The sequence below is a fragment of the Neolamprologus brichardi genome, chromosome 1 (genome assembly GCF_056152115.1).
Source record: "Neolamprologus brichardi isolate AB-2024 chromosome 1, ASM5615211v1, whole genome shotgun sequence".
Lineage (NCBI taxonomy): Eukaryota > Metazoa > Chordata > Actinopteri > Cichliformes > Cichlidae > Neolamprologus > Neolamprologus brichardi.
Window position 1 is genome coordinate 40898786 of NC_142104.1, and position 72089 is coordinate 40970874.

The 72089-nt window shown below is 41.6% G+C and overlaps 1 protein-coding gene and 1 pseudogene across 1 annotated transcript; both read right to left on the reverse strand.

Annotated features, from left to right (window-relative positions):
• Window positions 1–4779: 4779 nt before the first annotated feature.
• On the reverse strand, window positions 4780–10491 carry LOC148106492 (uncharacterized). Its single transcript, XM_087843608.1, has 5 exons — window positions 9426–10491; window positions 8820–9176; window positions 6241–7070; window positions 5978–6063; window positions 4780–4817 (listed from the first exon to the last, which is right to left on the reverse strand). Exons 1-5 carry the CDS (start codon window positions 9891–9893, stop codon window positions 4780–4782), a joined length of 1779 nt encoding a protein of 592 aa, XP_087699734.1. The 5' UTR covers window positions 9894–10491.
• Window positions 10492–25548: 15057 nt separating this feature from the next.
• On the reverse strand, window positions 25549–53441 carry LOC148106493 (uncharacterized; annotated as a pseudogene).
• Between the last annotated feature and the right edge of the window lie 18648 nt (window positions 53442–72089).

Here is a 72089-nt window from a genome sequence, read left to right on the forward strand (position 1 = left end):
TCGTTTGCAAAAATGGCAAACAATTCCAAGGAATTGAAACAGTGGGAACCGGTTCTCAACAAGAACCGGTTTTCGATACCCATCCCTACTCCCGGAACATCAGCTTCTTTTCTATGGGAAGCAGGGAAAGCTGTGATGAGAGGTAAAATAATTTCTTTCTCATCACATAAAAAGAAAGAAGAAAACAAAAATATTCAGGAACTAGAAAAAAACCATCAAATCCTTAGAAGAAGCCTACGCGTGCGACCAAGATCAAGAAATAATGAACAAAATATGCAAAACAAAACTAGAATTAAATGAAATTATTAATAAAAAAAACCACTATACCTAGTACAAAGACTTCGCTTGCAGAATTTTGAACACAGTAACAAATCAGGTCGATTTCTAGCTAACCAGTTAAAAATAAATAAAGAAAAAACAGCACTATATGTGCTGTTAAAGATTTATCTGGAAACACAATATATGGCCCTGGAAAAATAAACATTTTTAGGGATTTCTATGAAACTCTATATTCACCACAAATAAACCCGTCTGAAAATGAAATTGATCAGTTTCTTGACAACGTAACTCTTCCAAAATTACTAGACAGTCAAGCAATGGCACTGGATTCGCCACTGACGCCAGGTGAACTCCAGGAAGCCCTGATAAGTATGCCCAATAATAAGGCTCCAGGTCCAGACGGCTACCCTGCAGAATTCTACAAAGAATTCTGGACAATTTTGGCACCAGTATTCCACGGAATGTTGCAGGAAATCAAGGAAAATGGCAGACTACCACCAAATATGAATTCTGCCAACATTAGCCTCCTGCTAAAACCAGGCAAAGACCCTTCATTTCCCTCAAGCTATCGTCCAATATCCCTTATAAATGTAGACCTCAAAATAATCTGCAAAGCCCTCTCAAAGAGACTAGTGTTTTAACAACCCCTTTTAATTCATCCTGACCAAACTGGTTTCATAAAGGGTAGGCACTCATCAACAAATACCCGTAGATTACTTAATTTAATAGACTACTCATACAGTAAAAACATTGAAACCACAATATTATCTCTAGATGCAGAAAAAGCATTTGACAGAGTTAACTGGAAATTTTTATTTGCAACTTTACAAAAATTTGGTTTTGAAAACTCTTTCATAAACTGGCTAAGAATATTATATAATTCCCCAAAGGCTTGTGTCAAAACAAATGACCAGACATCCTCCAGCTTCTGTCTTCTAAGGGGGAACCAAACAGGGATGCCCACTCTCCTCTTCACTTTTTGCAATTTTTATTTAACCACTAGCAGCAGCATTTAGACAGGCTACAACAATTAAGGGCATAAAATGTAAAAACGTAGAACATAAAATCAGTCTCTATGCAGATGATGTGTTGCTTTTTCTCCAAAACTCACAAACCAACCTTTCTGAGGTAATTACTCTAATAAACTGGTTTTCAAGAGTTTCAGATTATTCAATTAACTGGTCAAAATCTACAGTTCTTCCAATTAATTGCTCCTTCCATAATTCTTCTTCTGCCCCACTACAATCTGGAAATATTAAATATTTAGGTATTAATGTCTCTCCTAAGCTTTCAGACTTAACTAAATTAAACCACATCCCACTTCTAAAGAAAGTAGAAGGCGATCTGACTAGATGGAAATCTCTACCCATATCACTCATGGGAAGGGTCGCCACTATAAAAATGACGATCTTGCCAAAAATAAATTACTTATTTTTAATGATCCTGAACAAACCATTACAAGATTGGTTCAGATCTCTGGATTCGTATATTTCTAAATTCCTTTGGAAAGATAAACCCCCACGTATCAGCTTAAAAACGCTTCAAAGAACCAAGGATAAAGAAGGATTAGATCTGCCTAATTTTCAACAATATTTCTTAGCCAACAGGCTTCAGTTCATCTCAGGATGGTTAAAACATACCTTTTTAGATGAGCCCTGGCTAGATGTAGAACAGGCACTATGCAATAATCTAGAGATTTCAGACCTACCATTTATCAGCTCAAACATCAAAAGACACGAATGCTTTAAAAGCATCAACATTAGCTCTTCTCTGACAGCGTGGTGGGAGTTTCTAAAAATAATGGAGTCTTCATTAATCCCATGCAGAGGTACACCTATCTGGAATAACCCTGACATATTACAAAACAATAACATGATTAATTTTCCAGAATGGAGTTGTAAAGGAATTAAATACTTAGAACATATATTAGAAGGAACAGACTTTATTCCATTTGACAGACTAGTTATACTATATGGGATCAACAAGAAAAGATAGAGATAGATAGATAGATTTTTAGAATATCAACAATTTAAATCCATAGTAAAAAAGAAGTTTAACCTGAGTCAAGTTGAATTGCAAACACCACCGGTACATTTTCTTACTCTTAAATCCCCCAAATTATTATCTAAAATATACAGAACACTTTCTAAAATAGATGAATCAATATGCCTTCCTATTGCAAAGTGGGAAGCAGATTTATCAGTCGGCTTAGACCAAAACTTCTGGTCTCAGATATGCTTAAAAACCTTTAAATTGATTAGAAATCCCAGTCTGCAATTAATACAATACAAAATACTACATAGAGTGCACTATACAGGTCATCGGATGTTCCTGATGGGCTTTACATCTTCCAACAACAGCTCACACTGTCAAGGCAATACACCAGACAATTACATCCACACTCTTTTGTTCTGTCCACCAGTGCAGAAGTTTTGACACGGGATATATGAAGACTTATCAAAGTGTCTGAAATGTAACATTCCAACCTCTCCTTTAGTGTGCTTGTTGGGCAAATTGGATGATGTCACTACAGAAACGAATACAGTCCACATGGTTTTTACTGCCCTATGCATTGCCAAGAAAACGGTCCTCATGAACTGGAAAAATAAAAATAATCTTAATTCTAGCCAATAGAGCAGGGCGATATGACCAAAAATATTTATCACGATATACATTTTAAAATTTGCGATAACGATATAACTGACGATATAATTGACACTAGACAAAATACTTTACAACTCCACAACTTTATTAGTGCAAAAAAACCCATCAATGTATTTTCACTCAAACAAGCAGCTGTTTTTTATGTGCATTAAAGTTATATAAAAATGTAACAGTCCAAATTCCTTGCTGACAGTTTAACCAAAAGGCATTTCCAGTGGAAATTGTACCATGTATAATATCCACAAAACTTAAAGAGGTTATACACACACAATACGGTAATATTATGTTGAAGCGCAGTACATATCACTCCACGAGGCTCCTGCCTAATATAGCCGTAATGCTCTGACAATCCATCAAGTTCGTAGCTTAGCAAAGTCATACTAAAACATTTGACAGATTTTCGAGCGCCGTGTACGACATAAAATCGTTTCGAGGTCAGTAAACACAACCAGAATTCATACATAAGGCACACGGGATTATAAGGGGCACTGTCGATTTTCAGAAAAATCAAAGGATTGATTTTAAGTGTGCCGTATTTTCCAAACAACACGGTAATAACGACGGCCCGCTAGCATGCTCTACCAAAAATAGTGCTTTGTTGTGTATCTGACGGACGAAAGCTAAACCAGTTCCACACTGGGCATGTTAACGGCGTCCAGTGGACGGTCTGTGTATTCAACCCCACCTCTGGCGGCGGTGCCAATTTTAAATCCATGTAGACATTGAGGATTCTCGGGAGGGGCCGTGCTAACACCTGCTTCTCTCTGGCAGCAGCACCATGCTCTCTCGTGTTTTAAATGCACCTTAGAACAACACGCAGCAACACTACACATGAGCGAGAGGAGGGAGGTTTGGGGTCTTCACACACCCCTATTCTCTGCTGGCCATCGGGGCGGGGGGGCTGCGAGGAGGAGTTGGCCGTCCGATTTGGATCTGGGATGCGGGGCCTCCCTGCTGCTGCGGAGCCTGGGGCGGTCTGCTTGCCTCCACCCCGGGGGAAAGGGTAACATCTTCTGGGTCTAGGTGCCGTTTCCCCCTCCAGGGGTGAGGGTACCTGGACCTGGGGTATAGAGTTTGTTTGGGGAGTGTGATTGTGTGTACATGTCCATGTATGTCTATCCCTACGTTGGGTGAGTGCTGAGTATTTGTGTATGTGTGCATGAGGGTGGGAATGCATGTATGTGTCTGTGTGTGCCTGTTTGTCTGTGTCTATATGTCAGGTCGGGTCTTAGACTCCACCTCTCTGGGAACTCCCAGGCCCTCCAAAGGCCTATCTCCCCTCACCACACTCCCTGCCGGTAACTGATGCCCTCAGGGGTCGGTGCGTTGGTGGTTCTTGGTGTCCGGGGCTGGGCGCTCAGGTATGTACCAGCTCACTCCCGGTGACTACTTGGTGGCCCTGGTGCCTGTTGCTCGGTCAGGCCTCTTCCGGGGCAAAGGGGGCCCTCCAGCCTCTGGGCCTGCAGCTCGGTTCACTCTGGCACAGCTGGCTGCCGGCAGAGCCGGCGGGCACGCCACTGCAGCCCCCTCTGGCTTCTGCTCCTTGGCTACTGGGTGACCCCTCATCTGGGGATCTCCTCAGCTCTTCCCAGGAGGGTGGCACGGATGCCCCTCCAGTGGTCCTCCTTGGGCTCTCGCACTCTGGGGCCTCTGGATGTCTGGAGCCTGGATCTCCTCCATGCCTGCTTCATGCCCTGGGGGGCGGGGCTATGGCTCTCTAGATCCTCTAGCAGACTGTTACATGGGGAAACCTTTTGAATACAAGCGCGCTGATCCACACAGGTGTGCACAAGGGTGTTCACTGTTCATAGACAGAAACTACACCTTTATTGGCTGCTATTCCCAAGCACATTGTGCGATGTCGGTGCTGCTTGCTGCACAACAACATTCAATATTTAGTATTTACTGGTGTTTACACTTAGATTAACGTGATGGTGTTGTGTTTAGTATGTTGCTCTGGGTTTTTTTTGTTGTTGCTTGTTTTCTCTTCTTTTTCTCTCAACAGGTGATCCAGGAGATTTTTTTTTCTCTTCTTTCTCTTTTTAAGTGCCCTTTCTCACTGTCTCTCTTCCCTTCTGTTTTTCTCTTCCTTCATCTTTCTTTCTCCTTTTCCTATCCCTCAGTCATGTCTGTCCCGTCTGTAACAACTGAAAATAAAATTAAATAAATAATAACAACAAAGGTGTTATGGGATGGCTGCGTGCAGGCGGGAGAAGGACCCAAAGTGCAGACTCCGGAGACAAAACTTAAACTCAAAAACTGCTTTAATCTTAAACTCAAATAACATAACAGGGAAAAACAAAATAAACTTACACCGAAGGAATGAAAAAAACACACAGCTAACTAAACGGTAGATCGCGACAAAGACAAACTGAAACACAGGGCTTAAATACATAGAGGGAGCAATCAGGGAATGGACAACAGGAGGGAAACACAGCTGGGACAAATCAGAACTGACGAGACAAGGAAGTGTAAACTGAACACACTGAGAAGAGACAGAAACCTTCAAAGTAAAACAGGAAACACAAAACACAGACTGAACAAAAGACACAGACTCACATGCAGGCACTACAACAGAGGAACAGAGACGTGGGACCAGGGCAGACACAGACTGGACACGGGGATACAGCAGACAGGGGAGACAGCAACCAAGGATTACACAGAGACATAAACCATAAGACAGAACTCTATCAAAGAAACCAAAGACTAGAAATGATAAATAATAATCAACTCAAAAGCCCTGGGTCAACGACCCAGGCATCCTAACAGTATCCCCCCCTAAAGGGCTGGCTCCCAGACAGCCCAACCCGACACACCAAAACAAAAAACAACCCAACCAGGGCGGGCGGCGGGGGAACAGGACGGAGGGACCGAAACGAAACAAACACATGGAGCCAGAGACAAAAAAAACAAAAAAAAAACAAAAAAAAAAAAAACACAGGGAGCAAAAACCCAAAACAACAGCACCGTGGCCCAGCCACCGTCCAAAAGAAAACAGACAAAAGCCCATGAAAAGCGCAGAGGCCCAGGCAACAGTCTCGAAAAAGTTCAGGAGGCCGGCCCGGAGGCTGACGGCACAACAGTCCAAACCCGGGTAGTTCAGGGGGCCGGCCGGGCGGGAGGCACCGGCGGAGCAGGTCAGGAGGCCGGCCGGGCGGGAGGCGCCGGCGGAGCAGGTCAGGAGGCCGGCCGGGCGGGAGGCGCCGGCGGCGACCGAGCAGATCAGGAGGCCGGCCGGGCGGGAGGCGCCGGCGGCGACCGAGCAGATCAGGAGGCCGGCCGGGCGGGAGGCGCCGGCGGCGACCGAGCAGGTCAGGAGGCCGGCCGGGCGGGAGGCGCCGGCGGCGACCGAGCAGGTCAGGAGGCCGGCCGGGCGGGAGGCGCCGGCGGCGACCGAGCAGGTCAGGAGGCCGGCCGGGCGGGAGGCGCCGGCGGCGACGCAGGTCAGGGGGCCGTCCGTGACGGCAACGATGTTCAGTCATCGGCCCGGAAAGTGGCCGAACCGGCCGGACAGGACGTGCAGGACGAGCAGGCCGGACAGGACGTGCAGGACGAGCAGGCCGGACAGGACGAGCAGGCCGGACAGGACGTGCAAGACGAGCAGGCCGGACAAGACGAGCAGGCCGGACAAGACGAGCAGGACGAGCAGGCCGGACAGGACGTGCAGGACGAGCAGGCCGGACAGGACCAGACGGCACGGGGACCTCAGGCACAGGCGAAGATAGACGGAGCGAGGCAGGACCAGGCAAAGACACGGGGGCCGGACCAGACGACGCAGAGGCTGAAGCTGAAGCTGAACCAGGCGAGGGCGAAGACTCGGAGGCTGGACCAGGCGAGGGCGAAGACTCGGAGGCTGGACCAGGCGAGGGCGAAGACTCGGAGGCTGGACCAGGCGAGGGCGGCGCTGCAGGGAACGGCGTGGGAGCCGCAGGTGGTGGCGCTGCAGGCAACGCAGATCGCTGGACGGGCCCCTCGGACCCTCCAGCGGGAACAGGCAGCGGAAGCGGTCCCTCGGACCCTCCAGCGGAGGCAGGAGGCTGGACTGGCCCCTCGGACCCTCCAGCGGGAACAGGAGGCTGGACGGGCCCCTCGGACCCTCCAGCGAAGGCAGGAGGCTGGACGGGCCCCTCGGACCCTCCAGCGGGAACAGGCAGCGGAAGCGGTCCCTCGGACCCTCCAGCGGAGGCAGGCAGCTGGACGGGCCCCTCGGACCCTCCAGCGGAGGCAGGCAGCTGGACGGGCCCCTCGGACCCTCCAGCGGGAACAGGCAGCGGAAGCGGTCCCTCGGACCCTCCAGCGGAGGCAGGCAGCTGGACGGGCCCCTCGGACCCTCCAGCGGGAACAGGAGGCTGGACGGGCCCCTCGGACCCTCCAGCGAAGGCAGGAGGCTGGACGGGCCCCTCGGACCCTCCAGCGGAGGCAGGCAGCTGGACGGGCCCCTCGGACCCTCCAGCGGGAACAGGCAGCGGAAGCGGTCCCTCGGACCCTCCAGCGAAGGCAGGAGGCTGGACGGGCCCCTCGGACCCTCCAGCGAAGGCAGGAGGCTGGACGGGCCCCTCGGACCCTCCAGCGGGAACAGGCAGCGGAAGCGGTCCCTCGGACCCTCCAGCGGAGGCAGGAGGCTGGACTGGCCCCTCGGACCCTCCAGCGGGAACAGGAGGCTGGACGGGCCCCTCGGACCCTCCAGCGAAGGCAGGAGGCTGGACGGGCCCCTCGGACCCTCCAGCGGGAACAGGCAGCGGAAGCGGTCCCTCGGACCCTCCAGCGGAGGCAGGCAGCTGGACGGGCCCCTCGGACCCTCCAGCGGAGGCAGGCAGCTGGACGGGCCCCTCGGACCCTCCAGCGGGAACAGGCAGCGGAAGCGGTCCCTCGGACCCTCCAGCGGAGGCAGGCAGCTGGACGGGCCCCTCGGACCCTCCAGCGGGAACAGGAGGCTGGACGGGCCCCTCGGACCCTCCAGCGAAGGCAGGAGGCTGGACGGGCCCCTCGGACCCTCCAGCGAAGGCAGGAGGCTGGACGGGCCCCTCGGACCCTCCAGCGGGAACAGGCAGCGGAAGCGGTCCCTCGGACCCTCCAGCGGAGGCAGGAGGCTGGACTGGCCCCTCGGACCCTCCAGCGGGAACAGGAGGCTGGACGGGCCCCTCGGACCCTCCAGCGAAGGCAGGAGGCTGGACGGGCCCCTCGGACCCTCCAGCGGGAACAGGCAGCGGAAGCGGTCCCTCGGACCCTCCAGCGGAGGCAGGCAGCTGGACGGGCCCCTCGGACCCTCCAGCGGAGGCAGGCAGCTGGACGGGCCCCTCGGACCCTCCAGCGGGAACAGGCAGCGGAAGCGGTCCCTCGGACCCTCCAGCGGAGGCAGGCAGCTGGACGGGCCCCTCGGACCCTCCAGCGGGAACAGGAGGCTGGACGGGCCCCTCGGACCCTCCAGCGAAGGCAGGAGGCTGGACGGGCCCCTCGGACCCTCCAGCGAAGGCAGGAGGCTGGACGGGCCCCTCGGACCCTCCAGCGGGAACAGGCAGCGGAAGCGGTCCCTCGGACCCTCCAGCGGAGGCAGGAGGCTGGACTGGCCCCTCGGACCCTCCAGCGGGAACAGGAGGCTGGACGGGCCCCTCGGACCCTCCAGCGAAGGCAGGAGGCTGGACGGGCCCCTCGGACCCTCCAGCGGGAACAGGCAGCGGAAGCGGTCCCTCGGACCCTCCAGCGGAGGCAGGCAGCTGGACGGGCCCCTCGGACCCTCCAGCGGAGGCAGGCAGCTGGACGGGCCCCTCGGACCCTCCAGCGGGAACAGGCAGCGGAAGCGGTCCCTCGGACCCTCCAGCGGAGGCAGGCAGCTGGACGGGCCCCTCGGACCCTCCAGCGGGAACAGGAGGCTGGACGGGCCCCTCGGACCCTCCAGCGAAGGCAGGAGGCTGGACGGGCCCCTCGGACCCTCCAGCGGGAACAGGCAGCGGAAGCGGTCCCTCGGACCCTCCAGCGGAGGCAGGCAGCTGGACGGGCCCCTCGGACCCTCCAGCGGGAACAGGAGGCTGGACGGGCCCCTCGGACCCTCCAGCGAAGGCAGGAGGCTGGACGGGCCCCTCGGACCCTCCAGCGGAGGCAGGCGGCTGAAGCGGTCCCTCGGACCCTCCAGCGGGAACAGGAGGCTGGACGGGCCCCTCGGACCCTCCAGCGAAGGCAGGAGGCTGGACGGGCCCCTCGGACCCTCCAGCGGGAACAGGCAGCGGAAGCGGTCCCTCGGACCCTCCAGCGGAGGCAGGCAGCTGGACGGGCCCCTCGGACCCTCCAGCGGGAACAGGAGGCTGGACGGGCCCCTCGGACCCTCCAGCGAAGGCAGGAGGCTGGACGGGCCCCTCGGACCCTCCAGCGGGAACAGGTTGCAGAACAGATGAAGTGGGTGTGATGTCAGAATGTCCAGAGTCAGAATGCTCAAACGGAGCATACAATAAACAGTCACCGTCTCCCCCGAGAGGGGTTTGCTCAACTGTCCTGGAGTGGCGGCGGCCTGAACGCTGTTTCCTTCGGGATGAGGAAACAGGAACTGGTGGAGAAAAGGAGACCTCCTCCTCCTCATCCTCTGACCACATAGCCGCCAGGAAAAAGGCAGGCGAACGAGGACCCGGCTGGTGTGGGGAGGGAGAGGAAGTCCGTGGCAGTGTTGAGACAGGTGGAGAGTGTGTGTTGTCCTGGGGCAGCGGTTGGGAAGATGTAGTGAGTGAGAGAGCAAGCTCACCAGCCTTGACTTGCTCTCTCCAGGCAGTAATGGTGTCATCCAACTTAGTGTCCTTAGCAAACTGAGAGAGCTGAGGGTTATGATGAATGATGGCATCTACTGCACTTAGCCCAACTGCCATAGTCCGTAAATCTTGCGACTGGGCAATGCGGTCGAGCAGACTCACCATCCGCATCATCTCGCCGTCGAACTCCGAGGAAAAAGAGTCTGCGGGGTCCATGTTATGGTCGCGATCTTCTGTTATGGGATGGCTGCGTGCAGGCGGGAGAAGGACCCAAAGTGCAGACTCCGGAGACAAAACTTAAACTCAAAAACTGCTTTAATCTTAAACTCAAATAACATAACAGGGAAAAACAAAATAAACTTACACCGAAGGAATGAAAAAAACACACAGCTAACTAAACGGTAGATCGCGACAAAGACAAACTGAAACACAGGGCTTAAATACATAGAGGGAGCAATCAGGGAATGGACAACAGGAGGGAAACACAGCTGGGACAAATCAGAACTGACGAGACAAGGAAGTGTAAACTGAACACACTGAGAAGAGACAGAAACCTTCAAAGTAAAACAGGAAACACAAAACACAGACTGAACAAAAGACACAGACTCACATGCAGGCACTACAACAGAGGAACAGAGACGTGGGACCAGGGCAGACACAGACTGGACACGGGGATACAGCAGACAGGGGAGACAGCAACCAAGGATTACACAGAGACATAAACCATAAGACAGAACTCTATCAAAGAAACCAAAGACTAGAAATGATAAATAATAATCAACTCAAAAGCCCTGGGTCAACGACCCAGGCATCCTAACAAAAGGTCGATCAAATGGACCAATACGGCAAGGCCGTGATGATCCATTTGGTCTTCAGACAACAATTCTGACGGCTAAAGAACCAAATGGGACAGGCAAAAAAAAAAAGGAGTATTGGAGCAGCTGAAACGCATTTTTTCTAAACACCACGTCTCTGTGGCTTTTAAACCCCAAAACACGCTGCGCTAAACATCAGTCCACCCTGACACAGAGTAACATAGTGTACGCTGTTAAGTGCCAGGAGGATTGCCAGGATTTATATATCGGGGAAACCAAACAACCTCTGGCGAAGAGGATGGTACTACACAGAAGAGCTACCTCGTCAGACCAGGACTCTGCAGTCTATTTACCTACAGGCCAGTGGACACTCTTTCAATGATGAGGATACACACATCCTGGACAGGGAGGAACGCTGGTTCCTCCCTACTCATGGCCATCAATGGTCTCTGATCAACAAGGTTTGATCAGTGGCTGTTGATCAGTGGTCATGAGAATTTGCAATGATCAAGGAACTGACCTCCCAGCCCATTGTTCCTTCACTAGGCTGGTTTCAGTCATTGTGCAAATGTACTGTTTATAAGATTGGGGAAACCTGCTGTCAGCTGGATGAGTGACGAAACGTTTCTCCCACTGAAAACGTCCAGATGAACAGAATCAACTTTTGGGGATTTACTTACCTGAATGATGCATGCATCAAGAAGAAGGTCCTAGGGTCTTGAATCCATCATCTACCATGTTCTCCTCATTAAGGCATGCACTTAATGAGGTTAGGTTGAACGTGATTCTAATTTGCCGATAGGTATGAATGGTTGTCTGTTAGCCCTGTAACAGTCTGGCAGCATTTCCGGGGTATACGACTGGAAGCCCCGATATAGTTGGGAAAGCCTCCAGCCCACTGCAAACCTCTGTTGTTTAAGTGGAAGAGATGGATGAAGAGATGGATGCCTCAAAGTACAAGAACTGCTTCATGAATACATGTCTGCAGGAACCCACTGTTTTTTTTAAGTTGGTCTGTCATCCAGATGGTTGAAGACAGCAAGTTATGAACGGAACCAGTGAGTTTGGTTGAGTGCTTCCTGCTAAGAGTTTACGAGTTTATAATCTAAGATGAAAAATCCCATGAGACAACAATACCCTGCTGTCTGAACTTGGCACACATTATTTATTGGAAGCTAAAGCGCAAAGCTGCCCGTTATGTTCCATACTGATTTTGAAGTTATATCAATCTAGACTATTAAGGCTTAGATTCCCCAGTCGACACGGCTCTGACCATCTTGACTAGTGACCAAAAGTAAACCAAGGCTCACAGAGCCCCAGACTGTTGAGCGTCTCCATCCTGAGCACCTTTTAAAGCTCTTCTTTTATAGGAAGTGGTTCATAAATATTTAACATGTAGCTGGGTTTTATCCTTCCACTCCAGCTATTTTACATTTCTACTTTACTCTATCCTCAGATGTTTTATGATCTCTGTGTCTTTTATTTCTCCAAAGCAAGAAAACTGCTGTACAAATAAAGTTGATTACTTACTTTTTGAATTATCTGTCCTGCTCCTGTAACAGCCATAAAGACCGGTTGCAAGTCATTCTCTTCACCTTTCTCTTGAGGCTGGATTTGAACTTGCAGCTGTGGTTACAGTAGCCAGTCTGAATTGGAGCCAAATTGTCATTATCTGCGATGTCTTCTGACCCCACCCTGCCCTTACCCCGGATCCTCACTGAGATGGCAGCGGAAAGCTCGATAATCTGACAATCTCTGGACATTACTCTTTCTGGCCAGAAGGCAGGTGACTTAATTTCCAGTAATGGGCGGTTATTGCTGCAGAGATCTTCTTCTTAAAATGGAGCAGGTAATGGCCCGTGGTGCTTTGGGTGCTCGTCTAAGCTGCCTATTAGACCTTAATGTGATTTAAACTGTGGAGAGACAGTGAAAGAAGGTACAGTAGAAGAAAGAAGAGCTAAAGAGGAGAAGGGGCTGTTATGTGTTGGCTGCTTGTGTGTGTATTCAAACTTGTTTGGAATGTGTACAAGACTGAAACCATGAATGAATTTAAGTTGAACATGATCTGCTTTCAGAAATCCTGCTAGAAAGAAGGAATGATGGACAGTGTAGGAATGAAATGAAAGAGAAGAGGTATGCAGAAATTCTTTATTGTGCATTAATTCTGTGGCAGAGACTGAGGAAGAATTACACCACAAAAAAAGGATATATTGTGCTATGTGGGTGAAACTCTCAGTTTAAATATTTAGTAGTGCCCCCTGCTTGAAAACAGTGCTAAGAACAGAATCTCCTAAAATTAGCAGAGGTTTTATGTCTTATTTATGTGCCATTTTCCCCTACTGCTATTCCTTGTTGGTGGTCGTATCGTAACAAATTGAATGAATTTTGGGGGGGTTAACCTTTCTTTGGAGTGGCACAAAGAAAGGTTAACCCCTGCTGCTCTACCTGCTGAGTTACAGCAGGTTGGCAGTTTGATCCCTGGCTGTGCCAGTCGGCATGCCAAACATCCTTGGGCAAGATACTAACGAATGTTAGAAAGCGTAGTAAAAAAAAGTGTATGGGTGAATGAGGCATATTGGATATATTATATATATATTGTGTCCACACAAAGAACATCTTATCCTGCTCCTGTCCTCTGGTATTTTGGCTCTACAGCTTCGGCCTGTGCGGTGCATAGATATGATGTTGTGGTAAACATCTTGCATTTCATTTAGGTGCCAAATGTAAGAGCTCAGACTAGCCACACAGTTCTGAACAGAACTCAAGTGTAGCTGCAATAACGCATCATAGTGTGCACATTGTTTTCAGGGACATTGCTTTCACTAACAATGATCGGGTAATGATACCAGCAGCACTACATAACTGTCACCTTTTGCTATAATTTCAGTCTGGGAGATAAATATACACAGCAGACATGAAAATGTGATTATTATTATTAACAATTTCAGTGTATTTCTCAGTGTTAATGTAGGTTAAGCTTAGGTATACACACATTCTGCTCTTAGTTGTAAGCTGGACAGAATTATGCATTGAAAATTGATGTTACTTCTTAAAGGATTTGATCCTAATAGTTGTAATAGTAATAGTTTATGTGCAGCAGCGCTTTCACATTTAAGGCAGAAAAAACACGCATCTCAAAACCTCGACTGAAAGCGGTTTGAGCAGTCCTCGCTCCAGTTATACTCGCAGCTTAGAACCCACTGACAGAGTTAAATAAATGATACACAAGTTGAACACATGTTCATAAATATAAAAAAATAGAATTAAATTCAATTAAATTTTAATTATATAGCACCAAATCACAACAAAAGTCACCTCAAGGCGCTTCATAGATACAGAGAAAATCCCAATAATCATATGAGCCCCTATGAGCAAGCACTTTGGCGACAGTGGGAAGGAAAAACTCCCTTTTAACAGGAAGAAACCTCCGGCAGAACCAGGCTCAGGGAGGGGCGGGGCCATCTGCTGTGATTGGTTGGTGTGAGAGAAGGAAGACAGGATAAAAGACATGCTGTGGAAGAGAGACAGAGATTAATAACAGATATGATTGTAAGAATTGTAAGAAACAGATAAATAAGAGAAAAGACTAAAGGAAAAAAGACCAGTCTAACATGCATATAAACCACACAAAGGTCAAACTGTAAAGTGTCTGTTACAAATCGTGCAAATGGGACTGGAGCCATCTGTGGCACCAGCTTGATCTTCACTTGCACCATCTGTGTGTGTTCCTTTCATTTTTTACGGTGTGAAAAGGTTTTTTATGATGTGAAGCTGTTCGGATGTCCTGTCTCTATTTACACTCTCTATTCATTTATGAACACATGAATAAATGAAGAAGCCTGTAAATATTTTAAATGATCATTATCATTAGTCAGCAGTTTATTTTAACAGTAAAGCCTCAAATACAGACAACAATAAATCCAAATACTTTTGAAAACTGTGTAAGAAAATGAATGATTATGTGACGACTCTGGGCTGGTTAGCACTGCTGCCTCACAGCATAAAGATCGTGTGTCTGAATCCACCATCTGGTCTCTCTATGTAGACAGACAGCTGGGAAGGCCTCCAGCCTCCCTGCAACCCTGAACCGGATAAGCGAAGAAGATGGGTGATGATACTAAAGCAAATCTTGGTGATTCTTTCGTTTGCAGAATATTAGCAAAGCGTAGACAATGAAGACATAACAGGATTCTGCTAGAGAAGGAAACAGGACATGTAAGTGGTTTCCTTCTCTTCCCTCCTCCTTGCTCAGGATATCTACTCTCACTGACATTATACTAAAAGCTGTGACAGTGCATAATGTATATGACATCATTAAATGATTTAAAATGTTCAAATTTAAAAGCTGCCCTTTATGTTTGGGGTACCGTATTAATAAATAACATTATTGATAAATTGTATTCATCAATTTTCCTTTAACCATGCTCTCATCTTTGGCATCACCAGCACACGTCACAGCAGAAAATTATTCCAGTCTTAACTCAAAGTCCATTTGCCAAGCCCGGCTGTCACAGCGTTGGAGTGTCCCGGTAAAGGTGGAGGTAACCTTGAGTCACAGCTTGCAGCTTTTCTCAGTGCTGCCAATAAGATTTAAGATATCATGTTGAAGAAGACACTGCTGATCGGCTCTTACCTGACATGTTTGGGTGAAAAGCAGTGTCCTTTCTTTCTCCCCTAATTATTCATTTCAGATGAAGTTATGTATTCTCAGACTATAAACATATTGTAATTTTTATTTCACCAATTTTATTTCCGACGGCTGGATTTGCCCATCATCGTAAACATTATCACCGCTTAATAATTTGATTCCAGTCACATTCATCGCAGGAAGTTTTGTTCCTTTTTTGGCTTCGAGGACAGAACACAGGCGTCTCTGCTGATTCCTTTACATGATTCTTTCCCTTTTCCTGCATCTCTTTTCCAGCTGCGTCTCCTCCACCTGAACGTTCCCGCTGTGTGGAAATGGATTTCTCTCACTTTTGGTGCAAGCAGCAGGTTATTTGCATTTCCAGCCATAGTGCTCATTTCACAAAATTTCATGGGACAGGGTCTGGGAATCAGCAGTGGGAGGCAGAAATCATCACAAAGCTCATTTCTTTCAGGATTCTCAAAGTGGGGAGTGAGTCGAGGAGCTGCTGAACTTTTTGCGAGCTGATTTTATTATGCTTGTAGTCAGCAGGTTATTGCTTGAAAGGTCGAAGCACCTCAGCTGCATGTGTGCATGTTAATACACCAAATGAGCTCATTTATCCACATAAAAGAAAATACGAAGCCTGTGAGAGAGAAGAACTTTCTTTAAAAAAAAATCAAGGTTCCAAGGTCGGTGCATTTCACCTTGAACAGGCAGTGCTGTTCCAACCTTTTGAACCTCTCGTCTTCAGACGGACCGCCACGAGCGAGGGCGCTGCCAATCACCAGAACAAGCATCTGTGAATCTGCTCCGTCTGCCTTTTTTCTTCCCATTCTGCCAAAAAGCCCAATTGGGGGAATCAGGCAGTGATTAGTTTCCCTTGAGCCACATATGAAGGACGATCCACCAAGCTTGTCCTCATTAAGCCTCCATTAGCGCAAGTGTAATGGATTTTTAATGAAGAGGGGGAGACACAAACACAACGATGAGCTTGACTTGACCCCGGCATCAGCGGGGAGCCGTGTCAATCAGCGCCCCCCGAATCATCCTCCTCGTTTTCCTCTGCCACTGTCCTCATCTGCCACTGTCCCACACAACAATTCAAGCTTTCGAGTAATCCAACTCTTTTTTTCTGTTTTTAACACTTCTTTGTATCTAATAAGTCACATTTAAAAAACTGCAAATTTATTTCCTGTTAATCTTAAAAGAAGAAAACACAGCCCCACTGACGCATGTCGTCTCTCGTGAGAAAGCCGCGTTTCTTCCATTTAATCCCTCATTAGCTGTTTTGTTTTCTCGCTCTTCCCCAGTGAGTCAATTGTTTTCATGTGGATCAGACGACACTGATGAGAAGTCTCGAGGAACAAAACAGAAGCAATCATCCTCTTTTTACCAGGAGCGTGATTTTTCCTCCGACTGTGTCGACTCCTGTTTCACGACTCCGACAAACACCATTGAGTTCCTTTTGTGATTCATAGCGTTGAGTTAGGCCTGCGTGGAAAGCCATTAGAGCTGCAGCAATCAGACGATGGAGAGTTTACAGTTAAGCACAATCACACAAGTCCTGCAATGTCCTATTGCCACTTCAATTAAAGTAAATAAATAAACGAATCTTCCTTCCTCCCAATAAACCAAAGGAAAAAAAAAAGGATGTTGGACGATGTGGCCTGTTTTCCTGCTCCAGAATAATGTTTGGGCCAATGAGATGCCTTCTTCATCCCTCCCACATTTGCCAGTCTCTGTACTGGGAGTCCTACACCCTTTAGATCTGCTGGACTCTCAGAGGATAAATAAATGTGCAAAAAGTCAGCACTGTGAGGTGTTCTGCAGCATCCACAGGTTCTAACTTGTGAACGATGCAGTGAATGACAGTCAGGTTAAGCATGATGTTTTCACACAGCGGTGTAGCTGCTCCTCTTTATCAACCCCTCACAGCAGCTGCACCATTACTTGAAAAGCAGCAAACCGTGCCTGTAATTTCTTGACAGATGCCCTTCATAGCAAGAGTTTCTAATTGCAAACAGCAGCCAGTGCATGGCTGCAGCTTCACACCTTTATTCTGATGTCAGCTATCAGGTAAGTAGTTCTCACACATAGCTATATTTGTATATATATATATAGTACTCTGGATCCAGTTTATTCAGCTTTTATTTACTTAAATTAATGTTTATTTAACAGTCGTTTTCATCCCCTCACCACTCAGTGTCATCTCTGTTGGCATAGGTTTGCAACAACACTGTTGTTGTTTACACTGTAGATTTTCGAGATGCAGCGCTAAAAGTCAGAGAGGTTGATCTGGTGAAAGAAAAGTTCAGTTTATATAAAAAGTAATCCCTCTCCACCCACTCACAACCCAAATATAACATTTCTTAGATAAAAGTCTTAGATTAAAGTGCATGGCTCTTTTTTTAGTTCAGAGGTCAGAAGAAGCATAAAATTCCCATTTTGCTTATTTTCCATCATGTTATTCACTGCGAGAGAAAAGCTCAGGCTTAAGGTTTTTTCTTTGGCTCTGTATGATGCTAAAGTTCTACATGGTCCTCTCAGGCACACACCTTATACTGTGAGCACAGAAGACCAATTCACCTGCTGTTCGTACATTTCATTTAAAAGGAACAATGAGCTGACTCTTGTATTAAAGGGAAGCATTAAAGTAAGCTAAAACAGCTTGTTTCACGCAGAGGATGAACTGGATGGAGAGGTTGCATCCAGGTGCAGTATAAGCTAAATAAAGATGATTTTGAACTGTGCATCATGCTAATTTACTTGAGTAAAGTCCATGAATAAAATATGTAGCTAGGAATGGAAGCAGAGCAGTCCATTAGGCCAGTAGGACATTATTAAATGAACATCTAACCTTTTTTTTTTTTTTCGCTTTTTGCTCCATCATCAGCCTCCGAAATTAAACATTTTCTCCAGTTATTGGCTGAACTGAACAGAAACTAACAGAATTTCATTTAAAGACTTTCAACTTAATTGCTTGCTCCACAGGGTCTGTTGTAATTAATGCTCTGGCTGTGTAATGCAAGTATGATCAACAATGGTCAGCATACTAAAGATGCAGAGATATCAGGGGAGTTGGTGTACTTTTCTTTGTTTAAGGTATCTGTATTTCATCATCAATCACTGGGACACATCAGACACCAGCAGTGCACGGAGCTAATAAAGGAGAAAAAATAATCATAATTACTTCAAGAGGAACCAAATTATCAAAGGCCCAGACCAACCTTTGGTCTCTAAACGAATAGCAAATTGACGAAAGTGCAAGGTCAATCTTACTTGGGATCATTTGCTTTTGTATCAATGCAGACAACACAATGGCTCAGCCAACACACTTTTACATCAGTGAAGAAAAGGTTTGCAGATTAAAAACTCAGAACTTTGTACAAAACTGATTTTATCTTGGTTTAAAGTGAAAGAAAAACCTGATGTGCAAAGCAAATACAAAGCCAATAATTATGTTCTCAAAAAAGGTGAAGAAAGAAATAAAAAGAAAAAAGGTATTTAAAAAAAAGCATATAATTTACAAGTCAGTTCTTTCCCAGCTGTCTGCTGATAGATGAGACAAAGGCATGGATATAATAGGATGTCTGCACAGATCCATTACACATCAGCATCTAAATGTCTTATAATTGCCATAATTGCCAGGCCGCAGTTAAGCCTGAGATCGAAACGGGACCATTAAAGCACACATGCATTCTGCTTTTTGATCATGAGAGAAGCTCTGTGTCACATTATAGCTGAATGGTCATTCGCAACATTTGGTTTGGGCTAAACTGTATAAGTGTGCGAGTCTTTGAGCAGATGTTGCCACAACACAATACAGTTATTTTGGTAGTTGTGCAACTTGGGCACATTGGGAATCGTGGCTTTTGCATCAAAGTTGGGTGTCATCTAAGACACTGGTATTATTTCCCTTCTTTATGTGCATTCCCAGCTCTATGGGAATCCCCCCCAAGTCTACTGCACCTTAAGGTACCTATGTGTACCTTTTCCAAGACTTTCCAAGGTTCATGTACCAGTGCATTTCAAAATATTTGAAAACTGTGAAAAAGTTAATTTTTTCATAATTTAATTAAAAGAAAGGTCAACTGACATGTATTCAATATTCATTATGTGTAAAGTGGAACATTTAAAGCCTTTTATGCTTTAATTTTGACGATTATGGCTCATCAGAATCAGAAATCCAGATTCTCAAATATTTCATTTTGAGTTTGAATAAATTACTACTTATGTCATGGCCCTCCAGTCCGACTCGCTCCCCTCTCTCTCTCTATCCATCTGTGTTGTTTGTGCACAAACCACAGCCTGTATTTTAGAGGAGGGTCTTTCTCCAGCTCCTGTGCATCTGAGCTGATTACCTCACCTGTTGCTAAGCCGATGATCAGCTGTCCCCCTACTTAAGCTGGATGAAGCCGTCCGTTTGATGCTGGATTGTTAGCAATGAAAAGTCAGTGGAATTTTTCTCCCTTTTCTGTGAGAGAGAGCAGCTTATCTTCTGCTCACTTCAGTGCAGGATATCTGGACTTGTGGTTTGAGTGAACCTGAGAGTGAGTAATCTGATGAGGAGGATTAATGATCTGTTTAAGTGGGGCGTCTTCATGACTGAGAAGTTTTGGATCACGCTGCTTGGAGCTTCTGTTAATCATTGACACAGATGTTATAGTGCTCAATCACTGTTACATTTTTCATTGTAAATAAATGTACTGAATCAGAGTTTGAGTCTATTAGAAAAACCACAGACATGAAAATTTAGACAACATATATATCGTATCTCTAATTAAGGCCTGAATCATTGGGAAGACTACTGACTTGTCAGATTTTCATATGATGACCATCCAGATGCTCGCCAAGGAAGCTACACCACAGAAGGTCACTGCTCAGAGAGCCACACGCAATATGGAAGCATATTAATGGGAAATTGACAGGAAGAGGAAATGTGGTAGCAGATGGTGCACGGACAACAGGCATGAAGGATTATCAAGAATTGTAGAATAGACTCTGTGACGACTTGGGTGCCATGTAATATGCTTGCAGTGGTGGCGCTTAGTCCACTGTGTTTTATCAAGTTCAAAGTCAACACATCTGTCAACCAAGGGATTTTAGAGCATCTCTCGCATCCATCTGCTGCCAAGCTTTATTGAGAAGCTCATTTCCTTTTCCAGCAGGACTCAGCACTCAGCCACAGTGCCAAGACTTCGATCAAATTGTTTGGTGACGGTGTTGATCTGTGAAGGTCTGGCCAGGCGGCGTCCCTGAAAGAAATCCCATAATTTATGTGCAGGCCACTATCAAAGCAAACCTGGGCTTCAATAACACCCCAGCAGTGCCAAGAGCTAATCTCCTCCATGTTATGTCGCATTGATACAGTTATTCATGAAAAGGATCCCAAGGTTTCTTGAATATTTAAATGAACATACTTTTGAAAAGTTAGGCAGTTCTATATTGTGACTCCTTATTGGATTAATCTTAGGCAAGATTGTAATGATGAAAGGTACCTGAACTCTATTGAGTGAGCTGTAAGCCATAATCATCAAAACAGGGGGGTGCTTGAAATACTTCATCTTAAGTTTAATGGCATCATGTTCTCAGCCAGTAAAATGCTCATATTTACCTTTTTTTAAAAAATGTAATCTTCTGTTGCCTTCTTAGTAGTGATGTGCGGATCGATCCTGAAATATCGATTCCTCCGATACCAATCATTTATGTTCTAGAATCGATTCTCACATTAAAATATCGATATTTTAGTAATTTAGGGTAAATTCGTAGTTTATCATTAACAGGAACACAGTGGAAAGAAACTATAACATTCGGATTGTCTACATTCAAAGGAACTACTTCCTCTTCCGCCTTTCATAGTCATGTGCGAAATACGGCTGTATAAATGTTTTGAACCCCCCGGCGTGCGCACTCACAACAATGGCTGAGCGTAACTGGAGTCATGTGTGAACGTATTTTACCTCCACAAACAGCTGAAATGTGGTTTGCGATACATGTGGCAAAAAGTGAGGTGTTGTGGCCATACTTGCCAACCTTGAGACCTCAGAATTAGGGAGACATTCAAAAGGGCTGTTGGGGAGGGGGGGGTGATAAATACATGTTACAGGGTTTATTTATCAGATAAAATACATTAAATGTCACCGTTATTATTGGTGGGCCCGAAAACAGCGGGGGTGTCCAAATTCAGAGGCTGCTTCCACCTGAGGACCCGGCCTTCGCGGTCTAAAGAAAGCCGGGTAGTACGTCACGAGCTCCCTCGGTGGAGTGAAACTGCCGTCTGCTCCTTGTTATCTAAAATATATCTGGGCGCTGACTTAAACTCTGGACCGTCTCACACTTTGTTTAATCATTTTCTGTTTGACGTTTATTCAGCTGTGTGAAAACCCCAGAAGAACCCTCCCGAGGGATTAATAAAGTTAAATTTAATTTAATCTAATGTAATAACTTTAATCTCAGCCAAACCGATTTACTCACGAACAAATAAAACACTGAAAAAGCCAAACAATAACATTTTTAAGTTATCAAAGTGACTTATATATCATGTTTAACCGAAGTAGAGAAAGACCGCGGGGGTTTGAAGACAATGTGTCGGTCGGCTCAGATATTTGAAGTTTACACAGCTACATTCTCACCTGAAAATATTTTAAATGTTTTTTTGCGACCCAGAAAGAGAAATAAGAGTAATATTAAAACTAAGTCGCTGCCATTGGTGGAAACTGGAATTGGCTGGGCCGCGCTGTGAATTCCGCGATATGGTTTTTCAATTTTGTTGTCCGGGTGGAGAAATTTGGGAGAATGGTGGCTCCGGGAGATTTTCGGGAGGGCACTGAAATTCGGGATTCTCCCAGAAAAATCGGGAGGGTTGGCATGTATGGTTGTGGCAACATCACTAACCTTGTCAAACACCTCAGAGTAAATCATATCACAGAATATGATGAGCGTATGTTGAGACGAACTGAAGAGGAGGAGAGGGACAGGTGCTGCTAGGGCGAGACAGACGTCTCTCGGAGTCCTTTAATGCTGCAGGCAGGCAAGGTGTTCAAATAGGCACAACTTCAGTTTTTTTATTTCTATATGATGAATTCTGCATTATTAAGTGATAAGAACAAGTAATCTGATGTCCTGTAATCATTATGAAGCTATAATTTGAGATACAATAAATAAAACAAGTTTTTCTACAAAGTATCGGATCAGTATCGTCGATACCACCCTGAATATTACTTGGTATCAGATCGGAAAGGAAATCAGTGGTATCGCACATCACTACTTCTTAGTAACTGTACAAGAGTATCCTCCCACACAGATTTCAACTTAGTCACAGGTGGAGGATAGAAAAAGCTTTGAGTGATCAGTAAGATTTGTCATGTGACGATGTGGAAGGAGAATGATTGAGGAACCGAAATGCAGACTTGTACGCAAAATAAACTCTCTGTCACGACGTAGGACAGAGGGAGACGCAGACATAAATACACACAAGGGCAAACGAGGGAACTGTGGCTAAGAGGATACACCTGGGAAGCGCAGCTGGAAACGATCTCGAAGGAGAGACAGGACAAGCAAAACTGAACATGACGCACACCAGACAGGAGACTATAAAAGTAAAGACAAAACACTCTGGGCCAATGACCCAGGAACCCTGACAAGATTAGCAAAGAGCTATAAAAAGATCATTTTGTTCCTTTTACCATTTTAATCTGCATGTTTAACTAGACAGATTCATCCATACAGGCCCACTTCATGCCTTAGACTTTACAGATAGGTTTGAGTGTTTTTTCCCTTGTTTTTTTCTTATTTTGTGTGTTGTGCCACCTAAGTCACATTTCTGCAAATATCGGAATGAGTGACCTTGAGCTAACACTTGATGCAGTCCTAAATGACTAGCATTTTATAAATGTGAATTGTCATATTTACAGATAGCAACTTCTTAAGAGTCCAGGCCAAAGTCGTTGTAGTGGGATCTTTTGAAGTGGAAGGACATAAGCCAGTAACTCCTTTACAAGATGAAAGGTTTTAGATAAATTGGGCAGGTTCAGAGACTAGACTGAACAAACGACGACAAAAAAAAAGCCAAAGAGAAAGGCAGAGGGAATGAAAAGCCGAGATTAAAAAGAGAGAGCAGAGAGCCTGTAATGCAGATGCACTTTCCAATAATTGTATCATTTTGACCTACTGAGTAGCTGCACGTGTCATAAAACCTTGGTAGATATAATGTTCTGATGAGAACAAAACAGCTGTTGCACCAATTCATAGTTTGCTGTGTCTGTCTGCTCTGAAGATATTTCCCTGAGGATTTTGCGAAGGTTGTAAACACTGGCTATCAGCTTAGGAAAGCAGATAGTCATTACCATCTGACTGAAAGCTGCTTATGAAATCTGAGAGAAATCAAATGTGTCAGAAGGACATGCTGCGTTTACACACTGCAAATTGAGACATACATACATACATGATATATATATTATGGAATGCACAATCAAAGTCTGAATATATAGAATGTATGAACCTCACGTTTAGAGATGAGGTATTTTTGAATTCTCTGCCTTTACAAAATGGCATCAGCGGAACTATTTCAGTACTATAGTTTTATAGAGCTTGACAACTGTTTTGCGACAGCTGTTCAAACTGCAAATAGTAGAAATAATTTGGAATTCATACTACGTCACCTTTTCATTGTTGCAACATTTCTAGTGCTCATGAATAATGTTCAACAAAACGTGTCTGGGAGAAGATTACGCACGCTTCTTGAGGGAATTTATCAATCACTGATGGAGATGTCAACTGAGCTAACACTTCGAGCAGAAGCTGAAGCACATGTTATGAGCTCGTTATACCATTCTACATCTCAAAGAGGAAGGCCAAGGTAAGTGATAAAAATGGAAACAAATTTATTCATAATGTCTATGGCACTTGAAAGAGTCAAGAGATAGAAAAAAAGATAATGAATGCAAGAAATAAGAAAGAAGTTAACATATTTGTTATTTTGTTTCTAACTCTTTTAGGTACAACGTACCAGCTACTCAGCTGACTGACATGCGAGACGGGGTTTAGTTGGATGGCTATATCTCAAATGTTGTCAGTTCGAACACTGTACAACCACAGGATACAACTAGGTTTAGTGGACTATGGAAACTTTTAATAATATTTCAAATGTGGATCTTGATCATCTCATTACTGCGATTCTTACACATACCCCTGGCTCAGGAGAATCCTACACTAGTGGTAGTTTGAGAGGAAGAGGAATCAGATTTCAGCGGTGGCGAGTGCGAGAACGTTTAAGAATAGTTGATCCAGTGGGAAGAGCTGAGAGGACGGAGAGCAATTCAGCGGAGGGTCTACAATGTCACTGTCCCAAATCAAGTGTGGTATGCCTTTTTTCACTTTTTAAATTTGATTAATGTTAATTATTACTTCCTGCATGGCAGTAATATAATATTTTGTTTGTGTTTTAATAAACAATGTTGTATGTCTGGGTTGAAATATTGTTTATCTCCAGAAATAGGTTACATGACAGAAGTACAATGTCAAAGTCATAGACCTTTATTTTAATGTACATCTAGTGTCATCATAATAATATATTTCTTCTTATTCCAGGCATATCCGGTCGTTAAGTCTGACGTCACTAGCCGTGTCTGGGCCTAAACTCCGCTGCAGGTCCATATATCAAACGATCACTATGGCATTACTGAGAGTTGAAAAACTGTCTAAAGTCTTTCATCTTTAATAAAATGATCAGCGTTCTGCTCTACCAGGTGTAACAATTGAGTTTAACATCCAGGCATCCATGAAAACGGAATTTATGACATTTAACGGAGTTAGAAGTTAGAAGCTAGCGAGCTAACTTCCTGCTATCTAAATACAATATAGCATGTCCTGACTGCGGGGTTTTGGAAACAAATTCAAACGTACAGCTCTGTTATCACTTCCAACATAAATGAAGACAGAAAACTAAACAGCAGTGACGTTTGTAGGGTTGCTGAAGTTTGGCTAGCTGGTATATAATGATGTGCTACGTGACCGCTAGCGACACAGCTATGTTAGCATAATATAAACAAGCTAACTTTTTTCTACTTGATAAAAGTTAACGTGAGTGTTCTCGCTGGTCAGGAACAAATGTAATCGCATGGCAGGATGCTGTAAAAGGCCCAAACTTCAGCCAGGAGAACAACTGAGATAATCCATCCACAATACAAGGTTAGTCATTCATATACTGCTGCATGGGCTGGGCTGTAGTTACATCCTAAGGTTTTAAAAACTGAGCTTAAATAAATGATTAGCGGTAATAAAAGCCGACGGAGGTCAACAGTGATCATTGACTGTTTTAGGAGCTTTTTGAGATTAAATACAAGAAAATACATAATATTAAACATGTTAACAACACAAAAGCCATATTAAACGCAGACTACTTTAGGCCCGGAAGTAGTAGTAGTCATCACTTAACGACCGGATTGACACAAACCACAAGTTCAATCCTTGGGGGTTTGTGTTTCATGGAGGAGTTGACGGCTATAGTCACTGCATTACCTACATGAGATGCTGCACAGATAACAGAGCATCAACTGCTATGCAACTTTTCCAGAGTGCCGTTGATCTTTTTGGCCTCCCACAACGTGTCAGGAGTGATGCTGGCAGTGAGAATATTGATATTGCATGGTTTATGATTGAACATCAAGTTCAAAACAGAGGAAGCTTTATGGTTGGAAGAAGTGTGCAAAATCAAAGAATTGAAAGATTTTGGGTTGAACTAAACAGAGTTGTGTCAGCATACTTCAAAGACCTTTTCCTCTTTATGGAAAATGTTGGGATTTTAGATAGCACTGACCCCATGTCATATTACGGCTCTTCACCATGTATATCTTCCAAGAATGAACAGATCTGTGGATGAATTTGTAAATCAGTGGAACCATCACAGCTTAAGGACAATGGTCCTTAAGCTGTGATGTAAGCTGCTGCAGCTGTGGACTGTTGGAATAACATCGTTCTTACCATCACCAGCAGTTGACGGCTGTGAGGCAGATCGACCTCTTGAGTGACGATGGAAATCACAGATTAGAAGGTTTTTTTTAACAGCATGCCACATGCTTCAGTTAAGTTATTAATAAATTTGTTTATGTTAATTAAAAAATGTATTTCAGTGCCAGACACTAAAAATTGTGAAATATCATGATACTGAAAGGCTATTATTTAGGTAAACCTTAGTATGCTAAAAAGACTGGTTTTATCTTCATATTCACTTGTGCCATTTAAATCATAAAAGTAGACAAATAAAGTGTTTAGACTATACTTTTCTTTCATGACAAACCATAATTGTCATAGTGCAAAATGTTACAGTATATGTTACATATGATTGTATGATGATAACATTAACAAAAAAACAAGAAAATAAAAAATGCATATGCAAAATAGAAAAAAGAAACACCCAAATCCTCATCATGTCAACAATCCTTGAGAAAACACATCATGCTCTTCCAAATCCTGGTGAATTCCTTATTGCAAAATCCAATTGTCCAGGTATTGGCCACTGGCTGGTATGATGTCACATCCAGTGCAGAAAACAAGAATATCTTCCAAAGAGACACCATTTTCAACTATAAGATAGAAAAATACAAAATGAAAATGAGATTCTGACTAAGACTACTGGTGTACAGATACATTAAATTACCAAAAGATTAAAGCAAAAGTGAAACGTGTATATTTTTTAAAATTAAGCTTTAATTTGTATAATGTATTGATGTAAAATAAATCAAATGGCAACAACTAATTAAATCATAAGTACCTTTAGAGTTGCATGTAAGAACTTTAGCATTGGGTGGACCTTCAAAGATGCCAAGTTTGTCCTTGACTTCACAGAGGCAAAGTTGAAGAACTCCCGAGTAGGTCCTCCATTGTCAACAGCACCCTCAGATATTCCATAGTCATCAGTAAACTTCACAACTATTTTTTTCTCTGGTGAAAAATTGGATCTGCCCATGTGCCTGTGGCTCTGGATGCTCCATCACACACATTTGGCCTTATGATGTTGAAGCGTGCAGTGCTGTCATTATTTACTCAATAATAATAAGTAACAATCTGCTCCAAGATTCTCTCTAAGCTCTGGACGTCACTGAAACTGTCAGGGTTCCTGGGTCGGTGACCCAGTGTTTTCAGTTTTGTCACATTTAGGTTATGTTGCCACATCAATGTTCTCACTTCCTGCTTTTCCTGTGTCAGCTTGTCTCTTGTGTTATTAGCCAGATTATGTTCAGCTGTGTACTCAGCGGTCTCTCATTATCATCCTCATCAGTCTGTGTATTTAAGTCCTCTGTTTCCACTCATTCACTGTCGTGTCATTGATGTTAATGTCGTCTCTCCGTATGTATGTTCAGTTCAGTCAGTCAGTCAGCCAGCCAGCCAGCCAGCCAGTCAGCCAGCCAGTCAGTCCTTTGTTCCTGCCCTGTTCATCCACGATTCATAATAAACCATCATCAGTTCTTCACTATCCACGAGTCCTGCGTTATGGTCACTTCCTCGCCTCCACACACGACACTCCTGACAGAAACACACACACGACACACACACACACACACACACACACACACACACACACACACACACACACATAAAATAAAATATAATAAAATGAAAAATAGAAAAATAGTAAGGAGCAAAATATTAGAGAGACATGGTAAAAGAGAAAAGATGACTAAATATATATGTATCTATAAATATAAATATATGTACACTAGTGATTAAATAAGAAAATCTTGAAAAGAAATATGACGGGAGGGCAGATGGGATATTGCACAGGAATGAGCAGCAGAAAATTACAGTATTGCACTTTTAAATATAAATATGAATAACAATAAAGTGAAGTGACCAGTGCAGATTACAGTTTTTTACAGACGCTAGGACACATTTCTCAATACTTAGCTCACTTTTGCAAAACTCCTCACACAGTGAGCACAACAGAAGTCTGTGTGGGCTAAACTGAGGATCAGTTATCATTGTTTTGGCACAAAATGCATTCAATGACTACATCTCTCAAATTTCATGAATTATTCTCTCACTCAGACACAACAACTGCCAAAAATCTTTGTACGTACAGGACATTTTGCATGTGCTTACATACTGTTTTCAAAACTGTTAAACTTATGGTCAAAACAATAACATAATGCAAAATTGAATAAGACAGCAAAATCCAACAGCAATATTTTATTGAAACATATTTTAAATCTAAAAATGCAGTTTAACCAGCCACAGCTGATTCTCATTGTAGATGAACATCTACACAGGTGTTACTCCTTCAATTTCATTACAAAAGGAGACAACTGCTGAATAGGTTTGTTTTGTGATGTAAACATGGACCCAGCCGGAAATGGAGAAGTGGCTGAAAGAGGAAGAAGAGAGGCTGGGAGGGGGCGAGGAATACGTATGCGTGGTGGAAGAAGAATAAGAGGAAGATCAAGAGCTGTAGTCTCAGATGAGATCAGAGCTACTGTAATTGATCATGTAGTAAATCATGGTCACTCAATGAGAGAGGCTGGTCAGAGAGTGCAGCCAAATCTGCAATGCTCGACAGTGGCATCTATTGTTAGAGTTTTCCAGCAAACCAACAGGTAACTTGTATTCTGCAAGGGCATTTGCACATTTCAGAAGTAAATAAGCTTTTGTGTAATTGTTGTTGCATTTCTGCTTAGGACTCAACGGTTACCTCACACAGGAGGGAGAGATTTTCACTGATGTGCAGGAAACTGCCATTGTTGATATGGTCATCAGAAACAATGGGATAAAACTCACTGAAATTAGACACAGAGTCTTGGCAAACAACGTTACTTTCGCAAATATTCACAGTGTAAGCATAACAACAATTTCTAGAGTCCTGAAAAAATATCAGGTCAGGATGAAACAGTTGTACACTGTGCCTTTTGAGAGGAACTCTGAACATGTCAAGCAACTCAGGAACCAGTATGTCCAGGTAAGATCACAATAAAATACAGATCTGTTTTTGAACAAAACCAAACACACACAAAGACAATTTTTACAAATTTACTACTGTAACAGCTTATGTTGCCTTGTGGATTTATGTTAGAGAGTCATGGAGATTGAAGGCAGGCAAACACACCACATTTTCATCTTTGTGGATGAGGCAGGTTTCAACTTGGCCAAAGCACGGCGACGAGGGAGGAATGTGATTGGGAAGAGAGCCACAGTGAATGTCCCGGGCCAGAGGGGTGCCAACATCACAATGTGCGCAGCAATATCCACTGATGGACTGCTGTTACACAGACCACTAATTGGGCCATACAACACTGAACGGCTCCTTGCGTTCCTGCATGATCTCTATGGAAGGGTTGTGCTAGGTGAGGAAAGGGATGCGGAGAGAAGGAATCAGCCAACATTTATAATTGTATGGGACAATGTGGCATTTCATCACTCCCGTGCAGTCACCGAGTGGTTTGCAGCCCATCCCAGAATGGAGTCTCTTTTCCTCCCACCTTACTCTCCATTCCTCAACCCCATAGAGGAATTCTTTTCCTCATGGCGGTGGAAGGTTTACGACCATCATCCACATGATCAAATGTCCCTCCTGGATGCAATGAATGCTGGATGCCTGGAGATATCAGCAGAAGATTGCCAGGGATGGATCAGGCATGCCAGAAGATTCTTTCCTAGGTGTATTGCCCTAGATGACATAAGATGTGATGTGGATGAGAACCTGTGGCCAAATGGAGAACACCGAGTAGATTAGCATTACTATTGTATGTGTATCAGTGGATGGTGTGTATACAAATTCTTGTATTTTGGGATTACTTAGTGCAAAAAAATAAAAATACATAAACAAATATTAACGAATTCTGCATGATGTCTGATTCATTCCAGCAACATATATTGAAATTATAAACAGAGATGTGTCCTTGTTTTACACAAGAAAACACTGTGTAATGCTACATGTTGTTAGTGTTTTTTAGGTCATTGTTTTGTGGGTGACAAAGTGTGTTTGTTGGCTGTCAACCTTTGCTAGTGTTCTGGAAGAATGAGTTTATTTGAGACCTGAATAAAGTGTTTTGGTAGTTGTAGTGCATTTTGAATGTGAAATGAACTGCTTTGCTAAGCTGAAGGTCAGTTAGGAGAATTCTGTGAAGAGTTTTGCAAAAGTGATCTAAGTATTGAGAAATGTGTCCTAGCGGCTGTAAAAAACTGTAAACAGAGTACTTGTGAAGCTGCAGGTTAGCTTCTGAGTGCTGTGTTGTGTGTGTTTAAGTGGGATGATCTGATATCGTCGTGTTGGTGTTGTTCCCAGATCATCATGAAAATGTTGTTCCAGGTTCAACATTGCAAGTGACCAATCACATTATTGTGACGTTATTCTTTTGTGCACCAACCCATTCGTGCATTTATGAAATTCCAATGTTGCAAGGACAATATCAATTCTGCTTAGCGTTTATTAAAGGGTTAGGGTTAGGGTTAGGGTCCGTTGATCGGCGGACAAAGGCGGTTTCTCGCAGCTTAAGTACAGTTTTTTGTTTTACGCCGGTTTTTCCCGAAGTCGCAAAAGTATGACATCACAACATTCTGATTGGTCACTTGCAATGTTGATCCTGGAACAACCTTTAGTATGATGATCTGGGAACAACACCAACACGAGGATATCAGATCGTGCGTTTAAGTGTTGTGGTTGAGGTGTCGTATGGCTTGGTGGTAAAAACTGTTTTTAAGTCTTGTAGTCCGAGCAGACAGACTCCTGTAACGTCTGCCAGATGGTAACAAGGAGAACAGCTGATGTGCTGGGTGGCTGTGGTACTTGATGATGCTGTGTGCTTTACGGAGGCATCGCTGTAGGTAAATGTCCTGAATGGCAGGAAGCCTCGTGCCAGTGATGTGCTCTGCTGCCTTCACCACCCTCTGTAGTGATTTACGGCTGCTGGCAGAGCAGCTTCCGTACCAGTGGCTCAAACGTACTCAATGGGAACAACCCACAAACAGAATAATGATGTACCATCCTTAAGACTGTAATTGATATTTAACAAAAAAGAGATACAAATCAAGAATATTTGTGATAATGGAAAAAAGATAAGTTTAAATTTTTATCTTGTCATAAATACACTAGTATTTATAAATAGTATAAATACACTACATAAATACAAGTAGAACATGAAAAAAACAAGATCCCACACTGACAACCAACCTCCATTCAAAAAAGTAAACATAAACCAAAACATATATCAAATAAAATATAATTAATCTGATAGCCTTGGTAATCTTCAAATGACAACAGAAATCGCAGGTTGTAGTTTGCTTATTCAAACTAATCCAAAACTAGACAGCAGGTGACTCCTTTTCTGCAACAAACATCAAATAATGGTTAATATGTTGACCTTTTAACAAGGTGACAAGTAAAAGTTTTTGTTGTACTGACTTTTCACTTGCACTTGACTCTAAAGACGTTGAAATGGCTTCTTGGAGGTCGGGGTCATCTGACAGGTATTCTTCCTCAAACAGGCCAAGATATGTACTGCAAAGCCAGAATGTTTTGTAAATTATTTATTGGCCTCAGCATTATTAAAGTTGTGTGGGATCATCTTGACAGAGAACAGAACAAAAAGCCTGGAAAACTTTTCCTGAACCATGCTTAAAGAAATTCAATAAAAAGAAGACATCGCCATCAGGAAAGGTTGTTTAAGAGAGTTCAAGCTGTGTTGAAGACTAAAGTAGCTCATATCACATTTTGAATTTTAAGCTCATTAAAATTCTACAAGTTTTGTTCTACCTTAATATACTGTGCTTCCATGTCTGTAGACATCATTTTGTAGACTGCAGTAAATCAATGCACTTATTTCCTTTTTTTCCAGCAAAATACAAAGAAAGGAGGGGTGGCTCATGACTTTTGCACAATATAGCTCAAAAGATTAAAAGATACAAACATGTACAAAACACATACTTGTACGATGTGCTGGATAAACTTGGCTGGGTAGGTCCTTTGGACACACTGGAGGTGTTACTAGACAAGACACGTGTGTCACCAGTAACACTGGCAGAAGAACCCACTGATAAGCCAGGTGTGCTGTCACTGACAGTGGCAGATGTTCCACTGGAGTAAGGCTTATCCTCATCAGTAGCAATGACAGAAGGATTGGTGGACATTTTGAGGGCGTCAGCAGAGATGGAAGATTCAACAGTACAAACATCTTGAGTAGCAACGCACCAGATGACCTCATCATCAACAGACATGGACTGTGTGTTAACAATGGGAATGGCTGAGGTAACTTCTTTAGAAATTTCAACTGTGACAACACAAAGAACAATAGTTTAACCTTTGAAGGTCTCCATTCAAAGTCTGTTTGGAAGTTAGTGATGGCTTAACTAGTTTGGTGTGGCATGCCAGCAAAATCTGTAGCCTAGAGAAGAAGAAAACAGTGTATATGAAAGTTTTGTTAAGGCTAACAGACTACTATACAGTACATTAAAAGGTTTCATTTTTGTTAACTCTAAAAGATATCAATCCAGTCATCTGATCAGTGCTCCCAGATCCTTTTTGGAAATACCCAAAGTTGACCTTTAATAATCTAAGTAACAAAAACAAATCTTTTTATGAAAAGGGATCTAAAGCTTACCTGCATCCTTCCACAACTGGCTGGAAGGCAGTCCTTATTGTCTGCATTACTTTGAGTCCCAGTCACAGCTAAACTCCAGTGCAGATTTTATATGTCCATTTTCAAAAAGCCAAGCGTTTTTGTTACGCCTTGACGCCTAGCTGGATAACCAGGGGCTATATGACCAGTGAGGTTCACTGCATTTGGTCTTCCACAATAAAACAGTGAATAAATTTCTTCATCAGTAGTACGATGCGGTATACTACTACTAATATTAGGTTGGCCAGAACATGCATTTGCTAGGGTGTTAATTAGCTCCTCATTACTTAGAATTTGAGCAACAAGATTCCGTGTGGACTGGCTCATACTGCCATTCCTCGCAGCTACAAACAAGGAAAACACTAGATGGCACAAGTACCCCCGTGACGTCAAGTGTCATTCCATATATTCAGAAGATCGTTCCATGTATTCAAGTTTCATTCTATGTATTCAAGTTTCATTTCATATATTCAAGTTTCATTCCATATATTCAAGTTTCATTCTATATATTCAATTTTCATTCAATATGTTCAAGATTCATTCCATGTATTCAAGATTCATTCCATATATTCAAGTTTCGTTCTATGTATTCAAGTTTGATTCTATATATTGAAGTTTCATTCCATATATTCAAGTTTCATTCCATATATTCAAGTTTTATTCAGTCTATTGAAGTTTCATTGCATATATTCAATTTTCATCCTATATATTGAAGTTTCATTCCATGTATTCAAGTTTCATTCCATGTATTCAAGTTTCATTCTGTGTGTTCAAGTTTCATTCTATATATTCTAGTTTCATTCTGTGTATTCTAGTTTCATTCTGTGTATTCAAGTTTCATTCCATGTATTCAAGTTTCATTCCATGTATTCAAGTTTCATTCTAGATTTTCAATTTTCATTCCATATGTTCAACTTTCATTCCATGTATTCAAGATTCATTCCATATATTCAAGTTTCATTTCATGTATTCAATTTTCATTCTATATATTGAAGTTTCATTCCATATATTCAATTTTCATTATGGATTTTCAGACGTTCATTCTATGTATTCAAGTTTCATTCTATATATTCTAGTTTCATTCTGTGTATTCAAGTTTCATTCCATGTAGTCAAGTTTCATTCCATGTAGTCAAGTTTCATTCCGTGTGTTCAAGTTTCATTCTACATGTTCAAGTTTCATTCCATATGTTCAACTTTCATTCCATGTATTTAAGTTTCATTCTACATATTCAATTTTCATTCCATATGTTCAAGTTTCATTCCATGTATTCAAGATTCATTCCATATATTCAAGTTTCATTCCATGTATTCAAGCTTCATTCTGTGTATTCAAATTTCATTCTATGTATTCAAGTTTCATTCCATATATTCAAGTTTCATTCCATGTATTCAAGATTCATTCCATATATTCAAGTTTCATTCTACATATTCAATTTTCATTCCATATGTTCAAGTTTCATTCCATGTATTCAAGATTCATTCCATATATTCAAGTTTCATTCCATGTATTCAAGCTTCATTCTGTGTATTCAAATTTCATTCTTTGTATTCAAGTTTCATTCCATATATTCAAGTTTCATTCTATGCATTCAAGTTTCATTCCATATATTGAAGTTTCATTCCCTATATTGAAACTTCATTCTATGTATTTAAGTTTCATTCTTTGTATTGAAGTTTCATTCCATATATTGAAGTTTCATTCCATATATTGAAGTTTCATTCTATGTATTCAAGTTTCATTCTATATATTCTAGTTTCATTCCATATATTCAAGGTGCCTTCCATATATTCAAGTTTCATTTTATTTATTCAAGTTTCCTTGTATGTATTCAAGTTTCATTCCATGTATTCAAGATTCATTCTGTGTATTCAAGTTTAATTTTATTCATCCAAGTTTCATTCTATGTATTCAAGTTTCATTCCATATATTCTAGTTTCATTCTATGTATTCAAGTTACATTCCATATATTCTAGTTTCATTCTATGCATTCATGTTTCATTCCATATATTCTAGTTTCATTCTATGTATTCAAGTTTCATTCCATATATTCTAGTTTTATTCTATGCATTCAAGTTACATTCCATATATTCTAGTTTCATTCTATGCATTCAAGTTTCATTCCATATATTCAAGTTTCATTCTATGTATTCAAGTTTCGTTCTATGCATTCAAGTGTCACTCCATATATTCAAGTTTCATTTTATTCATTCAATTTTCATTCTATGTATTCAAGATTCATTCCATATATTCAAGTTTCCTTCCATGTATTCAATTTTCATTCTATATATTGAAGTTTCATTCCATATATTCAATTTTCATTATAGATATTCAGAAGTTCATTCTATGTATTCAAGTTTCATTCTATATATTCAGAAGATTATTCTACATATTCAGGTTTCCTTCTATATTTTCAGGTTTCATTCTATATATTCTAGTTTCATTCTGTATATTCAAGTTTCATTCTATGTATTCAAGTTTCATTCCATATATTCAAGTTTCATTATATGTATTCAACTTTCATTCCATATATTCTCGTTTCATTCTATGCATTCAAATTTCATTCCATATATTCAAGTTTAATTTTATTCATTCAAGTTTCATTCTATGTATTCAAGTTTCATTCCATATATTCTAGTTACATTCTATGTATTCAAGTTTCATTCCATATATTCATGTATTCAGACAATCATTCTATGTATTCAGGATTTGATTGCAAAATATATATAATATTTACTGGGCATGCAAATGAAATGAATTTATTGTAAACATTTCATCTTTTTTTTTTGTACTTGGGTTCATTTAGATGACCACTTTTAATTAAACAGTATAATGATAGCGATGGCTGCTTTTATTGGCAGGTATGCTGAGTCACTAATCACATTCTGAATACAAGTCTGTGAAGGCTTCCTTGCACGTCCCCAGCATAAAGAACACCATTGCACTGTGTATGTTGCTTTTTTTCTTCTCTCTACCTACAACCAAGCACCTAGTGGTGAGAAATAGCTTTTTTCAGCTGAGTCAGTCAAACCTTTCATCTCTTTTTGTGACTTTTTGAGAGAGTTTTACATGCATTTGTGACCACTCGCCTTGATTATTGTTGGTATTGATCAGGCCTCACTATCCCGCTTACAAATGGTCCAGAATGCTGCTGCTCGCCTGCAGACAGGGACATGCATGAGCACATTACCCCTGTTCTTGCTTCTTTATACTGGTTGCCTGTCCATTTTAGAATTAATTTAAAAATTTTATTATTTGCTTTTAAAGTTTTAAATGGCCTGGCTCCTACTTACCTGTCAGACCTTCTACACCTATACACTTCACAAAGGTCTCTCAGATCAACTGACTAGTCGCTCTTAGCTGTCCCCACGTGGAGACTGAAACACTGGGGGGACCGAGCTTTTGCTGTTGTGGCCCCCAAATTATGGAATAAGTTGTCCATATTAGGCTGACCCCTACACTTGAGATTTTTAAATCACTTTTAAAAACACACCTTTTCTTCAAGGCAGTTCAGGTGTAGCACCAGTCAGCTTCTAATCCGTATTAGTCAGTTTTTTGTCACTTTTAATCTTCTTTATTTTGTTAATTTTATTTATTGGATATTTTATTGTCTGTTTTATTCATGTTTTACTATTTATTTTTAACTTTTATCATCATTCTTTGGAAAGTACTTTGGTCAACCATGTTATTTTCAAAGTGCTCTATAAATTAAGTTGGATTGGACCTAAAGTAAGCAAATACTAGAAGGACAGCCTCAGAATTATTGTGGCTCTGTGTGGTTGTGCTGTTTCTTCCTGGTACCAAGTAAAACCATATAGATAGTTCTACAACTTACATATGAGTCTCCTGAATTATTCTTTTGGCATTAAGGTAACCAAATCTCATCAAATTTTGCGTAACAATGTGATCATTGGAATGTTTTTGTTTGTTTGTTTGATTATTATTCCTTATACTGACATGAATGTATGTTATTCTCTCTGATTATTTCATGATATGCAGCAAAAAAGTAGCCAGAAATTCACAGAAGGAGCAGCACTGAACAGACCAGAGGTGGCAAAAGTACAGACTTTCTTTACTTAAGTAGAAGTACAGATACCTGGTTTAAAAATACTCCAGTAAAAGTTAAAGTACTGAGTTGAAGCCTGAGTGAACAGTTTTGGAAGAGATATGAGCTTTTGCAGGTGAGCTATAGTGTTGTGCTAAACTGTAAGAGTGTTTTGCCAAATGATCTTAGAGTTTTGAGAATGTAATTTCTGTTTAAAGAAATGAGCCAAACCAATGGAGAAAAACTGTAATAGCATGGTGTCTGTAAAGTTGGTGCTGTTTTCCTAAATGGCATGGATTTTCAACAATTGCTGGACTTACCCATTACAATGCTAAATTTAATGGCACAAAACTAAATTAAAACAGAAGTACACCTTGAAACATGAAACTCAAATGCTAAGCATAAAGAAACCAGTTTTGGAGGAACACAGAATTACTACAGTATAAAGACATAGATAGCAAAACATGGAAAGACTGAGGAGATGACAATCAAGACAGAACCCTAAAACAATAATATCACTAAACTGAAAGTCATCATAAAACCAACAAAGTTAACCAGAAATCAAAAACTACACAGTCCTGTCTCCATTCCTCAGATTTCCAGTACAACAGTGAAACATGCCACCTGAAGCTCTCTGCAGTGGTTGGGTGTATTGAGGGTGAGCAGGAGTTGGAGCCAATGAGAACTTCATGGAGTGGTCCAGAAGAAATCACCTTCTTCTGAATGCCAGCAAGACAAAATAGATGGTGTGGAAAGAGCTTTGACTAGGCCCATCAACATCATGGGCGAAGAAACAGTGGATGGGCACCTGGGCGTTTACCTGAATGACAGACTGGACTGGAGGACCAACACAGATGCTAACCCTAACCTCCCAGCACAGGATGAGCAGAATGTACTTTCTATGGAAGCTCAGGTCCTTTAATGTATTCAGCAAAATGTCAGAGATCTTCTACCAGTCTGCGGTAGTGCCATCTGTTTTGCTGTTGTCTGCTGGGGGATCAGTATCAGTGCCAGAGATGCCGGTTAATGCAATTTGAATTTCTTTCTAAAAACTTCATTTTTACTTTCCTTTGTTTTTATCATGGTTGTTGCTGTTTTGTAGACTGTTCTTTTTACCCATGCTGCTGTAACAAACAATTTCCTTGTGGAATCAATAAAGTATCAATCTTCTATCCAACGATTATATAAGAACACAAAACCTTTGGGTCATGACGTAGTGGCATGCCAACTAACAATCTCTTGCTCTATTTATGTTGTTGTAATGACAAAGTAACAATGTTATCTTGATCAGGAATGTTTATACACTCCAACATAATATCATCTATTAGAGATGCAAGCTAACCATAGTGTCCAGTATAAATGTCTTTAGTTGATCCTTACAGATGATGTAAATATCAGCATATGTGAGACTTGCAGGGCCAGCAGACACACAAACCCAGAGCAGCAGTGGATCTTTGGGGGCCAACCGTGATATGAAACAAACCAGGTAGCAAGAGGAGGTCTCTGTGACACCAGCTCTCTGCCTTGAGCGAGAGTCTACTAAGATGTGTAGGTCTGTATGTGAAAGTAGCAACTGGAATAAAGTTGTCAAGGTCAGTCGCCCTGCGAGTTTGTCACTGTTACTCGGCTCCTTGTTACGCCACAGGCGTCATTAGCCGCCTGATTGGCCTTGAGTTCAGCACCCTGATGAATGTGTTTTGTTGCAAGAAGTCATTATAGCTTGCAGTGGTCATGGCTGACCTGCACACACAGATGTGCACACAGACACATACACAGAGCTACCAAAGATTTTAATATCCCATTTTAATATAGGAAGTATATAAATATAATTGACCAAGATGACATTAACTAGAAGCATCAGTCTGGCCAGCATTGGATGCAAATTAGAAATCACTGTCTAATGAAGTCTAGATAGAGACACTGAACAGCTTGAGTGCACACATACTATTTTCCCTTGCACATACACTTACATTACACACACATTACACACACACACACACACAAAGACTTTAGGGGCTACAGTGACATCGGAGTCTGAAACTCAAACTTAGGTGGATGCAGGCAGCGGATATACGACACAACTAAAAGCACAGTGAATGGAGGTCAGGGTGGTAGTTGCAACATGTCAGAGTGTACTCCTCAGAGAATGGTAAGTGTCTTTGCTGTGCAAATCTTCACATTTCACTCCTTACAGAGAAATATTTTAAAATCTATCTATCTATCAATGCACATAAAAATTCCACTCATTGTACCCAGAGCTGAGCAGGATAAAGAACTAGTCAAATAATTAGACATACCACTGCCAATATAAGAATGAGGCTCCCCACAACCTGGCAGCAGTACATAGTCAGCACAAACACAGGATTTTTTAATTTATTTATGTTTTGCATGGCAGGGTTAGTGAAGGTTTGGGATACGAATCACATAAGAAAAATATGCAATATTGCATCTCACCAGATTTCTTTTGGAATCACTGTCATTTCTGCTGTTTTACACAAGTATTCACACAGCCATAAAACTATGCATGCATGAGAAATATATAAAATAGAAATGAGACTTTCAATTACTCTTTATAAATAATAATAAAGTTCCTTTTAACAAAAACAATAACGAAGCATTGAACTAGGCAAGCTAGGATGATTAGGAGCTCTTTCTATCACCAACGTGTGCTTATATGAGAAACTGTGTGTAAAAATGGACGTAGCTTCTGGGATTAAATGTGAATATGCCTTAAACCTTCATCCTTTGTAATAGACAAGAGTGGAAGTTGAAGGAAAACTGGCCCCATAACTCTGTGAGTTTAGCAACTGATGAAATGACCGTCTCAACTGCTTGTTGAAAGTGATATTAAATGTATGATGTTTATTTTGTAAATTATGGCACCCACTGGGATGAGTAGGTGACCATAAACTGCATGTCTGAGAGCGGCCGGCCTAGGTTTGAGTCTGACACGCGGCCATTTGCTGCATGTTTTTCCTGTCATTCTTCACTGTACCCTTTCAAATAAAGCTGTAAAAAGGCCAGAAAATGTAAAATTATGGCACCAACATCAAAAGGACGATAAAGCAGGGTATCCTCTACCATGTGACTAACAGGTTGCTAGCCAATGAGCATGCAGGATCCCTTGAATTCTAATCCCTCATGATGATGCGTTGATGTGTACAACCACTTTTTAATGACTTATGTGTCGGTACATAAATAGACGACAACTTATCTTCTCCGACACCTTATTCTTTCTTAATGCAAAAGTGAACAAAAGAGAACTGTGAAGCAGATGTGCCTGGAAAATTATTGCTTAAGATCATTTTTAAATAAAAAGAAGATCTGTCTTCTTGCAAGCAAAGGATAAAGAAATCAGTGTAACCACTAACCCATCTGAAGCCCTGGGACATAAAATGTGACATGTGCCCCCCTAGAGTCTTAACTGCATGTCATGTCAACGCAGCCCACAACTACTGTGATTGGTCTGTTCCAGAGGTGGTAATTAACAAAGTACAACTACTTAATTACTGTACTTAAACAGAATTTTAAGGTATCTGTACTTTACACTACTTACATTTTTCGAACAGGCTCATTACTTTAGGTTCATCAATAGTTTATACTCTGCGGCAGAGATGGGCAGTAACGCATTACTTGTAACGCGTTACTGTAATCCAATTACTTTTTCAAGTAACGAGTAAAGTAAGGGATTACTATTGCAAAAACTTTCCCATAGGAACGCTGTGTTACTGCGTTACTAAAACCGTGATTTTTTTTGCGAGAATGTCTCATGACAGTGACGTAAGTGAGTGCGACGTTCGTGACAACAGCTGTGTGCAGATCAACAATGGATCATATATCGAGTGCGGGAGAGAGTATGAGCGTGCAGCGTTTAAAGCGTGGAAGTACTGACCTTACTTTGAGTTTGATTCCATAAAAAGTGACAAAAACATTAGTGTCCGTTGTGCGTGGGAAGAAAAGTTCTTTTTACAGCGAAAAAAAACCCCTAAACTTCCGAGCAAGCACCGAGTAGCTACGACGTAATGGGAAATTCACAGAGAAACTCGTGGATTCTTCCACTGACCGCTGCACACCTGCACCAGGGTAAACCTCCGCCTACCCCACTCCTGCTTTACAGGTGAAAATAGAGCAACAGGACCGCTAGTCTTTGACTTTATTTATTTTCTGCTGTGTTTTACTTGCATCTATTTGAAAGAGTGAGTGTTAACACACAAATATATATATATATATATATATATATATATATATATATATATATATATATATATTTTTTTTTTTTTTTTTTTTTTTAATGTGCTGGAATGTGCAGAAAATAGGTTTAAATATAAAACAAATTTCTTCCAGTCGGAGAATGGTGCATATTATTAAATTTTTGCTTGATGCATAAAGTTAAAAGATTTAAACTAATCAAACAAGTTTTAAAAAGAGACTTTTCCATTTGATTACATTTTGTATGATGGATTATGCAGAAAAAGTAGAATTGGGCTGAAAGATCTATCACTTTATCACCTATTCAGGTTGTAAATAGTGTTTTTAAAAAGTAACTAAGTAATTAATTACTTTTGAAAATAAGTAATCAGTAAAGTAGCGGGATTACTTTTTTGGGGAAGTAATCAGTAATTAGTTACTGATTACTTTTTTCAAGTAACTTGACCAACACTGCTCGGCGGTAAGGAGGGCCGTGTGTGCATAAGTTGTGCTTGTGGTCCTCAGCATCTAGCTAGCACTAGAGAAGAGGATGAAGCATGAAGGAAACGACATTTTTTAAGTGTCAAGTCATTTCAAACGCAGCCCAACTCAACACACAAAGTGTTTGTGTGCAGTTTGTCACACAATGTGTTGCAAGCTAAAAGTCCAGGTGCTATTAGCTATTACTAACTTTATTGTGTTATAATTGGATAGTTTTGTGTAGGATAAACCAGTTAGCTGCAGTACTGTGGTGAGTTCACAGTAAAGCTGTGCTGGGACACAGTGGCTGTGATGCTCATGTTAGGTTACAACAAGTGTAGCAGAGTTTCATTTGCATTTAAGCTGATAATGCACAGACTCATTCAGTGAATTTCAACTTTATACCAACTGTATACGGTCTAAATAAAGACAGTATAAACAGTGTAGGGGATGGACATTAGCCAACACAGCTGTGAAACATCTGATGACGTCTCGTTGAATTAAGTTGTGTAAAGAGCAGCAGGTCAGCTGATCACATCCTGCACACTAAGAAAATCTACTGAAGCTCACATTAGAAATGAAGGTTGAGTTGTGATTCTTTTCCCCTCGCTGAGCCACTACAACCAATATTAGTGTTCTCTCACCTGCTGAATCCCACTGTAACCCCGACTCTTTTTATTTCACTGTTTAGTTGTGGAGGCAAAGTCACCCTCTACAACGTAGGCAACAGAATTATTTTTTATTATCTTTCACTGTAACAAATTCAAGCTGAGTACATACAGAATTGGAATATAGTTTCAAATAATATTATTATTCTCATGTACTAATATTATTTTATTATTATATTACAGTTTTTCTCCATTGGTTTGGCTCATTTCTTTAAACAGAAATTACATTCTCAAAACTCTAAGATCATTTGGCAAAACACTCTTACAGTTTAGCACAACACTATAGCTCACCTGCAAAAGCTCATATCTCTTCCAAAACTGTTCACTCAGGCTTCAATCTAAATCCCTTTCTCATTTAAACAGTCAGTGTCTCCAAAATGGCAAAGATCCTTCTCAATAGCTTTGGCTCATTTCTCGACACAGATCGGACATTCTCATCATTCTTGGTGCTTTTGTCAAAATAAACCTGGATGGTTGATCACAACAACATGGTCCACCTGCAAAAGCTCATATCTCCCCTAAAACAGTTCACTCATGTGTCAAAACTACATTTCTTTCTAATCTGAATAGTCAGTGCCCCCAAAATGCATCGTCCCTTTGGCATTGTGTGAGTACTGCCATACAAAATGTTTAGATGTTTTGTCACTATGGCAGAGGACCAACAATATACAACAGAAAAGAGTAGCCTCCAAGGTTTGACATCACAGATTGCACTCACACTACCAAGGAAATGATAACCATTTTTTATTCACACACAAAAGAAAGTTTCATACATATGTAAGAAGAAAATGTACATTACAGTAGTAAATTGTATGAACACAAAATCAAAAAACAAGGACTTATTCAGTGTTCGCTGTACTCATTCTCCCGCTGCACAGTGACTGGAATACTACTCTAAACTGTATAAATTATGTAATTCCATAGTTTACAGTAATTTGTTCAATATACTTCTTGTCATATTTCGTATCAAAACATTCCACTAGTCCTCTCCACCTGCTAGTATAGACCTACTACTGTAGGCAGATGCACACAAAATCTCTACAGTAAGTTATACATTTTGTGCCTCACGCACAGTGCCCTGTCCTATACAACATATAATTCCATCGTAGATTACATAGAGTACATACCTGTTTTCCCTGCGAAAGGTTTGGATGATGGAGGAGACTGTAGAGCGAGGCACATTAGGCTGCACTCGACGACCTGCCTCTGACAATGTGAGGCCATGGTTTATGACATGGTCTATAATTGTGGCCCGAATTTCATTCGGGACAGCACAGTGTCTTCGCGCTCCTCTTCCCCCTATTCCTCCACCACGCATTCTCAGTCCTCTTCCTCCTCCTCTTCTTCTTCTTCTTCTTCTTCCATGAGGAAGAACTTCCCCTTGTCCGTTTGCTTGGCCTTGTCTATCCATGTTCAGAGATCGGACTGGCTCTGGTCAAGCTCTATATACAGTGGGGCAAAAAAGTATTTAGTCAGCCACCGATTGTGCAAGTTCCCCCACTTAAAATGATGACAGAGGTCAGTAATTTGCACCAGAGGTACACTTCAACTGTGAGAGACAGAATGTGAAAAAAAAATCCATGAATTCACATGGTAGGATTTGTAAAGAATTTATTCGTAAATCAGGGTGGAAAATAAGACGTTACAGGTCTGTGAGAGCCAGGGATTTTCCTTGTTTGAGGTGACCAAATACTTATTTTCCACCCTGATTTACGAATAAATTCTTTACAAATCCTACCATGTGAATTCATGGATTTTTTTTTCACATTCTGTCTCTCACAGTTGAAGTGTACCTCTGGTGCAAATTACTGACCTCTGTCATCATTTTAAGTGGGGGAACTTGCACAATCGGTGGCTGACTAAATACTTTTTTGCCCCACTGTATCTGTGTTTGGCAGCACACAATCATGGAACACACCTGTGTGTGACACCTAGTTTCACCTGACTGTCAATGACTGTCATCAGTTTATCAAATATTCAAAGAAATTCATATTTGGTATTCATGGTATTATGTTCTTGACCAATTTTGACAATTGAACAGACAGTTGTGCATGCGAGTACTTATACAATGAAATCATGCTGACATGTTTTGGAGAGAATGATCATTAGACTGAGAATCAACTAATCAGTTTAGATCTACAAGATCTATTCATTTGGAAAATGTGCTACATGTGGGCTAACTGTATAACTGTAGGCTACTTGTACTTAATCATTTGCAAAGATCCACTGAGACAATTGAGACATGTACTAAGGCATTTGCCATTTGATAAAATGAATGAGAAATGCCATTCTGTTGTGAACATTTGCCAAGAGGTTTGGAGGTTTGTCCATGTTATTTTGAGAATGTAATTTCTGTTTCAAGAAATGAGCCAAACCAATGGAGAAAAACTGTAATATAGCACAATGTTCAGTTACTGTTGTACCAAAATGGTTGGTAGAATTGTTTACAACTGGCTACTTTTTACTATCTTACATTTCAGACTTAAGTAAGTTAAGTACATTTCAGACATTTACTTGAAAGAAGTTGTTTCAGTACTTTAACTTTTACTGGAGTATTTTTAAACCAGGTATCTGTACTTCTACTTAAGTAAAGAAAGTCTGTACTTTTGCCACCTCTGGTCTGTTCAGTGCTGCTCCTTCTGTGAATTTCTGGCTGCTTTTTTGCTGCATATCATGAAATAATCAGAGAGAATAACATACATTCATGTCAGTATAAGGAATAATAATCAATATAAGGGCTCACAAATGTCAGCAAATTCCTAGAGGGGGGTTGCTGAATGGACACAAGGGAATGCAGAAAAAGTGGAAAAGCTTGTTGTGATCAATTCTGGCAATTTAATTATCATTGTAGGGTCACACAATAAAAAGTGTGTTGAGGTTACTGTTGTTGTGAGTGGCCACTATAGAAATAAAACTGAACTGAACATCAGTGTCATGACTGCATGCAACCACACAATTGAAGTACTTGGGTAATATAAAGCTTCTGTGATCATAATTTAACCAGCTCAAAACTTTGAGCTTATCTGTAATGCGTGAAAGCAGTGAGCTATATAAATAAAATTGAATTGAATTGAATTGAATTGAATTGAATTGAGCTATAGTCCGAGTGGTGGCATAGAATCTGTTTTGCATTGTTTGTCATTTTATATGGGGATATGCTACATTAATTATATTTCTGTTCTTTCAAGTTACCTGGCTGTCCTTCCTGGTTTGGGTGAAAGAGGAGGCTGAGGGTGGAGCTGGATTAAATACGGAAGCCAATAAAATGGACTGAACCATCTACTGTGATCATGTGGGGGGGTCAGCTGTTATCTCTGTAATGTTCACCTTTGGTGTACAGTGGTCCCTCGCTATAAAGCGGTTCACTTTTTGTGGCCTCGCTGTTTCACAGATTTTTTGTGCCATTTTACATGCTGTATTTTTTTAAACAGCGCATTGTGTTCTGCGTCCTGATTGGCTGTAGACCATTTTTAATCAATCTCGTCCAATTTCTCCTGTACAGTACAGAACGCATTCAGCTTGTCAAATTTACATAAATCTTCGATCGCTAGCAGTGTGACTCCGAAGTGCAGTACTGTATGTTTGTAAGTTTTCTCTCCAACAAACAAAACAATGTCAATGAAACGTTTTTCACCATATTAGGCAGCTGCTGTTGGTTTCATTCTATAACACTGGACTTATTTTTCTACGAAGGTTTGAACTTTGAGAGTTTAAACAAGAGAGAAAAGTGTGAAAATGTTCATGTCTGTCTGAGAAAAGTGTATAAAGTGTGCAGTGAGGGGTTTTACAGCTTTAAAACATCTATAATAATTGTAAAAAATCAAGTTGGCTACTTTCACCTATCGCTGTGTTTTTTTTTTGGAACGTAACTCCTGCGATAAACGAGGGACCACTGTATACAATGGTTTATTCATTTGCTATATAACTGGAGCAGTTTCTCATTTGGGCAGGTCAGTTTGTTGAGTAGAGTTTTGTTAACCTCTTTTATGGACCCACTTGGTTCTTAAAATAGTTTGTTTTTGTCATTTTGAATTTTTGTAATCATTTTGGCTTTTTTGGGGTATAGTAAAACCCTTTTTTTAAAGATTACATCAGTGCCTGTATGTTCTTGGCTCCTTGGTCCCTGGTAATGACCCACTTGTAGGTTACGTCATGGGCTCTGCAAAGAATCACTGCAGAAACATCAGGCCTTGGACCTCACATGGTAAATGGGTATACAGCCTGTCTGTGTATTCAAGTTTGCTTACCATTGGAACAATTGATTTCTTCATATCCACCAGGTCAGTAATGAACCCCTAAAAGGTGAGGCTTGGTTGCATTTTAGTCACATGCTAAACAAAAGTAGTTTCAGAAAGTCAAAGTTTGTCACGGAAAAGACGGACCCAGGCGCGGTTCTTCTTCATAGAAACACAGTGCGTTTATTTACAGTGAAACAGACAGGCAAGTCCAACAATTCACTCAAAAGTGCAATTTTCCAATCGTGCTCGTCCCTTGCTCCCAGTGCATTCCGTGTTGTAACTCCCTTAGTGTGTGTGCTCCCCAACTCGCTTCTCCGCTTGCCCCTCCTGGAGGAAAAAGGAAACTGTTAGCCACACGCTCGGCGAATAACAAGCTCACGTTGCTCGCACGGACTATACCAGTTCGGAGTAATAATCCCACGTCGACTGTCGCCGCGAGTCCAGGTTAAATACCTCTTTCTAGCCGGGAGGAATGATTACCAACGGCTGGTCAGGTAATCAGCTGCAGGTGGCCGGCAACAGCGAAGAGGGACTCCCATTGACGACAGTCGCCAGGACACGCCTCTCCCACGGCGCGCACTTCCGTAAACAGCCCGAGGACCGGGGAGGGAGAGAGGGAGAAGCAAACACACACACAGAAAACATACACACAAGCAGAGTCGTCCGGAAGGACCGTCCGACCGTGACAAAGTTAGCTTTAAAAATCAACTCACCTCCAGGTATTCTGTTCCAGCCTGGTTATCAGATACAGATGAAAACTCCATAAGGAGTAGCCTAACCCTGACAAACCTATTAGGAGATTAAATGATCTTTGTTGGATTCAGCTGTAAATAAGGTCATCAGTGACTGAGAATTTTCAGGTTCATGCACACTCTTCTGAATGCTTGACAGGCTTCTTGCTCCTAGTTACAGTTGCTAACATTGTTAAGCACCTACAGAAAAACGACTGCACAAAGGTTTAGTTGTAAGTGGAATCAACCTGACAACGTTTTTTGGTGTAAGTATTCATGGATTTACCATAGATAAGTCTTGGAAGTAACAATATGCATGCACCAACACACAACTTGAAAACATCTATGAACACATAAAAACAAAGATGATGCTAATTTCTGCCATCTGCATATTCTCTCATTTATTTAACCTCATTTTGTATTGACAATAAATTGCTATTTCCAGACAAAGCCTGGAGGAGAGACGCTAACAAACATCGCAAGGTGTCAAACTGGCAGGGAACGTGCTGCAAACAGTGGGGGTGGTGTTTAAGTGTTCATCAGTGTGTGGAGAATCCAGGCAGAAAGAACACAAAGAAAGAAAACAACAGAAAGCTGTAAAAAGTGACGGATTATAACCAGAGGAGAGAAACGTCTTGAGGACAAAACAGCAAATCGGGACTTATAAAGTAGCAGATTTGAAGCACAGTTAATCTTTTTGGGGAGTATTCATTTTTTAAAAGAGAAAATGAGTAATGAATTGTTTTAAGAGTGTTCATCTCTCATCATCATCATTTTTCTTTCCTTTGTTAAAGATATGTCTGTTTAATTTATAATTCAGTATGGGCCAAATATAAAGTGCACATTTTAGCAATAGAACATGAAAATAACCAAAATGTGTGCGATACATGACAAAACAACACAACATAAGGCAAATCAAATTAAATGTCATGCATCCTAAAAGGAAAGAACAGGACCGCCTATTCCCAGCGGTGGTGTTACCTGACCCACCTCTTCACTCATCAGTTCTATTCGTTCAAATCAGTGCAGCACATGTGTCCCAGCTGTGGCCCGTACTTTAGCTTTCCAGCTTTCAGTTCTCATTTTTCTTGGCTATATTTTGGTTTCAGTGCTGTATTCTCCCAGTAAGACACTGGCAGTTGGGGAGCATGAAGACTTTTAAAACCAGTCACTGACTGCGTGACGACTGACTCTATCCAGCCTGGTCCAGTAAAGAAGTCAGGAGTAAAACAGTTTCTCTTGTATATCTCTGACCTGTTGAAACCTCATGCTTCATCCCGAGCACTTAGGTCTTCAGGTCAGAGGCTACTGGTGGTCCCACATACTAGGTTTAAAACACGTGGGGATCGGGCTTTTCAGGCACCTAGGCTGTGGAACTCTCTGCCGTTGTCTTTACGCTGTCTAGACTCTACTGACTCCTTTAAAAAGCAGCTGAAGACATTTTTATACAAACAGGCTTTTAATTCATTTTAACTTGTATGTCTGATCTTATTGTAAAGCACTTTGTGATTTTTATCTGTGAAATGTGCTATATAAATAAATTTTACTTTTTACTTTTTTTACTCTTGTAAGGAATATATTTCAAACTGAACAGCAAACATGTTAAATGACCTGATAGAAAATTCTCAGAGGTCAAACTTTAACACAAAGTAGTTTTGCTCACTTCACCAATTGGTGCACTTTGTCAGGTTGAATATTGTCATTCAAACTGCAGATTGTATATAACTCTTCGTGTCTCTTTAGAGTTCACTTGCTTGCAGTACTCAATGTGTAGAAGCTGTCAGATTAAACTACAGATTGAAAGATTTTTCTGTGCCTGCCAAAGCTCACAGGGAGGGAAAGGTGACAGGAGATTCAAAGGATATTCATCTTCTCTTGTTAACAGATTTCTGCGCAAACCACTTTTTAAAAATCAAGCATATCTAATTAGATGACTCCCTGGCCAATGACTGGGACATGACCATGACATGCTCTATTATACCTGGGTCAGCCGGTGCTTTTCTATAGCCTGGGCAGACGTGGGAGGCTGAATAGTAGATGTAAGAGATGAAAAGAAAGATATGTGTCTCCCTCCAGCTACTTCTGGAGACTGATTGATTTATTTCTTGAGAACACATTCTCCTGTACTCCTGCTAGTTGGAAAGATGCAGGAGATGAAATGACAAAGGTGAATATTTCAAAATTCACAGTGAGAAGTGGACTCTAAGCAATATACAGAAAGAAAAAGAAAAAAAGAAGAAAATACACAGGATGTTTATCCAGATATGTTACATGACCAAAGGGAATAAAAGGGAATTAGAGGAGGATAAATTTGGATGTGTTCAAAAGACAAATTTCAAATGAATCAGTGTTAATTTTGGTCCCTGAGTTTTTTCCTTTTCTTGGACCATTTCTGACAGCACACCAGCAGCATCAGCAGTTCCACTCCTACACATGGACATGCAGGTTGGAGGAACTGGGGATCAAACCACTGATCTCATAATTACTGGACTATTTAAACTACATCCTGAGCTGTGAAAAAACAGTGTCATTAACTATTTTTAACATATGTACCACCACCACCTATCTTAATTCAACATTTAATCCATTCATTTCAGCTCACACATGAATCAGTTTACCTTATTATGGCATTTAGCTGATATTTATTGCTACCACACAGATATTTCAAATAGCTAAAAAAAAAATAGCTAAGCAGACAATTTAACAGAAAAACAATCTGTTAAGAAACTCAAAGAAAACCTGATCCTAACCCTAGACAAGTTTCTGAAAATGAGATGAAAAGCTGATTAAGGGTGATAACCAATTGATAATGGCAAACGTAGTATAGTAAGAGTTTTCCACCAAGTAAAGGCAAGGTGGAACTTTTAATCTGTAGACTACTGGACTACGCCAAGTGCATGATCTACTGGTTTAGATCACTAGGAAAGCAGTCTAAGCAGACATGGCCAGCTCTCCTCCAACACCACCACCTCTTGTAATTCCAGGTGAAGGGTGAGGTTTTTCAAGCCAGCTGAGAGACACAACATCCCCGGCATGATCCGGGTCTGCCACTGGGTCTCTTCTTGGTAGAGAGTTCATGGCATGTTCAATAGCCATGGGTAACAATAGGAATGTGGATGAAATAGTAAATGACTTCAGACTCGTGCTCAGCATCCGAATTGCTGTTGATGCTGCATCAAGCCATCTTGCAAATAGAATACTCTGCTCTTCCCCAATTATCTTCAAAACTCTGAGATGCTTTCAGAGTTGCAGAGAAGTCTAAGGGACTTCATTGGAGTAGACAAGATTTGACCCATGTTTCTGAAGGCCCAGAATCATGTGAGGTCTGCAACATCACACTGAGGTTGGTGACAGCGCCTCTGGACTGGCAAAATGAGATGGTGACCTACCTTTATTTTAAGAAGGGGAACAAAAAGAGTGTGCTCCAACCTCACCCTCCACGAATGCCACGGTGCTGGAAAAGAGCAAACTCAAAGGAACTGTGAAAAGAAGGAAGAGTGATATTTTTTTTAAAAAATGTAAAAAATTATGCATATGATGACATTTTAAACAAGCCAGCAACAGCACAGTTGCAATCAAAATCAATCTCCACTTCACTGCGGCTCTCTTCACTTTCAGTAACTACTAAAGTAAGCCGACTACCACTGATGGCATTCAGTTCTCTTACATCGAGAGACTCACTTTCCACAACAAACCCACAGAGTTAGACTGAGTCAATCACGCACTCACATCAAGTGTTTTAACACTACAGGTCAAAGCATCCTGGGGCCAGCAGTATGAACTGTCTTTGTTAACAAAGAAGTCAGGTGATAATTGAACTTTTCCATCATGAGCAACAGTGATCTGATTTTAAACTGCACACAGCTTAAGAATGTGAACAACACACCACAGTGAAGGACGATGGTTGCCTGGCTGGTAACCATGAGTGGAAGAAAATGGATGGATGGATGTTACTGTGTTGGTCTTGTTGTTCAATTATTCTGTTAATACACTCGTAAAATGGCCACTGTCAAGTTTAATAAATGTATTTTTGATGAACAAAAATGTGAAAACAGTAGCAGATTATGTTTATCATTCCTTTTTACTGCTGAACCCTTTGAAATCCCTGTAAATGAAAGATGAGGTACACTATACTGGAAAAGTATTTGCTCATCTGCCTTCACACATGTATGAAATTAAGTGATATCCCAAGTTTAAGGTTTAGTATGATCTCGGTCCACCCTTTACAGCTAAAACAGCTTCAACCTTTCTGGGAAGGCATTCCATGACGTTTAGGAGAGTTTATGGGAATTTTTGATATGAAGCGCATTTGTGAGGTCAGACACTGATGTTGAACGAGAAGTGCAACCTTTGTTCATCCAAAAGGTGATCTTTTCAGTTGAGGTTTGGACTCTGTGCAGCTTTGCTCATTCTGCTTTGTGCACTGGTGCACAGCCATGTTGGAACAGGAAGAGGCAAACCCTCAAACTATTCCCACAAAGTTTGGAGCATCAAATTGTCCTAAATGTCTTGGTATTCTGAAGCATGAAGTTTTCCTGTTACTGGAACTAAGGAGCGACCTTGAAAATCAACCCCACACCAAAATCCCTCTCCACCAAACATTACACTTGGCGCAATGCAGTCAGACAAGTAGCATTCTCCTGGCAACCTCCAAACCCAGACCTGTCCATCAGATAGAGAAACATGATCTGTCACTCCAGAAACCATGTCTCCACTGCTCTAGAGTCCAGTTGCAGCATGATTTACACCACAGCATCTGACACTCTGACTGCACTTGATGATGCAAGGCTTGGATGCAGCTGACTGGACGTGGAAACCTATTCCATGCGGTGTCCTTGAGCTAATCTGAAGACCACACAAGTTTGGGGGTTTGTAGTGATTGACTCTGCACTGCAGCATCTGCTAACGCCACCCTGTGAGTTTACATGGCCTACCACTTCATGGCTGAATTGCATCTTTGTTATGAAACCACGAACAGCTGGAGTTGTGGCACATGTGGCATCCTATCACAGTACCAAGCTGGAATTCACTGAGCTCCTAAGAATGACCAATTATCTCACAAGTTTTTGTAGAAGCGGTCTGCATGCAGGTGCTTAGGCTGGATACACCTGTGATCATGGAAGTGCTTAAAACATCTGTATCCAATGACTTTTTTTCTCCTAGGTGTTACATCACTTCCACTTTCCCATGCTGTCAAAATCAGTGCTGACATCATTGCTCTATTTGCCCGCCTTTTTCAAAGCAGTCAGCCTCCATCCTGCATACTCTAAACCTCAGTGCTCTTCTGCATCCTCTGTCTCATTTGTGCGTCCCGCCTCCTCCCCTTCTCTGCCTCACCCTCGTCACTCAGTGCTCCATCCAAACCTCTAGCCTCCACCAGCGTCTAGACTCTGGGGAGCCCTGTCCTAATTCTTATAATGACTGAGATTACATTTTGGTATGATGGGTCACTGGGCTCTCTTCGCCAGGAAGCTTAAGTGAATACTGGGTTTCTATGTTCAATTCTTCCAAATGATCTCTCCTTATTGAACAAACACTTGTCTTCTGTCTGCATCTGCTCACCGTATTTGTTCACTATTCAGTTTTCTTTTCTTTTCATTACATTCACGTTTTTATTACCTTGTCATCTTTTTAATGTAAGATTCAGTGAATGCTGCATATCAACACGTTCTCACTCCCAAAGCGTAATATTTTACGCTAGGTGACAAATCGTCGGTATATTAAACTTCCGCGCACTCAACACGTCCCTATATTACAAGATCAGAAAAACGAGGAAACATGAGAACTGTTTGGAATGAATCTACACATGTACGTTCATTTTACTTAAATCGCTTTGGAAAACACTATCTAATGTCATTAAAGGGCTGGTTAGGGTTAAGGCTGGAATACATGGCTGGAACATGTATGACATGGTGTCATGGGCTGGGTCGTGTGACCCAGTGTTTGAGTTTTATGTATTTTTGTATCCATTTTTGATCTAGTTAATTTCTAGGTGGCTATTTAGTCCTTCATTTCTTAGTTGTTTCTGTCATCTCCCCCTGTACTCAGTCTCCCTGATTCGTGTGTCTACCTGTCATGTTTCATGTCTGTGTGGTTATGTTAAGTTCATGTCATGATTTATCTTCATGTCTCTGGGTTTCCTGTTTTATTTTGAAAGAGTCTGGTGTTCTTTGTTCACTGCATTTAGGTTTACTCTCCCCTGTGCTGTAATTATGTTTCATTCTAGTCAGCTGTGTCCTCATGTGTCTCCACTTCCCCTGATCACCTCATGTGTGTATTTAGTCCTCAGTCTTGCTGTGTTCAGTGTCGCGTCGTCTGTGTTCTCACCTCCATGTTTTCACGGTCAGTCTTTGCAGTGATCATCATAGTCTCTGAGTCTTCTTAGTTTGTCTCAGTACTAGTTTTCCCAGTTTAGTTATAGTCTAGTTTAGTCACGCTATCCCTGCTTTGTTTGTACACTTTGTCTTCAGCCATAATAAAGGCTCGCTTTCTGTTAAGTTCACTCCCATCTACTCACTTGTGTACGCACCTGGGTCCATCACACACACCACCGCACGGCCTGTCTCCGCAGACCGTGACACACGGGAGCCTCATTCTACTGGATTTCATCCATAACCAAATGCCAAAATACAGAGAACTGAATATAACAACTGGAAACTAAACTTGGAAACAGAGAACCAAGAGGCTAGAGACTGTGAGACTAACAAGTTACATTTAAACCAGGAGCACGGAGGAAACACACAGCACGGTGTGTGTCGCTTGACTCAACAACAAGCAAGGGAAGACTGAGGACTAAAATACACAGGTGGGATCACGACAGGATGGGGAATCAGGAAGAAACACAGCTGGGACAAATGAGACATAATGAGATGACGGAAGCCAAAACTAGATACACAGGAAATACACCACATTCCCACAGACACGGACTCAGAGACACAAGCTTAACACTACAATAATACTGACACGGTACAGAGGGAACATAAGGACAGGGATGACTTGACAGGAGACGTGGGACCAGGGCAGGCACAGAGACACAGACTAGACACTGAGCAGAGGGAGCACGGGAACCAAAACCTAAGAACTAAACTCTTAACAAGAGTTAAACTGAAACATAGTAACATACTAATCAAAACAGCACAGCTGATGAATCAGAACATAAGCCAACATACAGAATAATACCCAAACACCAGAAACTCAAAATACTGGGTCAAAATGACCCAGAACCATGACAATTGTAGAGGACAAGGGCCCTCCATGATCACATTCCTAGCTTTTAATCTAAGAGCTTACTTTCAAAATCTGTAACATCAGTGATACTTCAAATCTCCAAGCCCACAAATTCTTTTCTTTTTTCTTTTCCATTTATATTCATATCCTTTTTTGCAGCTTAATCAGCAATCATAACTGATCCCGAAATGTGATGACTGCCCTGTTCTGAGTTATTATAAAACTTGTGATTAGTAGCAGGGGGTCACTCGGCATCCTGCAACATAAGGGCCGTTGTTAACAAATTTGCACTAGCTCAGCATGTTAGGCAAAAGAGTGTTTGTGTATGTGCATGCATTTCCCTTCAGAGGCCACAGTTTGCACACAGCACAGCAGCCATAACAGATGAAGATGGATTAGCATCTCTGTCTGACTGTCTTAGGGAAGCAGAAACTGGATGGAGAAGCCCCAACGCTCACAGCAGAACACACACTTACTCCACCCTGCCAAGGCCCCAGATGAAAGGTTCAGCGATTTTTGGCTGGTTATCAAAACCAAGACACAGCAGTTTCCTCTGTTTCCTTCTATCTGTCCTCCTTCTCCTCTGCTGCTGGGACAGGAGGTTGCTGACTCAGCCAAGGAGTTGCCATGGTTCTTTCCTTTGATGATATTTTGTCACAGTGTTACTATGAGGCTGACTGGAGCTATGTCCCAGAGCAGGGAGCTCTGTTCCATCTTTCCCGTCTAGGCTGAACCTGTGGCACTATGTTAGTGACTCATGATTAGAAAACACTGTTTATTAGTATTAAAATGCTAAAAAGTAAAATAACGTCATCATTTTGTGACATGACCTACTGGTGACTTAGGTATGTAAAGTAATTGGTTTTAGAAATAACAACACAGCCCGTTCCCAAGACATAAGCTAATGCCCTTGGTGTACTTCGGCAATGGGATATGACATTAGTGAGACTGATGTGTCCTTACTGTTGTTCTACCCCCACCCCAACCACACTCTCTACCTCTAAATCTAATCAATAACTTTTCACTGGGTTAATAAAGCCAGCAAGTGAATGTGAATATTAAAGCTAGTGGAAAAAGAAAACATCTCAGCAAATGGGAGAAAAGACAAACAAATAGCAAAAGACAAATGTTCCAGTGGAATGCAACCATGGTCTACTGCAGGGGTGGGCAACTCCAGGCCTCGAGTGCCAGCATCCTGCAGGTTTTAGATCTCACCCTGGGTCAACACACCTGAATCAAATGAGGAGTTCATCACCAGGCCTCTGGAGAACTTCAGGACATGTTGAGGAGGTCATTTAGCCATTTAAACCAGCTGTGTTGGATTAGGGACACATCTAAAACCTGCAGGACACCGGCCCTCGAGGCCTGGGGTTGCCCAGCCCTGGTCTACTGGCTGGGTGTCAGGTTTACTGCAGGGTCTCCTTTTCCGTTATAACCTCTGAATGGAACAGCAGGTCCAGTTAAGCCTCCTTAACGGAAGCTAGGATTGAACCACCCAGTTTCCAGTTTGTGACATTGAAGCATTTAACAAGCTCTTAAACTACAGTGCTAGAGTGGGATATGGGTAAAATAAAACAGCAAAAACATGAATTATACATAAGACAGCCGTATGAGGTCTTTTCAGAACCTTTTGTTATTGTTTTCCAAAGTCTTGGCAAACCTAACCCTTACATATTAGGGCTCAACGCTGAATTAATTCTAGCCAGCAGTGAGGTTTCTGGGTTGTTAAAGACCATAGGAATGGATTTCAGGGAGTATCTGTAAAATGCAGATTTTGAAGGGGGCACTTAATAAAAATAATTAGCGTTATATGTCTGATGATGATTTCATAAAAATGTGTCAGCCGAGCTGATGGATTTGACCTGACCTCATCTCATGGAGGTTGTGTTTTGGGTGTCATTCCAGCACTTTCAGAGATCACTCAGTTTGGCAGGTCATTAACTGACTGAGGCAGAGCAACAGCTATCCACCTCTGAAAGGTCAGGAAAAGGTCAGGTTCATACCGTGCCTTATCTGACTGAGAACCACCTCCCACATTCTCTCTTTTATCAACATCCCATTCTCTAAAACATTTACACTTGTTCTCTGCTGCTTCTTCACATCCTCTACACTCGCCCTCTGACAGTGAGTCTCGTATATTGCAAAGTGTCATGAAATGGCTGTGACGCAGGCAGAACGTAGGTCCAGATGTGGGTTAAGGTGATCCTTAAACTCCACTTTCATTACTCGTCTGTATAGAATCATTTAGGAATTTTGCTTCACAGAGGCAGCAAAGAAGCTGTGAAAAGGTTAGAGGTGTTTGTGTAATTGTGCGGTTTCTACCTTACTTATCTAGGTAGAGTAGGGGTGGGATTACAGAGTATACAGAGTCATGTTTATACCAATCCTCACAATAACAACAGGATCAAAATACAAAAAATCTGCTATATTCTACACATTGCAAAAAAATCATAAGACGTGACAATATCAGTGGAAAAAAAGTTTTAAAAAAGGTTAAAAAGCAGGCATAATATACCTATTCAATTATTTAGCTCTTTAACTCTTTGAGTCTGGTAACTCGGATAAGACAAACAGTTTACTGATAATGTATAGCAAGAGGGAACTGTACTGTGTGTCATTGCATTAATATTTTAACCCATTTACTTTGTTTAACAGTTTAATCGAGAATGAAATAAGTAGGGCTGCTTTTCCTGAAGCTCTACTTACAGTCAAATACAAATTGAGGCACTGTTTTGACCTAGTAATCAAAAATAATAAGAATTGCTTTATTCTATTAGACTATGTGCAGTGGCGTGTCCAGCGGGGTGGCCTGGCCACCCCTCCAACCAGACTGGCCACCCCAGGTGCCACCCCAAAGCTAAAACAATAAAATTCAATGAAATATCAAATGTACGATTATGTTTTCACAGTGAAGCTCAGATATCTGAGTGTAAGTGAATGCAGCATCGGCTTCTGCACTATGAGCATCGCGTTAGCAAAGGAAGGAGAGCCAAGCACGAAACACGGCACAGCAGAAAACAATTTTTCGGTGAAAGATAATGAGGAGAGAATAAATGTCCTGGTAAGTAATATTAAGTTTGTTGAGTTTAGTAAACTTCGGTGTAATTAGAATACCAAGAAAAAAATAACACTTAAAGAATTAATGCAACCGTCGAATATTTCAGACAGTAGGCTGCTGGGGGGAGCTAGCATAAGATTTAGGAGTTATAAGCAGTGTTGGTTAAGTTACTTGAAAAAAGTCATCAGTAACTAATTACTGATTACTTCCCCCAAAAAGTAATCCCGTTACTTTACTGATTACTTATTTTCAAAAGTAATTAATTACTTAGTTACTTAGTTACTAAGTTACTTTTTAAAAACACGATTTACAACCTGAATAGGTGATAAAGTGATAGATCTTTCAGCCCAATTCTACTTTTTCTGCATAATCCATCATACAAAATGTAATCAAATGGAAAAGTCTCTTTTTAAAACTTGTTTTTATCAGTTTTAATCTTTTAACTTTATGCATCAAGCAAAAAATAAATTATATGCAACATTCTCTGACTTGAAGAAATTAGTTTAACATTTAAACCTATTTTCTGCACATTCCAGCACATAAAATAAAATATTTTTTGTGTTTACACTCAGTCTTTCAAATAGATGCAAGTAAAACACAGCAGAAAATAAATAAAATCAAAGACTAGCGGTCCTGTTGCTCTATTTTCACCTGTAAAGCAGGAGTGGGGTAGGCGGAGGTTTACCCTGGTGCAGGTGTGCCGCAGCGGTCAGTTGAAGAATCCGCGAGTTTCTCTGTGAGTTTCCCATTACGTGGTAGCGCACTCCCGGTGCTTGCTTGGAAGTTTACAAGTAACGCGTTACTGCCCATCTCTGGTTATAAGATATAATCCAAGTCGTAACATTGCTGTATGGAGCTGCAGATTTGGTTGCAGGTTAATACTGGCAGTGTCACCATGCCAGCTTGACTGTACTTCATCACCAGCCAGTGTTGTTCTTTATACATCAATATTACTAAAGTTTACCATAAGGCAGCACTTACACTACACTGTGCAGTCTAGCTAATTTCTCTCATTACTTATCCTATCTGCCAGCACCATGTTATGAATAGAGTGTAAATCACCCCTGTGCCATGTTCACTGCAGGGATGTGCAGTTCTGGATCTCAAGGCTCCTGTCCTCCCGGTTACAGATGTTTCCATACGTCAACACAGCTGATTTAAAGAATCATTTACAGACTTCTGCACAACTAGGTGTTTGGGGATTATTTGATTTGAATTGGCTCTGTTGGTAACATCTAAAACGTGCATGATAGGGGTCCATGAGGGCCAGAATTTGACATCCCGGACTTCTAGTCAAGGTCATACATCAGGAGAGTTGTTGTTTGCAGAGGTGGGTTGAGTATCCAAAAATTGTACTCAAGTAAGAGTAGCATTACTTTAAAATATTATTACTCAAGTAAAAGTGAACAGTAGTCTTCAAAAAAGTTACTCGAGTAAGAGTAAAAAAGTATTTGGTGAAAAGACTACTCAAATAGCGAGTAACTGTTTGAAATGTCCGATTTATTTTATAAATAAATGTTATCTGACAAACAAAAATAAATAAATATACAAATTTTAGTATTTTCAAAAGGAATATATGTAAAAACAACAAAATAAGGCACAACAATTCTAATTTCAAGATTTCAGATTTTCACAACATTTTTCAAACAAGCTTTTTTCACCAATACCTACAGTAAATAATTTAAATATATAAACAGTGCAAACAATTTCCAGTGACAAGATATGCTGTAAACGTTATATTCATTTTTGCTCCAAATGGCACAGCAGCCTCAGAGAAAACAGAACGAGGCATCTACAACATATGTTTATACAAGGCAGCTCAGTTTACCATAAGTTGTATGGGTGTGCATGTATTTTTGCATATTTAGCAAAAATGTGCCATTTCTTAACTCAGTGAGGTGATGGTTAAGCTTCAGCAGCAGTTTGCTCTCAAGGTTCTTTCTGTGAAGCTGTAACTGTTTAGCAGTGAACAGGAGTCCTGCATGACTGAGAAGTCCTTCACAAGCTCCAGATGCAGGAAGAGCTGTATTGATTTTGATCAACAGCTTCTTGATGTGAGGAACGCCATGCAATAGATCCACACCTCCAGTGAATGGACATGAAAGGTACCTCTCCAGTCCTGCTTCTGGCTTTCCTGACCCCACGGATCCATCATCTTAGTCCAGGGGTGTCGAACTCCAGGCCTCGAGGGCCGGTGTCCTGCAGGTTTTAGATGTAACCCTGGGTCAGCACACCTGAATCAAATGATCAGTTCATTACTAGGCTTCTGGAGAACTTCAAGACATGTTGAAGAGGTAATTTAGTCATTTAAATCAGCTGTGTTGGTTCAAGGACACATCTAAAACCTGCAGGATACCGGCCCTCGAGGCCCGGAGTTCGACACCTGTGTCTTAGTCGGTTAGGCTGCTGTTTGCGCTGGCCTCATCCAGCTCTGTGTCTAGGTGATGTCTGATGAAGTTGAGACCTGTGGAAATATGTATGGTTTTCAAAAGAATTAGGTCTGGTCATTATAGTGCTGTATACACTGCAAAGCTGCAGATGTTTGGCAAGAAGATTTGATCACACTGGAGATGTTTTTTACTAACTCTTGTAGAAAAACAAAATCTTGTCCTTCATATCCCGCACAAACAGTTTGCAATGAATTCCAGATTAAGCTTAAATTAAGAACGTGTGCAAGGCTAAGCAGTGCTAGCCAATAGATCAGGGGTAGGCAACTCCAGGCCTCAAGTGCCGGTGTCCTGCAGGTTTTAGACATCACCCTGTGTCAACACACCTGAATCAAATCATTAGTTCATTTCCAGAACTTCAAGACATGTTGAGGAGGTAATCAGCTGTGTTGGATCAAGGACACATCTAAAACCTGCAGGACACTGGCACTCGAGGCCTGGAGTTGCCTACCCCTGCAATAGATCCTCCTGTTTGGCTGTTACTCTGGGAAAAGACGAGAAAGACTGATGGAAGCGTGACTGGAGCTGCGATGTAGCCTATATAATATTTATATTGTATGAACGTGATAATTCTGTATATTGTTCAAACGTGAAAAGTATACTGTTAGAACAATATACTTTTCTATTTTTCTTTTGCCTGGTTGGCAGCTCTATGCTTACGTATCCAAGGCTTTTCAATGTGGCCTCACAAAATTATCACGACTACAACAACCATGAAAAGAGTTGGATGGACTTTGCTGCTCAATTGCAGCTGCCTGGTCAATGTTTTTCATCAGTAATTTAGCAAAGTTGATGGTGGTGTGTGTGTGCCTGTGTGAGTGAGTGAAAGACAGAAAGAGGGAGAACGAGAGAGATTTTGTATGATAAGCTTCATGTTATGGACACACAGTTTGAGCACTTAGGTCGCATCAGAGCATCAGGCCGTATAGTGTGAGACCCTGCATCGTGACCTATGAACTTCTAACCCCTGAGATTTAATTGTACAGTTTGAGCAGGAGCTGAATCGCGCGACTGAAAAAAATCGCACAGTGTTTGCCCAGCTTAATGCAGACTGTTTAAACTAAACAAGCTGCTGTTTCACATAATAAACCCTGTCAGCCGCAGTATTGCCTTCTGTTTTAACAGTTAAAGCAGTAGAGATGAGCTGTTTGCATGTGCGTGGAACTCTAGCGTCATTAACCAGGCTAGCTGTTAGCTTATAGCTCACGCTAGCTAATCAGCAAGCAGTTAAAAAGACAGCCGAAGCTGCACAAAACACCCACAAACTTATCTCACTACAACGTAGCGCCGAAAATATGACTCGCAGCTCGAGCTCGACACAGCTGCTGTAACATCAGACTGACATCCAGCTAACCACAGCTAAAAAGATATTTAGGGAAGACTTACTGTCCTCAGGTTACACGAGTTGAGTTGTTTCACGCTGAAAAGTTTTCTTTTGGCTCTCAGTGAAGACATAGCTGTTCTTTTGTGCTGCTTTTAAGCGAAACATTCTTTGTATGTACGGCCAAGGCTGTTCATCCTCGTCAGCTCTAGTGTAGACGACTGGCTCTGCCATGTTTTTAATGTTTCTTCTTTCCGTGTGTCCGCTACTTTGAAACGCTTGGGCCGCTCTGCCCGCTACAGTTTCAAGCTGGTCATGTGACTGCATGGCCAGATCTGATTGGTAAAAAAGTTACCGGAAACTCCACTGGCAGTATGTTATCTAATGTGTTAAACTAATTAACTAACTAATTTTTTAAAAAGTAACGAGTAAAAGTACAGTTTCTTCTTCACAAATGTACTCAAGTAAAAGTAAAAAGTATCGTGCAAAAAAGGTACTTTAAAAGTACATTTTTTTCAAAAACTCTGACTCAGAGACTTATTCCCGTGAAGGAAAAAACAAGGCAACAACGATCGATCGATTTACTTGCGCAAGGGAGGCTTCGTCGGTATCTCGGGAACACACTTCGAATCCTATCACAAATGACCCCAACTCCGGCTTCCACTTGCTGCCTTTTCTTGAAAAAACTGTTACAATAAACAATAGTTTACAATAGTTTACACAAGCACCTCCCCTCGTAAAACCCCGCTTGGTTACAAAGACAAGGCAGTGTGTGTGTGTGTGTGTGTGTGTGTGTGTGACTTCCTGATTACAACTGTTTCTAACAACATCCTTGGTCATAAAGGGGGTAATCTCCCCCACACCCAATATATGGTTCAATTCCTGTATTGGTTCACCTTACACAACACAGTGAAGCCATAAAAAGGCCAGGAAGCTTGCCAAACCTCAAACAAACCTTCACAAGGGATGTGCTTGTGATAAAACACTACAGCCTGCCCCCAGAACCTCGAGAGGCTGGGGAGGGGGACAAAGGAATTTCTTTGATCACAGAGTTTGAAACAATGTAGAGATGGTAAGCATAAAAATAACAACATTTAACAATTCACTTTAACAACTTTATTTATAGATGCAATACATTTTGAAAGCAGATGACTGTGCAGTAGTCTGTGATTGTAGTAGAATTCTATAAACCACGTTTCACATCACTGCCCTGTTTATATTGCAGATGACACTACTTCAACACGTGAATTTCTCAGTAAGAAAACCCAATTATTTTGCTTTAAGATCAATTGTAATATAGAACTTGCTGCGGATCAGTTTGATTACCTTTCAGCTTCATCCATTACAGGTGCAGCAGAGGCCTTTGGTAAAGCCAAGAAACTACTACAGCCTCAAGTAAAGAAAAGGCAGTTTCCATTGAATGATAAACGTTTGGACCATGGCAAATCATTATTGAAGGTTAGTTAAAAATTGAAGCTACGTGTATGACTATCAGCAATATATTAAAAAAATAACTTTCTAAAAAGGCATATTTTTTCATAAATTTTGCTTTTTTTTCCCTTGATGCTAGGTCAGACTGGCTCCCATGGAGTGGAAGCCAAGAACTCTTAGAAAGTGTGGACAGTACCAGAAGTTAATAATGGACGAAGCTCCATCTCGAGTCATTCTGCAAGGCCATGAAACCTATGATGATTTAATTACCATAGGCAAAGAACGCTTCTGGCCAGAGCGTACTGAGGGGAGTGAGTTCACTCTTTGCCATTCTGACGGGACCAGGTGGAGTAAGCAGGAGTTCCACAAAGAATACAGAACTGTTTCTGGTATTACACATCTGTGGAAAAGAACACTATACATCGGGCAAAGACAACTGGGTAATAAAGTGATCAATATTGCTATTAACCCTTTAAAGCCGGTCGGAGCGGGCACGCTCTATTTTGCATAACTATTTTTAAATCCCGGTAACACTGCAACCACGTAAGCTAGCGCAATAATTTTTTTTTGCATATGAAACCGGAGGAGTTGTACTTACATCTTATGTAAGCATCAGCTTGTCCTAGGTCACAGTTTCCTTCCACATATAGCTTTGCAAAAACTGCATAAAAAGCACTTGCAGCAACAAAAACATAATATTCCAGAAACACGCTTTGCCGATCCGATCAGCTGTTTGTAACACTTCCTACTCCATCAGCGCGAACTATCGCATGTCCGCCATGACCTGCCCGAAACCGGAAGTGACCTCATTTTGTGGAAATGTAGTTTTTTACCATCAGGGCCTTATGAGCCTATACTTTTTAAAAGTTATGCTTGACTTTATGACTTTCTGTATCGTTTCTGGGATGCTTAGGACTCATATTGCACTGCTGGAAATAGTTTATTTTGATGCATATGCTGTTTTTTTGCAAATTTTCATTATAATATTTATTTTCGTTTTTCCAGCAGTATATAAAAATTGGTGTATTTCAAAAATCAAACTATGAAGACACTTAAAATAAATTTCCTGTGGTGGGAAACTATTTTGTGCAACTTTTTTGTATTTACAGTTTTGAGGGATAAGCTTCTTAAATTTCTCTAACTAGAAATATATGTTAAAAAACAAAAACGATTTTCAATTTTTTTGTAGTTTATTGTATTTTTTTTTGCAATTTTTTGTAATTACTATGCACTTAATGCATACATATTATTAAAATTTGGGCTATAATGGTTATATTGACTTGTGGGGATAGGTTAATTGGAAAATCCAAATTGTCACTAGGTGTGAATGTGCGAGTGAATGTGAGTGCGAATGGTTGTCTGTCTCTGTGTGTTGGCCCTGCGACAGACTGGCGACCTGTCCAGGGTGTACCCCGCCTCTCGCCCTATGACAGCTGGGATAGGCTCCAGCGCCCCCCGCGACCCTGAAAAGGATAAGCGGAAGCGAATGGATGGATGGATGGATGGTTATATTGATGTATATCAACTTGAAATGCTCCCAAAAATGGCTCTACAGCATGTAAAAATATAATATAAGCTCTGGCGTACTTCGTTCTATGCTAGGTCTTAAAGGGTTAACTACTTTCTAGCACTCAAATTTGTATGGTATGAAATAATTTTACTTTTTGTACAGAGGTCGTGTGTTTGGATGATCAAAGTTCCATCTCAGGTGTGTGCCTGCCCAAAAAAAATTGAATATTTTTGATGTTATGATTGAACATGGTAGGGAAGGTGCCCGGACTGTTTATTTTGAGCCGATTTTTGAGTCGTGCGACTGTTTTGCTGATCGGCCCGAGTTTGGCCTTCATCGTGTGTCGTATAGTATATGTGGGGTAACGAGAAGCGATTAACACCTCACGACCAGCTCCCGATCATCAATGCTTGGTCAGGAGGATTTCAAACCTGTTTAAAATCCTCACAACCGTCGTGAGGGTGTCGCCGCAGCCGCTCACACTGCACACGCGCAAACACATAAACGTCAGTGAAAAAGACGGAGGAGCACAGCAGTGCAGCGTGTGATTTGGACGCAAGCGATGGAGGCACAACTTGTAGAACTTTGGAAAGCTCATCCGAGCCTTTTCGATGTGGCCTCACAAAATTATCACGACCACAACAACCGTGAAAATAGTTGGATTTACATTGCTGCTCAATCACAGCTGCTTGATAAATGTTTTTCATTAGCAATTTAGCAAAGTTGATGGTGGTGGTGTGCGTTAGTGATGGGATTTCTGGCTCTTTTTAGAGAACCGGCTCTTTCGGCTCGGCTCAATAAAAAGAGCCGGCTCTTTCGGCTCCGAACCGGCTCTTCAGGTTGTTTTGTTGCTTTAATTAATTTATTATTACAATAATATAAAATTATGCACAAAAGGAATTACTAATGTAAAAAAAGTGGTTTTATTTATATATGTTTATATATAAATATATACAGTGGCCCCTAGAGACAAAACATGTACAAACTCCAAAAAGCACATACTGAACTGAACTTCCAAAACAGCTACCTAGATCACTTAAATTACACAATTGAAAGCATGTGTGTATTGTTTGTGTATTTATACACAAGCACTCATATATATTCAAATAATTAAAAAAAAAAAACAAAAGTTCATTTACCTGTTACTCCCACACACCAAATCCGGTCGTTGGTACTTGCTGGCTTGTGTAGCCTCTAGGTAACAAAAGCTCAACACTGTGCCCTAGCATTCTGGAGCACTTCTGTTGTCTTTTGTACATGTTTTGGAGTTTTTACGTCCTTCTGAGGCTACGGCCACACATACACAGGTATTTTTGAAAACAGAGATTTTCCATTTTTCGTTTTAAAAAATAATCCTGTCCACATGTAAATGTAGAAATTAAGGAAAACGCTGCTAGGAGCATGCAAAAGCAACAGGTGGCGATATATTCCTAAATGTGTAGAAATGTTGGCCAATCAGAAGTCTAGAAGCCTCGGCGGAAAATAGTAAACAAATATGGGGCATAGAAGCAGAACCGGGTTGTATGTGTGGAGGGACAGTAACTGTGTGTGTATATGTAAGCATTTAAACACTGCAGAGAGAACAATTAACAGTAACAGTATTGTAGAAATTCATTTCACTGAAACGTCGCACAGTGTGACGTCAAAAAAGGCGCACACCTTTGACGCTGCGTTTTCTGTGTTTTCCTCATCCACGTGTAAATGCAAAACCGGAGTTTTCGAAAATATCCACCCAGACAGGCATTTTTAGAAATCTCCGTTTTCAGTGACCGAAAACGCCGTTTACGTGTGGACGAAAGGTGCAAACACATAGAAAAATCTCCGTTTTCAAAAATACCCAGGTACGTGTGGACATAGCCTGAGTTTCTCTAGGGGCCACCGTAAATATACTTTTATTTATTCACTCCACATAAAATGTAATAAATAAATCATATTATACAAAAACCAACTAGTCACAGTTCAACTTTTAACTATTTAAATTTTCAGCTTTTTCCTTTTAAACAAATTTCAAATGAAACAACACAAAACACTGCAAACCACAACACAATTAAATATAAGTTAAAATATGAAAACAAAAAGAAGATGCATTCTCTGTCATAAGGACCTGCATGAATAAACTTTCTGAATCCTTTATGATCTGCAACTGAAAATAGTTGTGGATGATTACTATACCTTTCTAATGTGACGTTGTTGTCCCTGTCTCTCTCTCTCCCTCCCGCTCTGTTCCTGTGCTACTGAGTATAACTACCGCCCCTCCCCCCTCTGCCCAGCGCAAAGCACAAGGCTCGCGTGAGGAGTGAAGCGGGGAAAAAGGGCGAGAGAGAGAGAGGGTGAGAGAAAGGAAAAAAAAAAAAAAAAACAAAAAAAAAAAAAACCACGGCTCGCAATAAGGAGCCAGCTCGCGTCGTTCACGTCACAGATCCGGCTCTAAGAGCCATTTCGTTCGTGACCAACACATCACTAGTGTGCGTGTCTGTGTGAGTGAAAGACAGAGAGGGATAGCGAGCGACAGATTTTCTGTTATAACCTTCATTTTATGGACGCACAGTTTGAGCACTCAGGTCGCATCAGAGCATCGGGCCGTATAGTGTGAGACCCTGCATCGTGACCTACGAACTTCTAACCCCTGTGTCAAGTCAATCATACAGTTTGAGCAGGAGCTGAGTCGCGCAACTGAAAAAAAACAGTGTATCCCCAGCTTGACTTACATTTTGCTGCAGTAGTGCCTCCCAACAATGTGTATATTCATATATATCATAAAACCCCCAAAAGTGAAACAGAAACCTACAGTGGAACTTGGGGAGTATAAGTCAACAGGGTTGTCCAGACAACCATTCACATTCACACCATGGCCAATTTAGAATCAATTAGAATCAGCAATGAACCTCTCTTGCTGTGAGGCAACAGGGCTAACCACCACGCCACCGCACCAAAGTTTTAAAAAGAGTAGTAAAACTATGATTACAGGGTTTGATAGAATTTTTCTATCAGGGTTTGATAGAAGTTGTCTTTAGTGTGGTTAAACCACACTAAACACCATAGCATACATAAACTGTGTGTATGCTTTTCTGTCCCTTATAACCCCAGTGATTTTCCAGTAGTTTAAAATCTTGCATGATGTCAAGGATTTCCCATCAACTGAAACAAATGTATTGAAACACGTGTGTGTGTATAAAACAAGGTGATAAAGTGTTTGAGATGTTCTTGTTTTTACAGCAGCAGCATCTTTGGCACTCACAGGTCATTAAAGTCTCTGACCACATGATTTACGGGAGCAGAATGGGCCATATATCACTCGGGCAAAGGCCAATAAAAAATTAATAGCTGATTAGACATTAAAGATTTGGGAGTGGTGGCAGTGGAGTAAAATATTAACTTTAAAAGATACATTATACATATATATTTTTTGTGTTAAAGGATTTATGAAACTGAAAAGGCAGAGTATTCACATTTTAAAAAGAATTACAGCTAGGTCACATGTGCTTTTTGCATTTTTTAAATAATCATTTCTGATTTTCTATGACCACCGAGTGAAAAAATAAAATATTAAGAAGTCAGATGTCACCTCATGCTGCAAGGGGTTTAGTGATAAATCATTCTGAATCTGCGATGTGGGATTCCCAGCAGCAGCCACAGGATCTTCTGTGTGACCTGACTAAAAACAGACTCCCTGCAGTCCAGAAGGTAGCTGCTTTCCCATGCTTCAGCCAACTAAACATCTGCTCACACCTGGTGTTAACATGGTGTCTGCATTCGTTATCAGGTTCATTAGTCTTTGCATTTTAGATTTTTGTTTCTGTTGTAATTATTACATTTCAGTATGTGACTTGGTGAGGTTGGGTTGGCTGACCAGTTTGAGGGTGTCTGTGGGGCCCATTAGTTTCAACTATAAAGACCTTTTTATTGTCGCAGTTTAATACCTGATTCATTACCGTACTATCCAAAATATACAGACTATCAGCAACAACTAGTGAGTGATGAGGCCAAGTGTATACATTTGTTAACTTTTATTTTAGTTATTTTTTGTCAGTAGTTTAAGTGCTAAGAATGGCACAAGCCAGCGTGCTCCAAGCTAAATCTTTGCCAAATAAAACATGTGGATCATCAAGATTGTGATTTTTTATTTTATTTTTTTTATTTTTTTGTTGCCTGTCCCGTTTGGCTCTTTTGCCATCAGAATTATTGTCTAAAGGCAAAGAAAGATGCCCAACGGATTTACTTTACCAAATGGACCATCCCAGCCTTGCCGTAATGGTCTATTTGATTCACCTTTTATTGTTTATTTTATTTTATTTTCACTTGCTAAATACGGGACAGACTTGACTGGGGAAAAGAAAGGGGAGAAAGAAAGAGGGAAAGAAAAACAGCGGAGAAGAGAAGATTGGGATTTAAATATCAAAGTGGCTGGAGAACAAGATGCAGGTGGAAACGGTGCTACTGTTACTGTTAGACAAAGGAAGAGGAGATAGGGAAGCCATGTGAGGAGGCAGTGAGGGAGAAGGAAAGACAGCAGTGCATAGGTTACTTTAAATATAGGGACTATGACTGGTAAAGGGAGAGAGTGGAATGATGTAATTGAGAAATGGTAGAAATTTTGTGTGTTCAAAGGAGACCAAGTGAAAAGAAAGCAAGGCCCGGAGCATTGGATATGGATTCAAACTTTTAACCGTGGTACCATAGTACAGTGGGAACCACTGTTGTAACCCTCCTAGGGTGCAAAGCCATTGCAGGGGCAGCGCGGTATGAATTAAAAAAAAAAAAATTAAAAAATGAATGCTTGTACACTGCTGACATAATGGGCATGTTTTTTTGACGGGGCTCCCACACAAACACAAACAAAACAAGGAGAATGGGTCCAGACGAGTCCATAAACACACAAACACAGTTCAACACAAAACTGGATCAAACATGAGTCCACAAATCAAAAGTTCAGGGAGTCAACCTGGAGGTTGACAGCACATGAGCCAAATCCAAAACAGTTCAGGGAGCCGGTGTTCTGACAAGACGTCCTACTTTGGCAAAACGTCCTACCGTAAGTAGTTTATGCACATTTCTGCTGTCACAGTAATTCCAGCACAAATGTAAGTAGGTATGACGGTTTGCCACTTAACTTTGCCCATGAGAGTGTGCTTGTAGCTCATATTCATAAAACCAGGATGGTTTGCCACTTCATTTTACCCGGTAAAGTATGCTTGTAGGTCACATTCGCAAAGGTAGCATGGTTTGGCACGTAATTTTACCCATCAGAGTATATTTCTAGCTCATATTCACAAAGGTAGGATGGTTTGCCACTGAATTTCGTGTTGTGCACATGCGTATTTAACAACGGGGTAGGATGGTTTGTCAGGTAGGATTGATTCCCAGAACACCGGCCGTGTGGACAGCAGCGGCGGCAACACAGGCGAAGCAAATCAGGAGGCCGGCCACGCGGAAGGCGGTGGCGGCAACAGAGCAGGTCCGGAGGCCGACTGCAAAGCCAGCAGTGGCGACAGAACAGAAGCCAGCGACGGCCATGACATCCAACTAGAGGCCTGGAAAGCAACCGGCAAAGGCGAGGTGGTACCGGCCGATCGGGATCAGACGGCGGTGTGGCAACCGCAGGACCAGACGAGGCAGGACCAGACGAGGCAGGCGATGGTGTGGAAGTTGTAGGTGGTGATGTTTCAGGAGGTGGCTGAATGGGCTTCCCAGAGCCATCAGCGGACATGAGGATGTGCTGGCTGGGTCCTCCAGGACGGCAACGACGAGAACGCCGCTTTCTCCTGGAAATGGGAGAGGCAAAGGAAACAGAAGGTGTCGGAGCAACGGTGACCGGCCCCTCATCCTCCGACAACATTCCTGCCAGGCATGAGGCATGTGAGGGGTGGTCGGAACCAGACGTGAGGGGGGAAGGAGTCCGATGCTGCGACTGCAGCTGTTGCAGCGGTGCTGAAGAGAGCTCCGTCTGCTGCGGCGGCATGAGAGGGCTTGCTCGTTGTGACTGAGGTGGTGTGGATGAGAAGATGAGGTTGAATTGGGCCAGCTCCCGGGCTCTGACTGCCTCCTTAGCCTGGGTCAGCGAACGGCTGAACTCCGACGCTACAGAGAGCTGGCGCAGGTGAGAATTCTTTTGCACTCAGCCCAACTGAGAATGTCCACAAATCCGAGGCGTGCCTAATGCGACTCATCAGTCTGAGAATGTATGACGTTATTTTTGTGCCACTATTCTGAGCGCACGTAAAAAAAACAATTTGAGCGCGTGTAAAAAAAAAAAAAAAAAAAAAAAAAAAAAAAAAAAAAAAGTTTGCAGGTGCAAGTGTTGCATTTTGAGGAGAAATTTATTTTGAGCCAAGAAAAGCTAAATTTGAGTGAACAAAATTCATTGCTGCGTGCAAAAAATGTATTTCAGTGTTTGCTATTATCCACACGCACAACAGCAGTTCCTGTCGCTCAGTTTTTGCATTTGCGCTCGCTCCCAATGTGTTGCTTGCGCTCTCAACATTTCTGCCCGTGCGCGCTCAACTCTTTCTCTACACCGTTATATTTGTGCCACAAAACCAGCCAATCACAGACTTAGATGCAAAAAAATCTGATTGGCTGTTCTGGTCTCCAATCAGCTCGAAATGACAAAATGCAATATCCCAGAATCCATTTCATCCAAAACTCAAACGAGGCAGTGGCGGAGGAACACAGAGTGGCAGAGTTTGACATATTACTCTTTCTGGGTCACAAAATAAACTTTTAAGATATTTTTATGCAAGAATGTTTCTGTGTAAACTTCAAATATCTGCTCGATTCATCAAGACATCACATATTTGCATAAGTGCCCCAACAATGAAAGCTGAAAACAGAAACACACAGGCAGGATCTGAGGGTACAACACAACACTGAGCAAAGGCAAACACAGGGCTTATATACACAGGGGAGTAATCAGGGAATGGAGAACAGGAGGGAGACACAGCTGGGAGAGATTAGGGCTAAGGAGGCAGGGGGAGCGAAGTTAGACACACTGACATAAGGGCGTAGATTTGATTTTGGCATTGGTGGGGACGGATGATTCAACCACCGAACCCTGCCCTGTTTCTTTTTTTTCCTTTTCGTCTTTGCTTCTTGATAAAAAAAAAAGAAAAAAAAAAGAGAGAAATATACTTACCTACATATGCTATTCCACATGCTTTTAAACCATTTAAAATTACCATTCATAGTTTTATATGTGAATTATATAATGTTAAGTTGCTATTAAACAAATGACTGACTAAGTATTTTATACTTTAGTTTACTTCAGCCATATTCCATATAAATCAGATATCATACAAAAATAAAAATAGCTTCAAATACAGTCATGACAATAAAAGAATATGACTTTGAGGACTTAGCAAGATTAGTTCAGTTATAGTACACCAACATCTCTAACACATTAGCACTAAGGGAACACTTAATGACCTGGTGGTTTTTGTCCATAAAACTACTCATCTAAGATGACCACAAAGTAAAAGATCTCTCAGCAAAATTATGCAACATTTTAGGCACTATTGCTCCTATCAAGTCAGTGAGCTGGGATGTTTTACTGTAAACATGAACTACTATTACAGCAACAGACACGGACTACTGGTGTCCCACACAACAACTCAATGTCCACTATGTGAAGGAGCCAAACACATGCCTTCTCCTCTCGTTAACTGAGATAAACTGCTGGCATATTTGTTTTACATCTATACTGTCCAGTCTCTCCTGGTGGACATGGCAACACGTTATTCATGGTTACATACAATTTTAGACTGATGTGGGCCAAAGCCTAAAATGATGTGCCGGGAGTTTGCTGTTCTCTCCGGTTCAGATATTTGAAGTTTGCACAGCTACATTCTTGCCTGAAAATTTTTTACAAGTTTATTTTGCAACCCAGAAAGAGTAATAAGAGGGGCACTGGAATTCGGGATTGTCCGAGAAAAAACGGGAGGGTTGGCATGTATTGCCTAGCATAACCTGTAACGTTATTATGATAGACAGATTTTATGAGTGAACTTGACTTCAAGTCACTTAC

Bases quoted from the DNA above. Each gene is read 5' to 3' on its own strand.
- LOC148106492 (XM_087843608.1), bottom strand. From the start codon at position 9,893: ATGGACCCCGCAGACTCTTTTTCCTCGGAGTTCGACGGCGAGATGATG. The intron at 9,177-9,425 runs GTTGAGCAAACC...GGAGGGTCCGAG, and splicing joins GCCGCCGCCACTCCAGGACA to GGACCGCTTCCGCTGCCTGT. The intron at 6,064-6,240 runs CCGGCGCCTCCC...CCGCCGGTGCCT, and splicing joins CCTGACCTGCTCGGTCGCCG to CCCGCCCGGCCGGCCCCCTG.